The 72,089-nt window shown below is 47.2% G+C and overlaps 1 protein-coding gene across 1 annotated transcript; it reads right to left on the bottom strand.

Annotated features, from left to right (window-relative positions):
* Positions 1–29,715: 29,715 nt before the first annotated feature.
* Positions 29,716–33,914, bottom strand: LOC136613179 (olfactory receptor 11A1-like). The gene is made up of 2 exons (XM_066594020.1): positions 33,825–33,914; positions 29,716–30,657 (listed from the first exon to the last, which is right to left on the bottom strand). Exons 1-2 carry the CDS (start codon positions 33,912–33,914, stop codon positions 29,716–29,718), a joined length of 1,032 nt encoding a protein of 343 aa, XP_066450117.1.
* Between the last annotated feature and the right edge of the window lie 38,175 nt (positions 33,915–72,089).

The raw sequence follows: 72,089 nt of genomic DNA, 5'->3' as shown, positions 1-72,089 counted from the left end.
TCAACTGACAGCGCCGACAGGCTTACACTCATAAAGATGAACAAAGCCTGGATTTCCCCAGACTTCTCTTCTCCACCAGCGGACAGCAGCGCTACCTAAAGAACTTTGCCAATCTGTGTATGCTGTTCGTCCTCCTCCTCCGGCTCCTCCTCCTGAAACCTCTCGTAATCACCGCGAATGGGCAATTTTTCTGTGGGCCAAAAGGCTCATATAACTTTTCTAAATAATATTTATCTGTTTCAATTCTCATTAAAGGATTGAAACTGCCACCTGAACCAATTGTTTTTTAGACGGCGCTGCCTCCAGGCCTAGTTAAAAATTAAGCCACAGTACGCTAAGCGATTAATGGGTTTCACCTGCCCTCTGGGTTGGACATGGGCAATTTTTCTGGGGTACATTTGTACTATTGATACAACAATTTAAAAAACCCCGGTCAGGTTGGGGCATGCAGTGTGGGCCGAAGCCCACCTGCATTTAATCTGGCGTTACCTCAGCTGTGCTGGGCAATGCAATGGGATTTATTTATGTACAACCGGTGGCTTCCAGGGACCCACCCATGCTGTCGGTCCACACGGAGTTGTAACTGCATGTGTCTACTTATAAAAAACCCCAGTCTGACTGGGGCATGCAGTGTGGGCCGAAGCCTACCTGTATTTAATCAGACGTTAGCTCTGCTGTACAGGGCACTGCAATGGGATTTATTTATGTACTGCTGGTGGGTTCCAGGAAGCCACCCATGCTGTCGGTCCACACGGACTTCACATTAGTGAGTTGTACCTGCCTGTGTCTATGTATTAAAAACCCCGGTCTGGCTGGGGAATGCAGTGTGAGCCGAAGCCCGCCTGCATTAAATTTGACGTTACCTCATCTGTGCTGGGCACTGCAATGGGATTTATTTATGTACCGCCGGTGGGTTCCAGGGAGCCACCCATGCTATCGGTCCACAGGGACGTCACATAGGGGATTTGTACCTGCCTGTGTCTATGAATTAAAAACCCCGGTCAGGTTGGGGCATGCAGTGTGGGCCGAAGCCCACCTGCATTTAATCTGACGTTACCTCAGCTGTGCAGGGCACTGCAATGGGATTTATTTATGTACCGCCGGTCGCTTCCTGGGACCCTCCCATGCTGTCGGTCCACATGGACTTCACAATAGGGAGTTGTACCTGCCTGTGTCTATTTATAAAAAACCCCGGTCTGACTCGGGCATGCAGTGTGGGCCGAAGCCCACCTTTATGTAATCTGACATTAGCTCTACTATCCGGGGCCCTGCATTGGGACAAACTACAGGAGCAATACAGCGCTAATGAGACGTGCACAGCTACGCTAGCATAGGAGTCCGCTATAGGCCCGCGATTGCTGAGGGTTTGTGCAGAGGCCTATGTCCTGGGTGCAGTGAAAGTCTGCTTCCTGCCTAGGATTGCTGAAGCTGTGGGCCGAGGCCTATGTCGTGGGCGCAGTGCAAGTCTGCCATGTTTGGCCGCTCAGATCAATTTTTTGTTCATGTCTTGGGCTTCCTAGGACCCCCCTATGCTGTTGGTGCAAACTTAATTCCCATTGCGGTGTTTGACCTGTCTGGCACAAAGACACTGACTGACTTGGGTAGGGGGCAGAGCACTGACGGCTTTCCCCTTGCAGTGTGGATTGAGCTATGCGACACCTTGACAGAATGAATACTGTGTGGCACATGGATTCCCCATTGCTTTGCCCACGTGTGCAACTCCTGACGGAGGTGGCACAGGATTGGATTTCTCATTGCTTCTGTACAGCATTGTGGGCTATCGCCCCACCCCTTTTAAAGAGGGTCGCTGCCTGGCCCTGCCAACCCTCTGCAGTGTGTGCCTGTGGTTCCTCCTCATGACAGGCGCACTTATAAATAGACATGAGGGTGGTGTGGCTATAGGGCCAGTGTGTGGCATGAGGGCAGCTGAAGGCTGTACAGGGACACTTTGGTGTGCGCTGTGGATGCAGGGTTGTGCGGGGGGGGGGGGGAGGGGGTTGGGCAGCATGTAACCCAGGAGAAGAGGCAGCGGTGTGACCCGCAGGCAGTGATTGTGCTTGGTTGGAGGTAGTGTGGTGCTTAGCTAAGGTGTGGCTTACTAATAAGGGTTTGTCGAAAGAAAAAATTGTTAGGGGGGGGGGGCCCACTCTTGCCGCTATTGTGGCTGAATAGTGGGACCTGGCAACCTGAAATGTAGCCCAGCATGTTGCCCATCACCTACCCTATCCGTTTCTGTGTTGTTTCCAGCACTTTCTTGGGTTTTGCAGATTTTCGCCAATGAAAACCTTAGAGAGCATCGGCGATATACAAAAATGCTAGAGTCACCCATTGACTTCAATGGGGTTCGTTACTTGAAACGAACCCTCGAGCATCGCGGAAAGTTCGACTCGAGCAACGAGCACCCGAGCATTTTGGTGCTCGCTCATCTCTAGTGCAGACACATTTAAGATTGTGAGGGGAATTGAGTTTATTTTCCCTGTGAGAATTATGAATCTCCCTTTAGTGTCAAGTTGTTGGAAAGACATTTCTAGTTGGACAGTGTCTCTAAAAGCAATCATTAATCCTGCTTTTTTGTTATGTGCACACCCAGGAAAATATTTGGAAATTTAGTGTGTGAGATTTTTGGACATGAGGAGGCAGCAAAGTGGGTCTCCTGTACATACAAGATATCAGCATGGTTAGATAAAGCTTCCCTCCATAAAGATGAGCGTTTAAACGAAGAGTTTTGCCCATTAGCATTTATGGATAGAAGTTTAACCGCCATTTAGATCACAATAGTTGCCAATACACAATAAGGAATCGGAAGAAAGTCTACTCAAAACAATAAAGAGAAGAAGCAAAAATATCAACTTGAACAATAGCATTAAATTGTAAAGCTTGAGAGAAAAATTAGGTAGCAAGACCTTACAGTGTGTAGGCCGGTTAGTCGGGGGGTGGAAAGTTCACCTAAGCGAGAGCGAGGATCAGGCTCTCATCCTTGCAGAATATGTTCTTTTGTTGTTTCAGCGACTTGGACTGCTTGTAGACTGATTTTTCACTGGATTTCTGGGTCTCCCAGAAGGAAGCGCAGGTGTCTCAGCAGCAATGGAGATGTTCCACAATTTCAAAAGAGGAGTTGCATCCTCCGGTTTGAGAAGGACACGGTTTGCACCATCCTTGTGGATCAAAAGCTTCGGAGGAAAACCCCATTTGTAAGAATTTTTTTCCTGGCGTACTGTGCTAGTGATTGTGGAAAATTTCTTTCTAGCTTGAAGGGTAGCTTGAGACAAGTCCATATATAGATGGATTTCTGAGTAGGGTGCTGGTAACTGGTTTAGCCTGTGGGCTGCTTGCATAATAGCCCCCTTTATATGAAAAAAGTTGATCCGTGCAAATATGTCCCTAGGGAGATTATCCGGAATGAATTTGGGCTTAGGCAGCCTATGGGCTCTGTCAATTATCAAGGCGTGGCATCAGGCAGCATGGCTTGTATTAGTTGTTGGAGATATTTGATAATTCACGTTGCTGGAATGTTTTTTGGAATTCCTCTGAATTTGATATTATTTTGACGATTTCTATCCTCCATGTCTGCCATTTTGGTTTTAAGGGCATCTACCTCCTCTGATAGAGCATAGTGAGAGTCAATCAATTCGTTATGGGAGTGCGTGAGTTTCCCCATTTTCTTTTCAGTATGTGTGGCCCTCTCATTCAGCTTCGGATTGGAGGGAATTCCTTAGAGCAACCACCATCTCCTTTATAAACGCTTCTGTTGCTGGTTGTTCTTTTATAGGCATAGAGGAGATAAGGTCATTTACAGGAGACATATATGTACTGTCAGTCTGCTCATGTGATAGTTTGGACTAGAGATGAGCGAGCACCAAAATGCTCGGGTGCTTGTTGCTCCAGTGGAACTTTCCGCGATGTTCGAGAGTTCGTTTCGAGTAACGAACCCCATTGAAGTCAATGGTGGACTCGAACATTTTTCTATATGACCAATGCTCTGGAAAGGTCCTCACTTGTGAAAAATCAGAAAACATCCGAAAGTCGTGGAAACACCACAGAAACAGATAGGGCAGGGCTGGGGCATCTCAGGCTCCCAGGTCCCACTATTAAGCCACAATAGGGGCAAGAGTCTGCCCCCCCTAACAATTTTTACTTCGGACAAACCCTCTTTAGCAAGGCACACGTCTTCTATGGCCCAAACCAGTGTCTCAGATAACTGTGGTAACACGAGAAAACATACATGATGCCCAGTGCTGATCCCCTGACCCCAAGCAGGAGGAGGAGGTGGCCTTACAAGGCCAAGAAACCAGGACCCGCTGTAGCCTGTGTGGGAAGTATATGAGCGGGTCCTTGGCCAGGCTCGCTCCCAGCAAACACCTTGTGGGATCCAAGGTGCCGAGACTGACATAGCACTGGGAAAATGTATGTGCCTACACAAAAATCCACGTGCCCACACACTATTCATTCTGTGTAGGTGTCGGATAGCTCAATCGACACAGCAAAGGGAAAGCCATCTGCACTCTGCACCCTACCCAAGTCAGTCAGTGTCTTTGTGCCAGACAGGTAAAACACCGCGATGGGAAGTCTGTGTGCACACACAGCATAGGCGTGTCCGATGAACACAAAGACAGTATTAAACATGAAGAAATTACAGTGCCCAAACATGGCAGACTTTTACTCCGCTGAGGACATAGGCCACTGCACACACCCTCAGGAAACGCGGGCATGAAGCGGACTCCGATGCTAGTCCATCTGCGAAGGTCTCATTAAATCAGTTACGTTTTCTTTCACCGCTCCAAAGACTGCATTAACCAGGAAGAAGTTCCACAGGCCCAACCTGGCGCAGTGGCAGTTCCCCCAGGACATAGGTCTCAGCCACACTCTCAGCAAACGCGGGCATGAAGCAGACTCCGATGCTAGTCCAGCTGTGAAGGTCTTATTAAATCAGTTACGTTTTCTTTCACCGCTCCAAATACTGAATTAACCAGGAAGAAGTTCCACAAGCCCAACCTGGCGCAGTTGCAGTTCCCCCAGGACATAGGCCTCAGCCCACACCCTCAGCAAACACGGGCATGAAGCAGACTCCGATGCTAGTCCAGCTGTGAACGTCTCATAAATGCAGCAACGCTCCTCTTCTTTGGCTCAAACGAGTTTCTCAGATAACTGTGGTAACACGATAGAAAATACATGATGCCCAGTGCTGATCCCCTGACCCCAAGCAGGAGGAGGAGGTGGCCTTACAAGGCCAAGAAACCATGACCAGGACCCGCTGTAGCCTGTGTGGGAAGTATGTGAGCGGGCCCTTCATCAGGCTCTGTCCCAGCACACACCTTGAGTGGCCCAAGGTGCTGCGAGTGACATAGCAATGAGGAAGCCATGTGCCCACACACTAGTCATTCTGTTTGGGTGCCGGATACCTCATCGACAACGCAAAGGGGAAAGCCATCTGCACTCTGCACCGTACCCAAGTCAGTCTTCCAGACACCATACGACGTTTTGATCTAACAAGATCTTTATCAAGTATACAAAACACCCACCAGCCCAATACTTATATAACAGAACAATTAAAAGCAGATAGCAAACAGCTGTTGGACTCCGATGCTAGTACAGCTGTGAACGTCTCATTAATGCAGTAACGCTGCTCTTCTTTGGCCCAAACCAGTGTCTCAGATAACTGTGGTAACACGGGAGAAAATACATGATGGCCAGTGCAGATCCCCTGACCCCAAGCAGGAGGAGGAGGTGGCATTACAAGGCCAAGACACCATGACCAGGACCCGCTATAGTCTGTGTGGGAAGCACGTTAGTGGGCCCAGGGTCAGGCTCGGCCCCAGCCTCCACCTTGTGTGAACCAAGGTGCCCTGAGTTACATAGCAATCCATGTGTCCCAACACAGATATCTTAACACTGCAAGGGGAAGTCTTTGAGTTTCTTGAGCTCGACTACGCTGTAGGTGTACAAAGATGGTATTACACAGGAAGAAATCAGAGTGCCCAATCATGGGAGAGTTTCACCGCGCCTAGCAACTTGGTTTTGGCCCACAATTCTGGCCTAGTCAGTCACTGCATTATTTGTGCCAGATAGGTAAAACACCGCGATGGGAAGACTTAGTGCACCCATAGTATAGACAGACCCCTGTAACATTCCTGTAGCAAAGGTATAAACTGATCACAGAAACATTTCTGTAGCATGAGTATAGGCAGACCCCTGTAGCATTTCTGTAGTAAACGTATAGACAGACCCCAGTAACATTTCTGTAGCAGAAGTATAAGCAGACCCCTGTAACATTTTTGTAGCAGCAGTATAGGCAGACCCTTGTAACATTTTTGTAGCAGCAGTATAGGCAGACTCCTGTAATATTTATGTAGCCGAAGTTTAGGCAGACCCTAGTAACATGTATGCAGCAGCAGTATAGGCAGACCCCTGTAACATTTCTGTAGCAAGAGTATAGGCGAACGCCTGAAAATTGGGGTACCATGACTGTAGGCAAAGGCCCACTCCTCTGTTAAGAATTGGGGAGGCTGACTACCACTATGCCGCCCATGTTGGAGTTGGTATTCCACTATTGCTCTACGCTGTTCATAGAGCCTGGCCAACATGTGCAGCGTAGAATTCAACCATGTGTGCACGTCGCACAGCAGCCAGTGCTCTGGCAGATTAAACTGATATTGCAGGGGCCTCAGGGTGGCAGCGTCCGTGGTGGACTTGCGGAAATGTGCGCAGACGCGGCGCATCTTGCCGAGCAGGTCTGACAAGTGCGGGTAGTTTTTCAGAAACCGCTGAACCACCAGATTGAAGACGTGGGCCAGGCATAGCACGTGTGTGAGGCTGCCGAGCTGCAGAGCCGCCACCAGGTTACGGCCGTTGTCACACACGACCATGCCCAGTTGCAGGCTCAGCGGCGAAAACCTGAGGTTGGTCTGCTCTGTCAGACCCTGCAACATTTCGGGGGCCGTGTGCCTCTTGTCACCTAGGCTGAGTAGTTTTAGCATGGCCTGCTGACGCTTGCCCACCTCTGTGCTGCCGCGCCATACCCACTGCTGGCGACGTGCTGCTCATATTTCTTAATTGAGAGGTAGAGGTTGCGTAGGAGGAGGAGGAGGGGGAGGGTTTAGAGGAGGTGGCATAGACCGCCGCAGATACCAGCACCGAGGTAGGACCCGCTATTCTGGGTGTGGGTAGGACGTGTGCGGTCCCAGGCTCTGACTCGGTCCCAGCCTCCACCAAATTCACCCAATGTGCTGTCAGGGAGATATAGTGGCCCTGCCCACCAGTATTTGTCCACATGTTCATGGTTAAGTGGACCTTCCCAGTAACAGCGTTGGTAAGGGCACGATTGATGTTGCGGGAGACGTGCTGGTGTAGGGCTGGGACGGCATACCGGGAAAAATAATGGCGACTGGGTACCGAGTAGCGCATGACTGCCGCCACCATCATGTTTTTTAAAGCCTCCGTTTCCACAAGCCTGTACGGCAGCATCTCCAAGCTGATTAATTTGGCAATGTGCACGTTTAAAGCTTGAGCGTGTGGGTGCATGGCGGCGTATTTGCGCTTTCGCTACAACGCTTGCGCTAGAGACAGTTGAACGCTGCGCTGAGAGACATTGCTGGATGGGGTCGAGGACAGCGGAGGTGAGGGTGTGGGTGCAGGCCGGGAGATGCTCGTGCCTGTGTCCTGAGAGGGGGGTTGGATCTCAGAGGCAGGTTGGGGCACAGGGGGAGAGGCAGTGGTGCGGCCCGGAGGCGGTGAACAGCCTTCGTCCCACCTTGTGGGGTGCTTGGCCATCATATGCTGCGCATGCTGGTGGTGGTGAGGCTGGTAGTGGTGGCTCCCCAGCTGATCTTGGCGCGATACAGGTTGCACACCACTGTTCGTCGGTCGTCCGCGCTCTCACTGAAAAATATCCACACCTCTGAACACCTAGGCCTCTGCATGGTGGCTTGGCACAAGGGGGTGCTTTGGGAAACAGTTGGGGGATTCCTCGCTCTGGCCCTGCCTCTTCCAACCTGTCCTGCTGCTGCACTTGCCTCCCCCTCTGAAGACCTGTCCTCAGATGGCTTAGCAAACCGGGTGGGTCAGTCACCTCATCATCCAGCGGCTCTTCCTCCAAATCCTCTGTGCGCTCCTCCCTCGGACTTACTGCCCTTACTACTACCTCACTGATAGACAACTGTGTCTCATCATCATCATCCTCACCCACTGAAAGCTCTTGAGACAGTTGCCGGAAGTGCCCATCCTCGTCACCCGGATCCCGGAACTTTCCAAAGGTTGGGCATCGGTCACGACAAACTCCTCCGGTGAGAGAGGAACCATTTTTTCCCAATCAAGGCAGGGGCCCCGAAAACAGTTTCTGAGAGTCTTGCTGCTCATCAGAATGTGTCATTTTCATGGAGTGAGGAGGCTGGGAGGAAGGAGGAGCAGCAGCGAGAGGATTCAGAGTTGCAGCAGTGGATGGTGATAGGGGCTAAAAGGGTTAATATATGTTGCTTAGCAATCCATTTGAGAAAAATAAGGATATTTTATGTGTAAAAGAACTGATGACTGTTCTGAGGAACAAGCCTGTGGTTTCTTGTTGCCCAACCTGAGTGGAATCAGGAAGGTCACCAGAGCAGATGTTCCTTAGTCTGTCAAGAAATGGCTTGACCACAGAGAGTTATCAGTTCCTAAAAAGAATGTGCTTGTCTAGGTCATATGTGGAATCACAAGTTACAGCCGGTTTAACCACAAGTCGCATCCTGCGAGGGCGATTGTCTATAAAACCAGACTACATGCAAATAATAAACAGAGTTCATTGCTTCAACCTATACTCTGGGTATCGGTCTATGCTTTGCCTCTCTGAGCGCTCGTACCTAGGTCAATTCGGAAACGGACAACATCACTGACCAGTCTGTTTGAGCAGACTAACCCCCGACAGTTCTTGGCGCCCAACGTGGGGCGGGGCCTATCTTTGTGGGACATCGCAACCAGTAGACTGAAACAAACTCCTGGCCCGTTGACGTGGACACTGGATCCTGAGACCCCAGACTAAAAACACCGGTGTAAAGGTAAGAGATTGTCTTACTATTGTACAGTCTGGATTCTTTAGATCTGTGTCTCTAACGGACTAGAGGTTAGTTGTTGCCTGTTTCAATATATTTTCTGCCCCGCCCATATTTTAGAGTGAATAAGGTTCATTTAACTGTCGTAGACGGAAGAACTCACTCATTGGGACTTAAAGAGTCATGTTGTCTGTATTGGAGATTGAAATAATTGTCATTATTATAGTCTCATTTCTGGCAGTCATATTGTTACTCTGGATCTATATAATATAACTAAGAGTTCCATCGAAGGAAATATCTGGTCTCCTCTAAATCCTCCCCAATAGTCTATGTAACTATAGTCAGATTTCCGTAAAACTATTCCAGGACAGAGGACTAAGTGTCCTTAAAGATAACTGTGTGAAATATAAGTCCTGTCTACTTAGTGAAGAATAGTGGGAAATTTTTACCTTAGTGGTTAAAAATGGGGTCTGAACAGTCTAAAAGTTACCAGACTCCCATCGAGATAATTAAAGAGAGGGAGGGGACAGACATATGCAGACAAGCATATAAAGTATACAAACGTATAGGCCTTAAGAAGGCGGGAACATTTAATTACGAATTCTGGTCTCAGTATCATGACAAAAATTCAAAAGAGATACGAGACGCAGGTCTAGGAGAAGGTATGACTGCCATTTTAAACTATTCAAAGAAGGCTCAAGATGAACATTGGGACTCCGAGTCTAGAGCCGAGGGCATTTTGGTTTACTGTCCACTATCGCGTCCACTAGTGGAACTCCCCATGGAAGCCCCTATATCACCAGTGGCCCCTCCATTGTCCCATAACAATCCCTTTAATTCTCCCCTGATGGAGAATCCAGTGTCACCTCCGGTACGTCCTCTGTATCCCACTTTACCTCCACTGCCGCCAACCTACCCACAGGCCACAGCCCAAATGGACGTACCCCATTACAGCCCAGACCCCGGATCTGTAGTCACAGATCCAAATAGAGGGCCGGCTTGGGACTGTCCACGTTGTGGTCAACAGAATGCCTGTTTTAGAGAACTCTGTACGTTATGTGGGACTTCACGTCCCAGGGACCAGTGTAGACAACCGGTTCCCTTGTTCCCCGTTACAACCTCCACTACCCATTATAGAGAACCAAACAGACCGAGTCCACCATTGGGCACGGTCAGACAAGAGGGCACCGACGGACCATCGTCTTCTAATGATAGACCCACGGACGCAAATAGACCAACTCCCGGGTCTACAGTCACTACATGGCGACCCTGGAGCGCCACAGACCAGATGGCACTGTGTCAGCAACTGCCCGATCCCCAGACCGAGCCAGCAGCTTTCCATAGAAAGTTGGAAGTCATACAGAAAAACTACTCTGCCACTTGGACAGACATGGAATGTCTTATGAATGTAAAATGTCCTCTGGGCCTTTACAATAGTATTGCTGAATTTTGTGGTCTTGAAGAACGCCCAGATGACCCCCAGACATTACTTAGTGGTACTCAATATGTGGACAAGGTTAAGGCCTGGTTTAAGGATAAAGCCCAAGAGAGACGTACAGCCCTAACCCAGTGTAGACAGAACAAGGGCGAGTCTATTGAATGTTACTTTGGCCGTTTAGAGGAAGTAGGCAGAGATCTGGGTTTGTATGATTGTCCAAAGGCCATACGTAATGCTGCTTTTTGTGAAGCCTTTATGCAAGGAATAGATAAGCGCCTGTCCGACCGCGTTAAAGCATGTACCCCCGATTGGCGACAGGCCAAACCGCGTGATCTATATAAGAAAGCTGTAGGATTTGTCATGGACACAGAAGACCACGCAAAGGGTGTTATGGTTAAACATTACACCATGGAGGGGGACACAGTCCGACTTAAAGACCCCAGGCGGGAGACCCGTAAGTGTTATAACTGCGGGAAGACTGGACACTTGGCCCGTAATTGTCGGGCCCCTAAACGCCCCAAACAGAACATGTCAGACGAAAGGGGGCAACAGGGAAGTACGGCCAATACCACATCATCCCGCCCACAGGGAAACAACGGGTATACCAATTACCAATGAAGGTCTGGCACTCCTTCCCCCGTGTCCCTTATAGTTACTGACACATGTGGACCACAAATTTTTCAGCCTCTAAAAATCCAGGGGAAGGAGGTGCCCTTTTTAATTGACACAGGGGCCACTAAATCATGTGTCAGTACCTCACAAGTCAATGACCTTAGTATTCCCCTCTCAGACTCCATAGCCATAGCCATTGGAGTGTCCGGTGAACCAACACCCATGCGTGAGACCGAACCCATAGAAGTCTCCTTTCAAGGGTCACGAGTCCTCACTCGCTTCCTGGTGTCACCCGCTGGGGATTGCATCATGGGAACCGATGTGATGGGACCCCTGGGGTGCGGTATTCAGCTCCATCCTTCCGGTGAGGCTCATGTCAGTACCTCCGCGGCCGACCACCAGGTATTCTGTCTCATGGCAGCAGACTTGGTCACTCCGCCTCCTTCTTGTACTGAATATGTGTTGACCCCAGAAGATACACAGGTTCTCTCAGCAGTACCAGAGACCCTATGGGCAAAAGGGAAGACAGACTTGGGGCATCTCCACGTACCCCCAGTCATGGTGTATCTCAAAGATGGGGAAAAAGCCCCCATGATTCGCCAGTATCCCCTAGCCATGGCACAGGAAGATGCAATAGCCTCCACTATTACAGAGTCATGTGCCTTGAATGCTTTAAAACCTTGCGTCTCACCCGCTAACACGCCACTCTTCCCGGTTAAAAAGAAAGGCAAGAAAGGCGAACCTGATACCTACCGGATGGTTCACGATCTAAGAGAAATTAATAAGGTGACCATCCTAGAGACACCTCTGGTTCCCAATCCATACACCCTGTTGTCCACCATACCCTCCGGAACCTGTTGGTACACTCTGGTCGATCTTGCCAATGCATTCTTTTCTGTCCCCCTACACCTCGATTGCCAGTACCTGTTTGCCTTCACGTTCCGAGGAAAACAGTACTGCTGGACTGTCCTACCACAAGGGGCACAAAACAGCCCAAATCAATTCACCCGATGTATGATGCTTGTACTTGATGCATGGACGGTCCCACCGGGTGTGGCCCTGCTTCAGTATGTTGATGATCTCCTACTCTGTGCACCGGACAGACCTGCCTGCGTTGCGGCCTCACTCAGCCTCCTTTGTTTTCTTGCAGACAGCGGGTGTAAAGCCAGTAAAGACAAATTACAGTTTTGCAAATCTCATGTTGTGTTTCTTGGTCACTGCCTAGGTCCTGGTACAAAACACCTCACGCCAGAACGTACCAAGGTGGTGGAGGACATGCCACTCTCCGCCTCCCATGCTCAGTTGCGGACATTTCTGGGGTTAGTTTCATATTGTCGGCCGTGGATTCGCTCTGCCTCCATGACCATGCAGCCTCTGTACGACTGCCTGAGTTCTAAGCCATTTGCTTTGAGCCCGGAAGCCGAGTCAGCTTTCCATCAGCTGAAAATACAGATTACCAGTGCTCCGGCACTGGGTCTGCCAGACTATGATAAACCCTTCCAGATGTTCGTGACTGAGATGGCGGGACATGCTACTGCCGTCCTCACACAAGAGCATGGTGACAAAAAGCGCCCTGTAGCATACTACCGTGCACATCTTGATGCAGTAGCCAGGGGTTCACCCTCCTGTGTACGAGCAGTTCTGGCCATACAAGCACTACTTAAGAAAGCTTCTGAGGTGGTCCTAGACTACCCACTTGTGGTCCTCACGCCCCATGACGTACATGGAATTCTGACACAGGTGAGCCGTAGACATCTGTCTCTTGCTAGACAGATCAAAATGGAACTTGCAGTACACTCTTCATCCAATGTCTCATTTCAACGCTGCACAACTTTGAATCCGGCCACCTTACTGCCATTAGGTGACACTGATTCAAATGGGGGAGTAAGTACAGGGGACCAGCTTTTCGCGAATTCCCTGACTGATGAGGAGGAGGCCTTTGACGCAGAACACCAGCACGACTGTGCAGCACTCATGGAGCAGGAGACAGCTGGGTTCGCACATGTCACTGATAAACCTCTCCTAAACCCCCACCTTGAAATGTTTGTGGATGGATCACGATACCAGAATGAGATGGGCAGATTTGTGACTGGGTTTGCTGTAGTATCAAAGAATGAAGTACTGATAGGCCGCGCCTTGCCCCCACATATGTCAGCACAAGAGGCAGAACTGTGCGCTCTGGCCGAGGCCTGTAAGTTCGCCCAAGGAGTAACCGCCAACATCTACACTGATTCCAGGTATGCGTTTGGGGTTGCGCATGACTATGAGCCGATTTGGCGCGCGCGGAGCTTCTTAACAGCTCAAGGCAGACCGATAAAGAATGGTGAGGCAGTAAGTAGTTTAATGTCAGCTATCATGCTCCCAGAGCAGGTGGCAATAGTGAAAGTCAAAGCACACACCCAGGGTGACTCCTTGGAAAGTAAGGGCAACGAGAAGGCAGACAGGGCCGCTAAGGCCGCAGCCCTACTGGACTGGAGGACACCAGTGTGCAAAGTTAAGACACGGTCCTGCCCAGCAGAGGAGGATCACGCGCCGCCAGTTACTGACCAGGCCCCCTCTGCTCCACCAGTGTTGGAGGCGGAACTATACCCCTCAGAGAGAGAGAAGGACCAATGGGTCAAGGCTGGGGCGATTAGGAAACAAGAAGGTTGGATGATGGGTGCGCGTATGTGTTGCTGCCTATCCTAGTATGGCCCTTTTGGCTCATGGAAAGGTGCACGCCTCTCGCAATGCCATGGTAGCACTTGTGGAAAAGGTTTGGTACGCTCCGGGTTTTGACAGGATGGCAAAGGCATATGTCAAGGCATGTGAAATTTGTGCACTCCATAACCCTGGGCAGGTCATTAAGACTCCCCGGAAGTGTGCTCCGCGACCCCTGTATCCATTTCAGCGTCTACAGATCGACTACATCCAGTTGCCCAGATCAGGAAGGTACGAGTATGTCCTAGTGTGCGTTGATCTGTTTTCTGGGTGGGCTGAGGCATACCCGGTTCCTAGAGCAACGGCACAGGCCACTGCCAAGAAACTTGTGTCAGAGTTGGTGTGCAGATTTGGGGTACCAGAAACCATAGAAAGCGACCGAGGTACTCACTTCACCGGTGAGGTAATGCAAGAAGTCATGTCAGCCTTAGGGGTGGAACAAGCCTTTCACACCCCCTATCATCCGCAGAGCTCCGGAAAAGTGGAAAGACTCAATGGCACCCTCAAACTTAAGATACAGAAAGCCATGGTTGAAACAGGAAAACCTTGGCCCGAATGCCTACCCCTGGCCCTCTACTCAGTACGGACCACGCCAAATAGGAAAACAGGACTGTCTCCTTATGAGATTCTCTTTGGCTCCATACCTAGGTTAGGGCTGTATCACCCACAAGCTCTATCCCTGGGACATGACAAAGTCACTTCCTTTGTGCAGGACTTATGCCAAAAACTAAAAATAACACACGACCTAGTTTTCTCTTCTATTCCAGATCCGGATAGCTTGGAAGGTTCCCACTCTCTGAATCCCAGAGATTGGGTGGTGGTAAAGAGACACGTCAGAAAGACTTTGGGGCCTCGCTTTGACGGACCATACCAGGTACTGTTAACCACTCCCACCTCGGTCAAGTTAGAGGGCAAACCCACTTGGATCCATGCCTCACACTGCAAGAAAGTTCCAACGCCTCAGCACCACGAGGGGGGTGGAAAATAGGCCCAACCCAGGGTGGTGGAGGGGGATGGCAACCTGGACACCAGCACTAATAGTCTGGATAGGTGTATTATCTACCCTTTGTCTTCTTGGACTACTCTCTTTTCGGAACAACTCCTCACCAACTGTCAATGTGAGAAGAAGATGGACTAGTTGGGCGGAAGGACACCCCAACATGTGGGAATACCTCGCTCGTGATGTGTTGAATATCTCCCATATGTGTATGCCCAATTTAAAGAGTGGGGAATCCATCCTGCGTACTTGTCTCTTGTCAGTCCCCACTCCGACGACAGAACTAAAAAGGGTATACGGGCACCTGCTGGGTAACAATGAGAGTGAAGTGGAGGAAGGCGACATTCATGAATTTGTAGGACCATATGATTATTGTATGTATTGTGATGAACAGCCTGATACGAGATGGACTAACATGACTGCTTTTATGGTGAGAAATGTAACAGAAGCTGAGGTTTTCTATAAATTCACATGTAACCCGGACAAAATAGGCAGATGTAAACACAACACCATAAAAAAATGCTTCATACATTGCGGAAACTCATATCCTGTGTAATAGGACTGACTGGCACTGTAAAAAACTCACCACTCAGATGTCATGCAACAAAACGCAGGAGACACCTAGCCACACCAAACACGTTAAACTCCCCTTAGGGTGGGTTCTGGCATGTGGCAATCTAACATATACATATATTCCAGCCAACCTGACCGGAGGTCCCTACTCCCTAGCTAGACTGAGCATACTAATGTACCAAAAACCCAACAGCCCACAGCTCACCAAAAGACAAAAGAGGGAGGTAGAAGGACTGGATAGCAAATGTGAAGGACCACCCACTCTGCTTAGCTACACAGAACATACGGCACTGGCGGTCAGTATTGTGGGTGTTCCCGGGTTGGCACAATATAACCCAAGAGTAATCAATGGATTGGCATGCGATATGGTAAAGGGCCTGAATGCCACATCACAGGCCCTGGACCTTCTCCTACTAGACATACAAGGAGTCAGGAAAGCAGCTTTACCATAAATTACCTGTTGCTCGCGGTAAACCACGGATGTGAGGAATTTGAGGGGATGTGTTGTTTCAACCTCTCTGATCACTCAGAATCCATTCACCAAAGGATCAATACCTTGGGAAAAATAGCTACTAGCATAAAACAGGATAAAGACCAGGGATGGTTTAGTTTTCTTAACCCTGCAAATTGGTTTTCTGGTCTGGGAGGATGGTTCATGGGAATCCTACAAAGTATAGTACAGATAATTGTCATGCTGTTGTGTATATATATAGTAATCAAAGTCATAATCTCTTGTGTGGGCAAATGTACGGCAAAAGCCTTTTCAGCCCCTGTGTAGGCCGACCCTTGCTGGATGAAGGTTAGACATACTGTCCAGGGATCTGACTAGGCCGTCAGCGCCATCGGGCGATAGAACTGGACCCTGCGTGTGTCTTCCTGATTCCAAAATGGGGGAATGATAGTGGCTAAAAGGGTTAATATATGTTGCTTAGCAATCCATTTGAGAAAAATAAGGATATTTTATGTGTAAAAGAACTGATGACTGTTCTGAGGAACAAGCCTGTGGTTTCTTGTTGCCCAACCTGAGTGGAATCAGGAAGGTCACCAGAGCAGATGTTCCTTAGTCTGTCAAGAAATGGCTTGACCACAGAGCGTTATCAGTTCCTAAAAAGAATGTGCTTGTCTAGGTCATATGTGGAATCACAAGTTACAGCCGGTTTAACCACAAGTCGCATCCTGCGAGGGCGATTGTCTATAAAACCAGACTACATGCAAATAATAAACAGAGTTCATTGCTTCAACCTGTACTCTGGGTATCGGTCTATGCTTTGCCTCTCCGAGCGCTCGCACCTAGGTCAATTCGGAAACGGACAACATCACTGACCAGTCTGTTTGAGCAGACTAACCCCCGACAATGGCGTAGAAGACTGGGTGGTCGATACATTGCTGGATGCATTTTCTGCCATCCACGACACAACCTGCTCACACTGCTCTGTTTGTAATAAAGGTCTATCACGTGGACCCAAAAGCTGGGGACCCCAGAAACTTGCCTCTCTCCTAATCCCGCAGCAGTTGGCTGCGATTCACCTGGACCAGGAACTCGGCCTGTTCCCACACCCTCACTTGGACCTCCGCGTCCTCACCCGCGGCCATGTTCTCGAGCCCTAACCCTACCCCTCAGCATGGTGTATTACGAATAGAGCAGACACAGAACGGTGTAAATAATTATGGAATTATTGGTGTACACCTTCACACTGACAGCGGTATTGTAATGCTAACTCCAGGCAGAAACAAATAATACGGAAGGCTGCAAACAGGTCCAGCTGTGCAATAGTGATGCAATGCAAAAGAATACAGGCTATATAGCGTGTATATGACTTTCCCTCTGTCAGTGGCTGTGGCCGTATGCTGTGCGTGAAGTTCACGGCAGACACAGAGCGGTGTGAAAAATTATGAAATTATTGGCGTACAGTTGGAGGCTGACAGCGGTATTGTAACGCAAACTGCAGGCAGAAAAAAATTATACGGCAGGCTGCATACAGGCCTAGCTGTGCAATAGTGATGCACTACAACTCCCACCAGACACCCTGTAAATTTCAGACGGTCAGAGGTAGCCCAACGAAGGAGTTTTTAAAAAAAAAATTTTGAAAAAGAATACAGGCTATATAGCGTGTATATGACTTTCCCTCTATCAGTGACTGTGGCCGTATGCTGTGCTTTAAGTTCACTGCAGACACAGACCGGTGTAAAAAAATTATGAAATTATTGGCGTACAGTTGGAGGCTGACAGCGCTATTGTAACACTAACTGCAGCCAGAAAAAAATTATACAGAAGGCTGCAAACAGGCCTAGCTGTGCAATAGTGATGCACTACAACTCCCACCAGACAACCTGTAAAATGCACACAGTCAGAGGTAGCCCCAAGAAGGACCGTTGGGGTTCTTGTAGACAGGATCCAACACTACCACTGTCCATGTCTCAGCACCACTTTCTCTATACTCTGTATAATAGACTGCAGACTGAGAACGCTATAGCTGTAATAGCCTGCACAGCCCGAGATGGGAAAAAAAAATTGGTGCAAAACTGCTCCCAGCAGCCACAACAGTAATGCACATGGTCAGATGTGGCCCTCAGAAAGACCGTTGGGGTTCCTGAGGACAGGATCCTACACTAACACTTTCCCTATAGCAGCAGCACTTTCCCTAATCTCTCCCAGTGTCTGTCTGAGGCGAGCCGCGGGCGAGACCGCTTTAAGTACTGGGCGGTCACTTGATCTCACCAGCCACTCACTGCAGGGGGGTGGGATAGGGCTGGCACATCACAGAAGGAAGTGGTAATGCCTTCCCTGCATGTCTATTGGCTAAAAAATGGCGCTAAACATGCAGGAAACGAAATCGAATTGACTCGAGTACTGCGTGGTGCTCGTCTTGAGTAACGAGCATCTCAAACACCCTAATGCTCGAACGAGCATCAAGCTCAGACGAGTGTGCTCGCTCATCTCTTGTAAAATCCCTTAAAAGTGTCCAGTCCTTAGGGCTTATTCAGACGCTTGGCTCCGCCCCCATCCTGTCCCTCCCTTTACAAATAGTGGCGAGGGTCGGGGAAGGGGCAGGAGCTCAGTTCCTGCTCCTGGCTCTTCCATCCCCCCACCCCTGCAGACAAGGACACCGTATATCGGCTCGGCGTGAAAAACGAGCCGATATACGGTCGTCTAAATAAGCCCTTAGGCTGCATCCACATGGGCTGCAATCATCGCTAAAAAATGCATGCATGTGAAGCTCATGGTTCCCAGCGGGTTCATTCACATGAGATGTTCATAGCCTGAATGAACCCGTTGGAAACTATGGGCTTCACATCCATGTGATGATTTTGTAGCGATATTTTGTGGCCCATGTGACAGATGCCTTGACGTACAAAGCAGCCGTCTCCTTAGGGTATTTTTTACACAACAGTTTGTATGTTCAGTTTTTTGTGAGCCAAATCCAGGAGTGGAGAGAAAGAGTAATGGAAAGATCTGCATGTCTTCACTATTTTGGTCCCACTCCTGGTTTTGGCTTACAAAAAACTGTTGTGTGAAACCGTGCTTAAAGGGGTTGTCCCGCGGCAGCAAGTGGGTCTATACACTTCTGTATGGCCATATTAATGCACTTTGTAATGTACATTGTGCATTAATTATGAGCCATACAGAAGTTATAAGAAGTTTTTCACTTACCAGTTCCGTTGCTAGCGTCCTCGTTCCCATGGAGCCGACTAATTTTCGCCATCTAATGGCCAAATTAGCCGCGCTTGCGCAGTCCGGGTCTTCTTCTTTCCTCAATGGGGCCGCTCGTGCAGGATGCCGGCTCCGTGTAGCTCCGCCCCGTCACGTGCCGATTCCAGCCAATCAGGAGGCTGGAATCGGCAATGGACCGCACAGAAGCCCTGCGGTCCACCGAGAGAGAAGATCCCGGCGGCCATCTTCAGTAGGCAAGTATAGAGCGCGGGGATTCAGGTAAGCGCTGTGCGTTTTTTTTAAGTCCCTGCATCGGGGTTGTCTCGCGCCGAACGGGGGGGGGGTTGAAAAAAAAAAAAACGTTCCGGCGCGGGACAACCCCTTTAAGGGGTTAATGAAGCATTGTTTTTGTGTTGCCACATTTCAAGGGTCTTAGCATTTTAATTCTTCCATCAATGGAGCATCTATGGGGCTTCTTTTTGTGGGATGAACTCTGGTCTTCATTTATCCAATTTTTGGGAACATGAAACATTTTAATTACTTTCTATTCCATTTTTTCCAAGACTAACTAAATTTGCAATTCAGGCATGTTTTTTTTTTGTTTGTTTTTTTAACAGCGTTCACTGTGCAGTATAATTGATATGCAAAATTAATTCCTCAGGGCAGTATGATGATGTCATTACTAAATATGTATAGGGTTTTTTTTGCAACTTTTAACATTACTTTTTAGAATAATTCTTTTCTGCTCATTGCTGCATTCAATGTTTTTCTTTTTTGTCAATGGTGCTGTGAAAAGTGTTTTTTGCGGAGTTATACTTTTTAATAGTACTATTTGCTGATCCATGCTACATTTTGATCACTTCCTAGTCCATTTTTTGTAAGGTGAAATAAGTAAAATTAGCTATCTTTGCTATGGTTTGGTATTTTTTTATAACGTGCACTATGCGGGTTAAATAATGTACTAGGTTTTTTCTCTGTGTCATTACAAATGCAGCAATACCACATATATGATTATTTTCTTTACATAGTTAGGGCTCGGTCAGAAGAGCGCAAAGAGAGCGCTTCTGAAAGAACCAGTGAGTTCCTATAGAAGCGCTACATGAGAGATTTAGGTGCGAGAAACGGCACTCACCTAACAAAGATAGAACCTGAATAGAGATGATCGAACATGTTCGGCTGCGCCCCTTTTCGCCCGAACACCGAACTTTGCGAGTACTTCCGTGTTCGGGCGAAAAATGTTCGGCGGTCGCCGTGGCAGCGCGGGGGGGTGCGGCGGGGAGTGGGGGGGAGAGGGAGAGAGAGAGGGCTCCCCCCTGTTCCCCGCTGCTGCCGCCTGCGCTGCCACGGCGACCCCCGCCCCCCGGCGGCCCCCGAACATTTACGCCCGAACACTGAAGTGTTCGGGAAAGCCGGTGTCCGGGTGCGTAAGTGTCCGTAACGGACACGTTCGATCATCTCTAAACCTGAACTATCTTTCGTGTGCTGTGCAGCAGTTTCCATCGACTCCTATAGGAACAGGAATTAATGGAAAATCCTGCATTTAGAATAGATTCTCCGCTGCTTACAGCAGGACATGTAAAACTTGCTGCCCAGAAGCACATTTTAAATGTCCCACTGTAAACTCCTGTTAGTACCTGTGGGGAGGAGGGAACTCGACGAGGGTTCCTTTAATCCTCGCGGGAACTAACAGCAATATTCAATGGGACATTTAAAATGTGCTTCTGGGCAACGCCTTTTAAATACCCTGCTGTGAGCAGCTGAGTATTCCTTCTGTACCCCTGCTGGGTGATTCCCCCTCTCTCCCCAAAGGATTTCCCTATAGTGTGGATAGAGGGGGTAGAGGGGTTACAGAGCTTTCCCCTTGGGTTTCCAGGAGAGCATGGGAGGAGAGGTGGGGCTAGACTGATCCACCTCTAGCCCCGCCTCTCTAGCTCTGCAATAGAGATTTTCTGTGAGAAGCTCTATAGCCTGCCCACTCTATCCATTCTCTCTGCGCTATTGGGATATACCACGCTCGTCTGACCAAGGCCTGAAGGGGAAATGGTGGGATTTTGACATTTTTTTTTTCATACACTTTTAAAATATATTCTTCAGATGTTGGGAAACTTGAATAGCAGCATCTTTTATCATTCTTCTACTATACTTCAGTATAGTAGTGTATTAGAAAGCCTCCGGAGCTCAGCTATATTCAAGCATCTGAATTCCATAGCTACCCGTCAGAACTCAGCAATCACATCACAGATGCGTGACAGAAGGAGACCCCTCCCTCTATCAGCCTTTACATGTCGTGATTGCACTGACCGTGACGTGTAAAGAGTTAAACAGTGGGGATCAATGGTTTCTTCGGTCCGCACTGTTGCAGCAAGTCCTGGGCTTTCGTCTGGCAGGCTTCACATGCAGCTGCCATCACTTCTGAGAATTCCAAATCTTAACCCTACAGCAAAATATGTGGCTTTCAGTTGCATTTTTTGCCATGCTCTGCATGCAGATTTAGCCCTCTCTATGGGCAAAATTCATGTGCAAAATGGTGCCAATAAGTGAGGCAAAGCCAATGTGGCTCAGAGATACTAAAATGTTGGGATACCCCTGCTTAAAAAGTTAAATTAACCCCTTAGGGATCAAGCCTGTTTGCGCCTTAATGACCAGGACAAATTTTGGAAATCTGACGTGTCACTTTAACATAGAATAACTCCATAAAGGTTTTGCATATCCAAGTGATTCTTACATTGTTTTTCACCACATATTGTACTTCATTTAGAATGTAAAAATGGACCGATATATTTTGTGTATATTTATTAAAAGCGCCAAAATTGGGAACATTTTTTAAAATTGTCATTTTTTTCACATTTTCATATGTAATATATCAAATATGTGCAAACAAACTGTACAAAATTTTGATAAGATATATATTTCCATCCCTTTAGCTTATTCTCGACACGCATTTGAAAAGCTTTCTTTTTTTTTAAAACCTTTTAGGAGACATACAAATTTAACATTGATTATTATCAACAGGAACACTTTGTTCTCCTACACCAAACCAAGATTGTAAAGGCTCATAGGTGTCAGAATTATAGATACCCCCACAAATGACCCCTACACAACTGCACCCCTAAATGTATTCACTGAGGGGTGTCATGAGTATTTTGACCCCACAGTTTTTGTTAGGATTTAATGCAATTTAGAAGAGAAAAAATGAAATGTAATATTTTTGCAAATATGTCATTTTAAGGGCTCATTCACACGGGCGTTTTAACGTGCAATTTTTTTGTGCGCAGAATGCAAACGTGCAAAAATTTGCATGACCACACTTGGCAGTGTTTTTCCGCACATAAAGTGTGCTGCCCACTATCCCCTGCTGTGGCTGTGACAGCTGCAGAGGATTCCTTGGATGTGAAACCTCTGGATGCTTTCACATCCAGGGGCTTCACCTTGTCGCCAATGGGGCCGGTGGCAGCGGTGACCCGATTGACATACTGAGAACATCACACTCCTCTGTCTCAGCTGTCATTCAATATCTGAGTGCTGCCTCTGATTGGTCACAATGCCCAGCCAATCAGAAACAGCCCTTTCAGCAGGCGGGGATTTTAAATCCCCGCCTGCTAAAAGCTCTTCATAGCAGTTCACGAGAAGACCCGGCTAGATGTGCCTGAGCCCTGGCAGCTGCAGAGAGGTTAGTATATATATGTTTTTTATTTTTTATACATTTTAGGGATGATTTTCTGGAAAGGGCTTATATTTAAAGCCCTTCCCCGAAAATCACTGCAGGGCATTCCGGCAGCCCATTGCCGGCTCCATTGAATTAAATGGAAGAACATTGCACTCCTGCCACAGCTGTCACAGCTGTGCCAGAGGATCACGATCTTCACTGTGTATTCTCAATGGGGTCAGTGCTGCTGCCGCCAGCCCCGTTAAGCACAAGGTGAAACCCCTGGATGCGACAGGTTTCACATTCAAAAAAGATGGATGCCGCAGTTACCTGCGTTTTAAAATCTGCTACCCTATATTTACCGCTGTGCATTTTTGGGCACAGGTGCAGATCTCAAACGCAGATAAGATGCGCATGTTAAAACACCCATGTGACTGAGCCCTAAAGTTTTTTTTTCTAGAGTGCACATGAAAATGAGAATTTACACCCAAAAATGGATACCCCTGTCTATCCAATGTTCAGAAACATACCCATTGTGGCCGTAATATTATGTTCATATGCACAACGGGGCCCAAACCAGAAAGAGCAGCCAGTGACTTTTAGAGCTGACATTTTGCTTGCAGGTGTTTTAGGCCCCATTGCACAGTTGTAAAGCCTTTAACCTATTAACGACGGCCCCATCGGGATTCTACGTCCTGGCCGGCTGGGCTTTATTCCTAGAGGATGTAGTTTTATGCATCCTCTAGGAATGACAGCCCTGCAGGCTCAGGACGTGATAGCTCCATGCTGCCGGTTACCAGAGGTAGCCGACAGCATGGAGCTGTCATCCCGGGCCACGGGACCCCACCCCCGGTAACGGGATCGCCGGTATCCACCGGATACCGGCAATCGCGTTAAACTCAATAGAGAGTTAAAAACAATTAAAGTTTCAGCTCCCCTTACGGATCGGATCCATAAGGAGAGCTGAGAGTACTCACCCCCCGTCCTCCGCAGCGTCCGGATCCTTCTGTCTTCTCCCCGGCACTGCCGCCGGCGTCTGCACATGCGCGCCAGACGAATTACGTCACGCGCATGCGCAGAGAGCCGGGAGGCCCGAGGAATTTAAAAACTCTGTCACCGGGAGCCGCTGTATCCAATGGATAGCAGCGATCATGTAAAAGTAAAAGAAAAGTTTAAAAAGTGTAAAAAAAAAAAGATAAAAAGTTTGTTTCATCTTCCCTCATGGATCATATCCATGAGGGGAGTTGAAATTAGGTACCTTAAGCCACCAGATTTATCCGCAGACCTTGCCCGGCTTTTGCGCACGCGTCCGTCGCCAAAATGGCGGACGCAGGCACAAAAGCTGCAGATTGGCGCGGTAATTTAAAATCTCCCCGCACCTGGCTACTAAATGTAGCCAAGAGCCTGGAGATTTCATACGTGGCCACGGTACGCGTTTCCCAGTCACGTGATCGCCGTTATCCAATGGATAACGGCGATCACGTAAAAGTAAAAAAAAGCTCAATTTTCACCTCCCATCACGGATTGGATCCGTGAGGGGAGGTGAAATTACTTAAATAAAGCCAGCAGCGAGGTTCCCTGACGGGATCCCTATCCTTATCCGCGGACCTTCCCCCAGTTTTGGCGCATGCGCCCGTCGCCAAAATGGCGGAAGCAAGCGCAGAAGCTGGGGAGGGCAAGAGAAAATTTAAAATCTCCTTGCTCCTGGCTACTAAAGGCAGCCAAGAGCTTAGAGATGTCACGAGGGGCCGCGGTGAGCGGTCTTCGGTCACGTGATCGCCATTATACAATGTATAATGGCGGTCACGTAAAAGTCAAAAGACAGTTAAAGTTTGATGCTCCGTTCAGTTTGGGCCCCGTTGTGCATCCAGACAGAAGATTAGGGCCACAATGGGTATGTTTCTGAACACGGGACAAATGGGGGTATACATTTTGGGGTGAAAGTCTTCATTCCTATGTGTGCTGCACAAAAAAAACTATTTTTAAAATTACATAATTGCCAAAAAAACAAAAATCTTAATTTTTTTCCCTCTGCTTTGCTTCGATTCATTTAAAAACTGTGGGGTCAAAATACACAGTATACCCCTAGATGAATGCGCTAAGGGGTCTAGTTTTTAAAATGGGGTCATTTGTGGGGGTCCTCTGTCGTTTTGGTTGCTCACGGGTTCTATAAGTGGGCAATGGGGCCTGAAACACCTTCAACCAAAATGTCTGTTCTCAAAACCACCCGCTGCTCCTTCCAGTTTGGGCCCCGTTGTGCATACGGACAAAAGATTAGGGCCACAATGGGTATGTTTCTGAACACGGGACAAACGGGGGTATCCATTTTTCAGTGAAAGCCTACGTTTATATGTCTGCTGTCCAAAAAAATGTTTTTAAAATCACATAATTGATAAAAAAAAACAAAAATCGTAATTTTTTCCTTCTGCTTTGCTTTGCTTCATTCAAAAACTGTTGGGTGAAAATATGCAATACACCCCTAGATGAATGCGCTAAGAGGTCTAGTTTCCAGAATTAGGTCATTTGTGGGGGTTCTCTATCGTTTTGGCCGCTTGAGGGGTCTACAAGTGAGCAATGGGGCCTAAAACGCCTTCAAGCAAAATGTCTGATCTGAAAGCCACCGGCTGCTCCTTTCGGTTTTGGCCCCGTTGTACATACGGACAGAAGATTAGGGCCACAATGGGTATGTTTCTGAACACGGGACAAACGGGGGTATGCATTTTGAGGTGTAAATCCTCATTTTTATGTGCACTATAGAAAAAAATTCTGTGTTAATAATTACGTATTTGCAAAAATATGAAATTTTATTTTTTTTACTCTAAATTGCATTAATTCCTGAAAAGAAACTGTGGGGTCAATATACTCCTGACACCCCTCAGTGAATACACTAAGGGGTGTAGTTTTTAAAATGGAGTCATTTGTGGGGTTATCTATAATTCTGACACCTATGAGCCTTTACAATCTTGGCTTGGTGACGGAAAATAAAGAATTCCTCAAAATGTTGATAAGTAATGTTAAATTTGTATGTCTCCTAAATGGTTAAAAAAAAACAAAAGTTTTTCAAACATGCATCCAGAATAAAGTGAACAGATAGAAATATATATCTGGGCAAAAATTTATACCGTATGTTTGCACATATTTGAGATATTACAGTTGAAAACGTGAAAAAATGACACTTTTTTCAAAATTTTCCCATTTTTGGGGTTTTTAATAAATATACACAAATTCTATGGGTCTATTTTAACCACTAAAATGAAGTACAACATGTGGCGAAAAAACAATGTCAGAATCACTTGGATATGCAAAACCTTTACGGAGTTATGATATGTTAAGTGACACATGTCAGATTTCCAAAATTTGGCTCCGTCACTAAGGCGCAAACAGGCTTCGTCACTAAGGGGTTAAGCGGCCGAAACAATGTAGAACTCCCACAAATGACCCCATTTTGAAAACTAGACCCCAAACTGCATATTTTTACTCCAGTTTTTGAATTAATATAAGCAAAGCAGAAGGAAAAAAAATACAATTTTTTTTCTTGCATCCTAAATTGGATCCCCCTGCTTGTCCAGTGTTCAGAAAGATACCCATTTTGGCCCTAAATTTCTGTTTGTATGCACATTGGGGCCCAAACCGAAAGGAGCAGCCGGTGGCTTTCAGAACAGACATTTTGCTTGAAGGTGATTTAGGCCCCATTGCCCATTTGTAGAGCTCTTAAGCGGCCAAAACTATATAAAACACCCACACATTACCCCATTTTGAAAACTAGACCCCTCAATGAATTCATATTGGGGTGTACTGCATATTTTTACCCCACAGTTTTTGAATGAATCTAAGCAAAGCAGAATAAAAACAGTTAAGATTTTAATTTTTTGGCAATTGTGTCATTTTGAAAACATTTTTTTGTGCAGCACACATATGAATAAAGACTTTCACTCCAAATGGATACCCCTGTTTCTCCCGTGTTCATAAACATACCCATTGTAGCCCTAATCTTCTGTCTGTATGCACAACAGGGCTCAAAATGAAAGGAGGTGGCTTTCAGAACAGAAATTTTGCTTGGAGGTGTTTTAGGCCCCATTGCACATCTGTAGAGCCCTCGAGGCACCAAAATGATGCATAACCCCTACAAATGACCCCAATTTGAAAACTAGACCCCTTAACTAAATCATCCAGGGATGTACTGCATATTATGACCCCACAGTATTTGAATGAATGTAAGCAAAGCAGAAGAAAAAAAAAATCATTTTTTGGACAATTGTGTCATTTTAAAAACAGTTTTTGTTGTACAAAACACATAAGAATGAAGACTTGCACCCCAAAATCGATACCCCTGTTTGCCCTGTGTTCAAAAACACTGTGGCCCTAAATGTCTGTTTGTATGCACAACAGCGCCCAAACCATAAGGAGTAGCCGGTGGCTTTCAGAACACACATTTTGCTTGTAGGTGTTTTAGACCCCATAGCACAATTGTATGGCCCTTGAGCGGCTAAAACAATGAAGAAGCCCCACAAATGACCCCATTTTGAAAGGCAGACCCCTTATCGAATCTATCTAGTGTGTACTGCATATTTTTACCCCACAGTTTTTAAATGAATCTTAGCAAAGCAGGAGGAAAAAAAATACAATTTTCATTTTTTTGGCAATTCTGACATTTTAAAAACAGTTTTTTTTGTATGGCATACTTAGTAATGAATACTTGCAACACAAAATGAATCCCCCTGTTTGTCCCATGTTTAGAGATATACCTATTGTGGCCCTAATCTACTTATAGGACACATGGCTAGGCCTATAATGGAGGGAACACACGTTGGATTTCAGGGCACAGCTGAATAAATTCCAGGCCCCATCGCCCACTTGTGCAGAAAAATAATAGACTCCCTAAAAATAATCCCCCCCTTCCCCACACACTCTGCACCCTTTTTGGCGTTTCCTAAGTCTTAGATAAGAGTAATAATGTAAACTGTGTGGTATGTCCGAAGACAGGGGTAATTACGGGGGCCTGGTTGGGATGGGCACATATGGGAAATAAAATCGGGTATCCCTCCTCCTCCCATGCTTTTTTGGGGGGTATTTCTTGACCTCAGCGGCAGTCATTGGGAGGGGGAGTGGCCCTTTGTGAGGCTTCATAATCTTGCTGAGGTGTGGGGGTCTCACACACAAGGTGCTCAACAAGCTGCTCCTGTAGCTGCAGGAAGACGAACGTTCCTGGGGCTTCTTGTAAATTACATATTCCAGGTAGCAGTCTGAATAACCCTGGGCTCTCGCGGCTGTATGTGGAATCTGCTTGCAGAGGCCCGCTGCGGGTCCCAGCTGTCAGCCCGGCTGTGGCGCTGCATGCGGCCCTGTAATGTACTGCACATAACTGCCTACTCACACAGGCGGTCATGCACAGTACACTTTTTCTTGTTTGTATTTCCCGCACTGTTGCTTAGCGATGATGTAAGTACGTGGAGTCCGTACACCAATGTAGTTGCATATAGGCTGCAGGTATATCCGTGACCATAGAACACAATGGGTTGTATGTTGCGGATATCTGCAGTAAAATAGAACATGCTGCGTTCTGTTTTCTGCGAGTGATTACGTAATTCCGACCCGCTTATGTGAGTGGAATTGTGTAATCTGTGCATTTGATTGATCTGAGTAGTACCACTGTTCTAAAGCATGCAGAATCTGCAATTTCTATCCAGTCATGTAAGACCGGCCTAATGGTAGATCACTACCTTTTTATGACATGACCATGAACTGCTCAACAAGGCTGCTGATCACTGCCCCAGGCTCTCGGCGACTGTTGGTTGCAGGGAGCAAGGAGATTTTAAATTTCCTTGGCACCCTAGCTCCTGTGCATGTGTCCGCCATTTTGCTGGTGGGAATGGTGCATGGAGGATGAGGATGATTGCGTCAGGGTTCAAATATGGAGGTCTCTGGTAAGACATTTCATGTCCTCTCACTGATCGCAGGGAGGGAGGGAGATGAAACTTCCACTTTTTAAATTTTTTTTTACATGATCGACATTATTTACTTGGATAATGGCGATCATCTGACCAGGGACTGCACAATGCGGGCCCCCATGACATCTCCAGACTCTCGGCTATCTTTGGTCGCCAGGAGCAGGGAGATTTTAAATTTCCCGTGCAATCCTTGACTTTTGCACATGCATCCACCATTATGCTGACGGGCGCATGCGCCAAAGCTGGGGCAAGGTCCGTGGATAAAGATCCCATTGGGGGACAAATCCGGGGACCTTTGTTATGTAATTTCATCTCCCCTCACAGATACGATCCATAAGTGGAAATAAAATTTTATTTCTTGAACCTTTTTTTATTTTTTTTACACCTTTTAATTTTACATAACCGTTATCCAATGGATAACGGTGATCATGTGACCGGGAACCACATATAGTGGTCCACGGTGACATCTCCCTGCACTTGGCTATCTTTGACAGCCAGGTGCAGGGGAATTTTACATTTTCCAAGCTCTCTGGCTTTCTAAGCATGCACGCCACTTTGGCGCATGCGCAAAAGTCTGCGGCAGCTGCACATTGCCGCCAGAGATCATGGAGGAGAGGGGCGAGTATTTTCACCTCCCCTCACGTATCCGATCCATGAAGGGAGGTAAAACTTTAACTTTTTTTCACGTTCCCCAGTGACATCTCCTGCTTCCCGGCTACCTTCAGGAGCTGGGAACCAGGACATTTTAAATTTGCCATGGCATCGGGCCTTCTGCGCATGTGTGTGATATAATGCTGCTTGGCACTCATGCGCAGAAAGCCAGCGTCTGGTCCTGGAGGACCAAATCACCATCAGACAGCGTCGAGGACCGGGGTGAGTAGTCTCAGCGGCTCCCATTGAATAGCGCCAATCACATTGTCAGGGTGGGGTGGAGCTCCCCACAGCCCGGGATGACAGCTCCGTGTTGTCAGCTACCTCCAGGCACCGACAGCATGGAGCTGTCATGTCCACAGCCCACATGGCTTTAATCCCTGCAGGATGCATGTTTTTACGTCCTGAGGGATTAAAGCCCACTTGGGCAAGATGTAAAAACACTATGGGCTTATCACTAAGGGGTTAACTACAGTACTTATTTATGAGCCACCAAAGGCAAATTATAAAAACATTTAAGTTTCTGAAGAGCTTCTTTAATGTCTTTGTTCCTCAGAGTGTATATAATAGGATTAAGCAGTGGAGTCATCACCGTGTACATCAGAGACAAGACCTTGCTCAGGATTGGAGATTGTCCTTTGGTTGGAAAGAAATAAACAATCATTAATGTCCCATAAAACATGTAGACCACAATGAGGTGGGAGCTGCAGGTGGAGAAGGCTTTATGTCTTCCAGTATTGGATGGGATCTTCAGAATGGTGATGGCAATATACACATAGGATGTCACAATTATTATAAAAGGTATCATCACAATGAATGATCCAATTATAAGATCAAATGTACGAATTATGGCTGTATCAGAGCAGGAGAGCTGCATTAGTTGTTCATAGTCACAGTAGAAATGGTCAATAATGTTCGGCCCACAGAAAGGAAAACTATAGAAATATATTACATTAATCAATATTATAATAAAAACAACCAACCAAATGATACTAACAGAAGTAACACAAAACATCTGATTTATGATAGAGTGATAATAAAGGGGGTTACAGATGGCCAGATAACGGTCATAAGACATCAATGAGAGTAGAAGACATTCTGAGGACTCTGAGCTAGTAAATATAGAATACTGGATGATGCATTCAATAAAACTTATAGCATCTGCTCCATATAGTACAGTGTGAAGAAGGGTGGGCACAATATCTGTAATCACCAGGATGTCACAAAGTGAGAGCTGGGTAATGAAGAAATACATGGGAGACCGAAGGGTTTTGCTCAACACATACAAGACCATGATAAGAAGGTTTCCTGTAATGGTCCCACAATATATAATGACCAGCAGAAAGAACAGAAATGTGACATTTTGAAAATTTGGAAATCCCAGAAGAATGACAGTGGTTATATTATTTGTCAAGACCATCTGGAGAAAATAATTGATATTATTGATCATTATCAAAATCTGAGCTCCGGACGATTATATTTTTTTCCTATTCTTCGATGAAAATCTCATTGATTTAAAGTAAAAAAAAAAAACATTTTTGTTAGTAATGGAAAAATTCATGGTAATAGAAATCTGGACTTCTAAAGGAGCAACCATTAACTTTTCAGTAACCTCCACGACCAAGACTACCTTCCTAGTCGCTCAGCTAGACCTTGGAGTCAGCTCTAAGAAGAGCCTTGATGGTCCCAAATTAATTTCATTGAACATGATGTCAACTATATTTTGCATGATCTTCAATGCTGAAGCATTTTTACCCCTTTCTAGACCTGTGCCTCAACACAATCTTGTCTCAGAGATCTACAGATAAGTTCTTCCACTTAATGGAAGAAAGTTTGTTAATGTACACTTTCAATAAACATTTCAATAAACCTATTGGCCTCCATACGTGTTTTATCACTTAAGTTCTTAGTACTCATCGAATCTGTTTCAAATAATCTGTCTACAGTGTGTAATGCGAATTAAGCCATGGTTTCCATATTTTCCAAAATTTGTCAGGACAGCCCCTGTGCTTGTATATTATCTTTTCATATGGAATTATTATATTTACCCATCTTCTCCAGCTCCTGACAGAGGGCGACTCCATAGCCATCCGCTTCATAGCTATTGCCTTCCTGGCCAGAAACAAAACTTCTCTGAGGAAAATTTGGGTATGATACAGCCATATTTCTTCTTCCAATAAACCAGAGAGTGCGATCTTTGGTTCCAAAGTAAGGGGAAGAGGCAGGAGTGGGGACAAAAAGGTGCATATATATCTGCCCATTTTCTGAAGTCTGACTGGGGTTAGATAGAACACTATATGGCTGTATTAGCTTGTTGTTGATAGCCGGAGATACTGTTAAATGTGAGTTCATCACATCCTGCCATTCCTCTGATGATAGCATAGGGATGTGGGTTTTTCATTTCTCATATACAGCCAAAGGGTTGTAGCTAAATTGGGCTGACAATAAATGTGTGTATAATATAGAAATGAAACCCTTAGGTCTTTGGAATTTTAATATTCCTATGATGGCATAATTGGATATTCTAACTGAGGCTGGGGGTGGGGTTGGGGATTGAGAATTTAGCGCATGATATAATTGGAAATGTCTAAATAATTGGAGTTGAGGTGTTTGTTGTTTTTCGTGCAATTGAGTATATGACATTAGCGCATTCGTATACATCTTCCAATGTATTTATACCTTGCGTGATCCAGTACTTGCAGTCTGGCATAAATTATAAGGAGGGTATAGCAGGATTGTACCATAACTGGAGATCCAATACCACATCTGTAAAATGTTAGATATTTTTGGAAATGCGCCAAACAGACAGGGCTAGCTTGTGCAATGGTAATAAATTGGATGTCCTGCTCAATTCGGGTTTTTCTAGGAAATTCCCCATCACTCCCCCAGCCAGGTAGTGGTTCGCCAAATGCAAATGCTCTTCCCAGAAACCAGGGCCTCACATTTTGTAGTTAACCTGCCAGTTAATAAAGTTTAAAGTCTAACAAAGCCCTTCCGACCTGGTCCTTGAAACTTTGTAAAGTAGACAATTACAGCTCGGAACGGGAAGAGCCCCAAATAAATGCAGTAAAAAGAGAATTCAAAAATTGAAAAAAAAAATTAACAGGACTTTGTCCGTTATATGTTGCAAAATGTATAGGCACTTAGGTTGTATAGCCATTTTAATCAGATTAATACGATTCAACACTGATACGGACAACTTAGCTTATAGTTTGAGTTTTGTCTTAACTAGTTCTTGCAGTGGGGAGATGGACTCATCAATTGCTCTTTTGTGATCATATGTCATAATGACTGAAAGATATTTAAATTTAGATACCACTGGCAAGCCACTCCTGGAGACCAGAGGGTCAACTGATGTGTCCCGAGCAGTGTATAAGATTGCGGATTTTGACCAATTAAGGTACAGACCTGAGAACTGAGAAAATCTGTTTATGATATGAAGGGCTTGAGAAACGGAGCGTTGAAGAAAAAGTATCATGTCTTCTGCTTAGAGGCTTTTAACACATTTTTCTGCCCCGCCCAGTGAATTCCTGTGATTTCCTGAGTATCTCACAGTCGTATAGCCAGCACCTCTATCGCTATGACAAATAATGCCAGGGACAAAGAGTAGCCCTGCCTGGTATCTCATGATAAGCAAAATTTAGAGGACGGTATGCCGTTCACTGTCAAATTACCTGTTGGAGTTTTATAAATAATTTGGATCTACTTCAAAAATTCTGGACCAAATCTAAAGCAGTTGGGGGCGTGGCCTGCGAGGGGGCGTGGCCTGCGACCAGCATGAACAGTCGCAACTGAGAGGAGCTCTCCAGGGGGAACAGCAAAATCCGTCCAAAATCCTGGCCTGACCAGAACCAGACCAACCCAAACGAGACCAATGGGCTCCTAAACCTATAGAGAAAAACTGGACTGCAAATAAAGGAAATTGCAACCCTCTAACTCCTCCAACAGAGCCGCGAACGAGAAAAGGCGCCAAAACCCGCCATCTTTCCCGCACTTCGGGCACGGACCACCTCTTCAACTCACCTCGTCTCCCGGCTGCCTCGGAACCCCGGCGGACCATCCTCTCCCACCCATCACTCAGCGGAGGACCCCTCGGACGTCCGAGGCTGAATACACCATCTCAGCCGGACCGGAGCCCCTCTGCGCTGTCTCCGCGCCACAGAGACCGGCACCCGCCGCGAGAAGAGAGGGGGTGGCCCCTCCACCGAAACTGTCGGTTTTGCCCCTGGAGCGCGAGGTACTTCGCCCCTCACACATCCGAGCCGAAACCGCCGCCGCGGAAGCCGTAACCACCCAGCAGGCTCCGACTGCCCCGACGCTGCCTACCTGCGGCCGGCCCCGTGGACCGAGACACTCCGAGACGGGGCTGAGCACTCTTCCTGCGTCGCTCCGGAGCGCCGCTGCCGGGCACCTTCCCCCGGAAGAGACCACGTGGGGCATCCCCGGACCGGCGCCCTGCCGAACCCACCGCACAGCAAACTCCTTACCGCTACACAGCGGCGACATCCAACGCCCCGGGGCGCACCAAACACGAGCCCACACGCCGACCTGATCCCGGCCCCACGGGCTGAAAACCCCGCTACTCACCTCCGGCTGCGGCGGACCTGACCGTTCCCGACGATCCTTCCTCGACAGCTCGTCCCGTCTCCGGGCCGCCCTGTCGCCACCAGTTCGCATCACCCAGGACACTGCTCCCGTGGGGACTCCCCCTCGGACCCGGCCCTGCGGAGCCGGCAGCAGAACTGTAAGTGTATCATAAGGGGCCAGGGGACAACACACAGGACGGAATAGACCTGCCACAGCCACAAATTCTGTCCAAACGGCCCACGACAGACAAGGATCACCCTGTCCCCTAAAATAGCCAAGGGACCGGCTATCCTATCGCGCACCTGTAAGCGGACTGTATTACACCGAGTCAGCAAATATTAAACCCCGCAACAGACACTGTCCCATCTCCGACCCTAAACCACATTGAACGAGGGTGGTCTGTTTAACCCCGCGGCTGACAAGCTACCATATTTGACGGGCACGACCCCCTGCCCCCTCCACCACGGCCGGACCTGGGCCAGTAATAACAGGGTGCTACTAAGATCCAGATGACCGAACACTCTTACCTCAACAACCCATAACAACACAAAGATTTCTGATCCCTACAAGCAAATACCGACGCCATCTATACTACAACAACAAATCTCATAACCCGCAAGACCAACCTAGCGAAATCTAACATGAGTACACGCGCAAAAGGCGGCTCAGCCGCCGAAAAACTCAAAGAATTCTCCCGCTCTGAAACCCCTGATCACACCCCGCGTGCAACGCGACCCACACAGGCGAAAGATCCTGAAAACGAACCAGGGCAAAACCCAGAACCCACTATGCGTCAACTCCTAGATGCGATCAACACTTGCAAATCCTCTCTTTCCAACAAAATAGAGGAGATTAAATCCGATGTCTCCCTCTTAAGACAAGACCTACACAATATGCGTGACAGAATGCGGGAAATGGAGGACCGCGTCTCCAACGTAGAAGACACACTACACCCGTTAACCACAGCGGTCAAAAAGGCAACAAGAGCAATAGAATTCTGCCAATCTAAAACAGACGATCTGGAAAATCGCTCGCGCCGTAACAATCTCCGCATAATAGGCCTGCCCGAAAAATCAGAGGGCTCCCATCTGGAAACATTTGCGGAAACCTGGCTTAAAACGTTACTGGGAGAAGACACCTTTTCTACCCACTTTATAGTGGAAAGAGCCCATCGAGTCCATGCAAAACCACCACAGCCGGGAGCCCCCCCGCGCCCCTTTCTAGTAAGGCTCCTAAATTGCAGGGACCGAGACGCTGCACTACGTCAAGCCAGAATAAAAGGCCCACTAAAGTACAATAACACAACGATCTCCATATTTCCCGACTTCTCGGCGGAGCTACAAAAACAAAGAGCCACCTTCACAGAGGTGAAACGGAAATTTAAAGAAAGACAGATACCATATTCAATGGCATACCCCGCACGCCTCCGAATTGTGGCTCAGGGAAAGGCGGTCTTTCTCCAATCCCCTACGGAGGCCCTGGAGTGGCTGGATATGCACTCTGAAATTTCAAAAGGATGACCGTCCCCACCATATCTACTAACAAGTTTGCAAACCGCGTCGCGACCTAGGTTTTCAACACCCCCTTGACGTATAGAGGATACGCAACATGACCGAGACACCTTTAAAGACACTGTTGGAGCCCAGCGGTCAACTTTAAGCCTATAAAGGCCATCAAGAGATTCCCCCCAACAACACATCAACTGCTACTTCTAATTAGATTGTAGCTAAATTGTCTTTTTTACTTCTTTGATTTTTCTTCCCCCCCCCCCTTTTTTTTTTTCTCTTCTTTTCCTTTCCTTTCTTTCTTTATCTTTTCTCTTAATACACCCCTGTCCCTCCCTCTGTTTTCTTCCCTCCCTCTCCTCTCAACTTTTCTAATTTTGTTGTTCTCATTGATAATCTGCGATACTATTTTAGCAAGATGTCAATGTTTATTGGTTTGAAATGTTATATTATGTTTTCCAACAATGCTCTTCACAAACAGGCGCTAACACCCCCCCCCCTCCCCGACCCCCAAAGATACACACAAGGGGACTAAACTCTATACCCACGTAAACAATGACGTCCCTAAGGTGTCTTAGCTGGAATGTGCGAGGACTCGGCACAGCACTTAAGCGAAGGACAGTATTTTCATACATTAAACAATTAAACCCTCATATCATTAGCCTGCAAGAGACCCACCTCACCAAAGATAGGGCAGACAACCTCTCAAAACCATGGATTCAATGGGCCTCCCACTCCTTTCACACCTCCTCCTCTAGGGGCGTATCCGTGCTAATTCACAAGTCGATACGCTGGAACCCAATCGCTACCCGCAGAGACCCTGAAGGAAGGTTTATATTCATATACGGAGAAATAGACTCTAAACCATATGTCCTCCTATCCATATACAACCCGCCCCACAATAACCTCCACCTTCTACAGACTGCTATAGCGTTTGCACATCATTACCCAATGGCAGAGACGATCTGCCTAGGCGACTTCAACATGATAATGGACCCTACCAAAGACAAATTTCATACTCCCTCCAACCCCACCCCCACTTCAAACTCCCCCTTAAGACAACTAATTGAAAGCGTTGGATGGGTTGACCTATGGCGACTCCACCACCCCGAAACGCGGGAATATACCTGCCACTCACCGGGTTACAACGCGCTGACAAGGATCGACTATATATTCAGTTCCATAGAACTAGCGGTACACCTCTCAAATATAACACACTGCCCGAGAGGCATCTCAGACCACAGCCCCATATTACTAACCCTAAAATTCCCCCAAATCACAATAAGGCCCACTTGGAAACTACACCCATTCTGGCTTAAACTCATTGGATCAGACGACCAGATGCCCTTCCACATCTCCTTATTTTTAGATGCCCACAAAGACAATACCCACCCCGCCTTGAAATGGGACACCCTGAAGGCCTACATCAGGGGTTTTCTAAAATCCGCCATTTCACACATTAAAAAAACAACATCCCAAGCTGACAAAGAGATAGAAAATCAGACCTTAGAAGCCGAGAAAAAATACATATCAACCCCCACCGAAACCAACAAAATAGCCTGGCTTAGCCTATCTCGACTGTATAAGCAACAAATACACGCCAAAGCCAAACGCCAACTATTCTTCTCCAAACAACACTACTTTGAATTAGGGAACCAATCCAGCCACTTACTCGCTAGCCTCATCAAACGCGAAAACCAAACAAATACGATCCTCAAGATCAAAAACCAGCACGGAATAGAGTACACTGACGCCCCATCCATCACTAATTGCTTTAAAGAATTCTACGCTAACCTGTACACTTCTTCCTCTAATAACACAGTGGCAGACATTTTAGAGTATCTGAATGATCTAAATTTCCCAACCCTCACCGAGGAGCAGGTCGATCTCCTAGAGGCCCCCTTCACTCTGGAAGAGATCCAACTAATAATCCAAGACATGGCCCTTAATAAATCACCAGGACCCGACGGACTCCCAATAGAGACATACCGTAAATACTTCGAACAACTAGGCCCACAACTCCTTGAAGTACTAAACCAAGCGCAAATAGACAAAACACTCCCAACTTCATTTTACAAAGCCTCCATAGTAGTGATCCTGAAGCCTGGGAAAGAACCCACAGACTGCGGCTCCTACCGGCCTATATCACTTGTAAACACAGATTACAAGATTCTAACTAAAATTCTGGCCACCAGGCTGAATCAAGTGATCCTCTCCATCATACACCCTGACCAGACGGGCTTTATGCCAGGAAAATCCACAACCATAAATATCCGTAGAGTCCAAACGGCCATCCAACTAGGCAAACAATATAATATGCCCTGGGCCCTAGTCTCACTTGACATGGCAAAAGCTTTTGACTCTGTGGAATGGGCTTTTCTGGAAGCCTGCCTGATCCGCTTCGGATTCGGACCCAACTTTCAACAGTGGGTCAAAACCATATATAAGTCCCCGAGCGCAAACGTTACTGTCAATGGGGTCCCATCGGCGGAATTCCAACTAACAAGGGGCACCCGACAAGGGTGTCCTCTATCCCCGGCCCTGTTCGCCATAGCCATTGAGGCACTGGCGATCCGATTAAGAAACGCCCCCAGCGTGACCGGCATTAAATGGTCAGACCTGGAAAGCAAACTAGGACTATACGCAGACGATACAATCCTATTCCTATCAAACCCATCAAACTCCTTCGTCCAAGCCATGACACACATAGACAGATTCTCCCACTTCTCCGGACTACATGTCAATTGGTCCAAATCAACAATCCTCTACACAGAAGCTAACCCAAAAAACGACCCCTATGTAGCAAAATATGGTTTAAAACCAGTCTCAACATTTAAATATCTGGGAATGCTCATGTCATATGACCATAACAATGCAATAATAGACAATATAAACCCACTTATAGAAAACACAAAACACAAACTAAAACGATGGGCTAAACTGCCACTATCTGTAGCTGGACGTATAAACCTCATAAAAATGGTCATCCAACCCAAATGCTTATACATACTACAACATATGCCAGTGAGTGTTCCCAAGCAATTCTTTAAGACTTTAAACTCCCTAATCACAACATTTATTTGGAACTCCTCGCGCTCCAAGCTGAGCCTATCAACCCTACAAAGACCCAAAGAACAAGCCGGAATGGCCCTCCCGGACCTCCGGCTCTATTACATAGCAGGACAATTGCGAAATATTAGATCATGGGTTCTAGGAAAGGAACTGCCTATAGCAGACAAACAACTTGCAAAGCAAGTAACGGGTCATAATCTCCTGAACTTCTTAGAATTCCCGGAACACACCAAAACCTCTGAATTAACTCCACTTCATAAGCTAGCTCTCAATGTATGGAGGGAAGCAAAGACACTGCAACGATACCAAGGTGTTATACCAGAACTCCCCCTTTGGAATAACCCTGGCCTTATTGCATTACAGTCTGTCCCAGACCCACAGTACTGGATCGCCCAAGGAGTACAAACGCTAAAAGACGTATACATAGATGGAACGCTCCCCACATTCACACAACTACGCGACAGGTTACAGGCCCCGCACCTCCAGCTATTTAGATTCTTTCAACTGAGACATGCACTAAATTCCCAATTTCCCCCCCCCCCCCCTCCACAACCCGCATAACCAAGTTCCCCACAATAGGCATCCTCAAATCCCAGGGACCCAAAGGCCTAATATCAGCCTTATATACACACCTCCTCTCAGCCAAAATAAACCCCAACCCTCCCCCAGCATTTGATAAATGGAAGCGCAACATCACCTCCCTCACACCTGAGGAATGGCAAGACGTCTCTGAATCCCACCTGTCTGTGTCACCTGCCGTAAACAATAAGCTAATCCAACTATACATCATACACCAAGCCTACCTAAAATGCGTGGCGCCACCCCGGACTCGTGCCAGAGATGCCGCCAACCGGGGGCCGATTTTTGGCACCTGATCTGGGAGTGCTACTTCGTCAAGGAATTTTGTCTAAAAGTGACAAACCTCATGAACTCACTTCTACGACCCCCATTATCCATTGAACTAGACCCCAAGGTGGCGTTGTTCGGCTTACTGGAGGAGGAGACATGGCCATACCACACCCGCATTTTCCTCGAAAAGACGCTATTCCTAGCCCGCAAAGAAATAGCTATGAAATGGATGGCAACGGAGCCCCCCTCGATCTCACACTGGGTCCAATCCGTAAATACGGTAACTTCATACGAAAAAATCATATACCAAAAAAGAGGATGCCCGAACAAATTCCAAAAAATATGGGGAGCCTGGCTAAACTCACACTCCACCCTAACCACTGACTAAAATTAAACTTACTCTACGTTAACCCTCCCCCTTCCCACTCACCCAATAACCCCCCCCCCCTTCCCATCGACATACGCCTGGAAGACCCAAAACTCTCAACTCCCAAGACCCATAACAAGAAGAGCAGAAGTTGGTTTTTACTGTTCTTATAAGTTAAAAAAAGTTTATTGTTATATATATATGATCAGACAGTCTAGGGGATACAGCAACAAAACGATGTTAGCCCGATACAAGACCCTGATTTTATTTACATCACTATCTACCATGTAAATCCTCTTTGATATGTATCTCATAGACTGTTTATTATTATTTGATAAATAAAACGAATTTAAAAAAAAAAATCTAAAGCAGTTAAGACAAGCTTTTAAAAAGCTCCATTCCAAGGAGTTGAAGGACTTCCAAGTGTCAAGTGACACTAGCGCCCACGACATATCATACTTTCTCCCCAATTGGATGGTGGCCTGAACTCTACGGATATTTATAGTAGTGGATTTCCCTGGCATAAAGCCAGTCTGGTCTTCATTAATAATAGAAAGAATAACTTGGCTTAATCTGGTAGCTAAAATTTTAGTTAGGATTTTACAATCAATGTTGAGTAATGATCTTGACTGTTAGGAGTCACATTGCCTGGGTTCTTCACCCGGTTTCAATAAAACGATAATGGTGGCATCATAAAAAAAGGGTGGAAGAGAGCCCTCCACATGGGCTCATTTTAACATCTTCAGCAAGACTGGAGAAAGCTGTTCTAGGTATTTTTTTTTTGTACACTTCAATTGGAAGGCCATCTGGTCCCAGGGACTTTAGTGTCATATCTGTGATTGCATGCTGGACCTCTTCTATGTTAATAGGAGCATCCAACAGGGCAACTTGTTCTGTGGATAAAGTTGGAAACGTAAGATCCTCTAGATCTGTTAGGACATCTGATAATAATTTATTGCTTGAGGAGCTACACAAGTTAGCGTAATAGCCTTTAAAGCAATCTGTAATAGATTGTGCCTCTATGAGCTCCACCCCGTCAGGGTCTTTTATTTTCAGGACAGTATTAGATTGAATGCTTTGCCTAATTAAATTTGTAAATAAATGATGGACTGATTGCCTATCTCAAAATAATACAGTTTGGTGAAAAATAGCTTACATTTGTTTTTTTCTGCTAACTGATGTTTATAAAGGCAGGATAGTCCCAGCCAGCCCAGCTTGTTAACATCTGTGGGGTTAGAAATATATAGCTGTTCTGCCTCTTTTAGTTATGTTTCTAATTCTGAGTCCGTCTGAGAGGTGCTATGCTTTATAAAAGAAATGGTAGATTTAATACATCCTCTAAGGTATGCTTTAGGGCTCTTTCACATGGCTGTAGGTATTTTTATGTGCACACGTCGGTGCTGTAAAAACATGTGAACGGATGCACAAATCTTATGTTTGTGCGCCTGTTCAGACAGCACACCCCCTGGTGTATGTACGCCGAGGCCATGCTTCCCTCCCCCTTTCTACCTCACCTCCTTTCTCCTCCCCTCCGTCAGTTTGCAATGGGAAGGGGTGGAACGGAGCTAAGCTCCCGCCCACCCCCCGCCCCTTGTCCGCAGCCAGCAATGGGATGGGGTGGGGCAGGGTGGAGCTTAGCTCTGCCCCCTCATATTGCAAACAGCTTGAGGGGAGGGGAGAGAACAGAGAGGGAGTTTAGCAGTCACCCTGCTAAACTCACTCACACCTCACTTCTCCAGCCACTGTCATGGGCTCCTATAGGAGCCCACCCAGCAGCCAACATACTCCAGCTGGAAAGATAGTTCCAAGACTATCTTTCTGGCCCAGCATAAAATGCCCACCGCTATATTGGCCCCGGCCGAGCGCTTTTTCACCGCGGGAATATGGCCATGTGATCTGATGCATTGGAATCGAATACAGCAGATCGTAGCGTATATCGGCCAGCCGTGAAAATGGGGGCCAACATACGCTCATGTGAAAGAGGTGTCATCATGTATTTCAGGAAAAGAGGATAATTGATCAGGGATTTGTTCATGCGGACCTATCAATTTCAACCAGAAAGGGTGTAATTTCCAGTTTGGAACAATTTTCCAGCTAGGGAATTGTAAATTTAGTATTACAGGGCCATGGTCTGACACATTACATAGCCCGTGTTGTACAGAAGACACATAAATGGCCAATGGGTGATTACTGAACGTATAATCCAGTCTTGATAAGGACCCCTAGCCAGGACAGTGACAGGTTTATTCAGATATGTCCGGATGCCACAGTCACCACAATCTATCCAGCCCACCCCTTCAATCAACTGTTGCATTGGGGATATTCTTCCGCTAAGTTCTCTAAAATCTGTCTTCCATACAGTCCATAGCTTGATTAAAGTCACCCATACATAAAACATGTGCCATGGGGTACTGATGTGCAAATGTAATGGCTGCCTGTAAAACGTGTGTTTTTGTGTGGTGTGTTATATACACACAAAATAACATACACCCTGGTATCTATTTCTGCATACACAAATACAAATCTACCTTCTGGATCCCTTCTGATGTTAATGGGATTCCAACATAATGAGCGGTGAATTAACAAGGAGACATAGAAAATGAAGACTGAAATAAGTGGCATGACCACTGAATCCACGTCTTTTTTAAAAGGTCTACCTTATCTATGATCAAATGCATTTCTTTCAGATCAATTATGTGGGGATTAAATCATCTGATATGTGAAAACACCGCCATTCTCTTAGCTGGGGTACCTAGGCCCCGCACATTCCAGGTGAAACATGGTAAAGACATGAACTGTTATCTAATGGTACTAATCGTGTGTGATTCAACTGATAGCAAATAGTAACATTGTAGCTGATCATTCAACACATAGGCCAATATATAAAAACTTTAAAAAACAATAAACAATTCAACTATGGACATTCAAAAAGCCCCACAATAATATCTGGGATGTCCTATAAGAGAGGAGAGGTATCTCCGCTCCTAAGGCTGCTTGTCCACGGCCGTTGCGGTATCCTGCAGCGGGAGCCGTCACCCAGGAGCAGGAGCCGGCAGACGGATCTCCGCTGTCAGCCTATCAGATAGACAGATAGGCTGACCGCGGAGAATCGCGGTAATTCGCAGCATGCTGAGAATTGCTGCCCTGAGCGGAGAATCACAATGATTCTCTGCTCGTGGATAGGGGGGCTGCGTTTTCCATAGCAATGCTATGGAGAGCGTTCACTGTGTACCCCGCGGCCAAATTATAGCCGCAGGGAATGCAATTCGAACCCGCAAGTGGACAGGCAGCCTTACTTTAAAATAGTTTCAGGGGGTGGAGACACCTCTTCAGCGTGTGAGCAAGTCAGCTCTAGTATCTACCAAACAGTGGAGGTGGTCACAGTACACATTTTACTCTGTATATAGAACAGCAGTTTCACAAAAGTTTCCTAGTATATAAGAACATGAAATCCTTGGTGATAGGCTTGCGACTTGTGACCATACACTCACTGCTGTGTCTAGTTGTTTGGGTGGCATTACACGAGCGTGTTTTTGCGCGTACATAGGTGCATACATAGGTGCGCGCCCATGTATGTGCAAAAACACACGTGAATGCAGATCCATGCATTGTTTTCAATGGAACCGCGGCTGCTGCTGGTGGCTCCATTGAAAACAATGGTCTGCCGGCACCCCTGCTGGCACCCCTGCCTTTACATATAAGCCCTTCCCTGAAAAAGAAAAATTTTAGTGTAAAAAAATAAATAAATAAAAAATATACTTACCTGTCCGCCACTTCCGTGACCTCTGCGGGGATGAAGAACACATCTGCCGCATGCAGCAGATGTTTCCTTCACCCTCACTAGTTAAAAGAATTTCCTGCTGCTACATCTGCCACATTAGCGACAGATGCAGCAGATGAATTCTTCAATTCTCTACTGCAGCTGTCACACATCTCTACCGCAGCTGCAACTCAGCTGCGGTAGATAATCCTGCTGCAGGCATCCCTGTCATTGGATTTCAGGGAAGGGCTTTAAATATAAGCCCTTCCTTAAAAATCCAGAAAAAGTGGTTTAAAAAAAACAAACAAATAAAACAATACCTCCCTTCGGCTGCCAGGGCTCAGCCGCGTCTTCTCCTGCTGTCCCCTGCTCTGTAGTGCTGATCTATCAGCAGGCGGGGATTTCAAATCCCTGCCTGCTGAAAGAGCTGAATGTGTTTGGCTGGGGTGCTCAGCCAATCATAGGCAGCTCTCGCCCGTCATACATTCGGCAAGAGCTGCCTGTGATTGCCTTTGCACGTCAGCCAATCACAAACAGCTCTTTCATGGCAGCGGCGGTCAGGTAAGTATATTTTTTACTCTTTTTTTTTTCTTACACTAAAATTTTCTTTTTCAGCGAAGGGCTTATATGTGAAGTCCTTCCCTGAAAAAGAATGCAGGGGTGCCGGCAGACCATTGTTTTTAATGGAGCCGCCAGCAGCAGCCGCGGTTCCATTGAAAACAATGCGTGCATTCCCTGTGGTGCATGCATGTCCTATCTTTGCAGGCACACGCCTGTAAAGCACGGATTTGTGAACACACCATAGGGAATGCATTGTTGCAAAAAACACACTGGTGTGAAGCCACCCTTTATTGTTGTAGCTTTTTCTTACTGCTTGTGTTACAGCTTTCATTACCAGACACAGAGGATCCTATGCTGATGTGCATTTCCACCACCAGATGTAAGATACCAGGTCCTTCTGATCCTCAAAAAGGAGGCGAGAGAAAGGGAAGACAAGGAAAGGAGAGGAAAAAAAAGGGGAAATCTATCAGAAGCACCGCCACAGACCTTCTCAGTGCTCTCCATGGCAGCCCTGCTATTTTAACAGAACCTTTTAGCTGTCTCCAGATAGGCAGTGTTCAGGATTTTTGAAGGATTTTCTGGTGTCCTCCGGAGCTCAGCTCACCAAGGTCCAACCATGCCGGTGGTTAGCCACTTCTCCAGCAATCGCATATTTTATTTTATTTTTAATAAGGATAGTATTGGATACAGTGCTGACAATCAAAATCAAACTTTCCCAGCCAGTAATGTGATTGGCTGGAACTGAATCAATCAGGTCCTGATGATCGCAATAGAATAGGCTATTAGTAACAATCTGTTTTTGATGTTTTATCTGCTGTAGGTGGCAGCAATTGCCCACAGACAGCAGGACTTAAATTTACATTGCTGCTGCACAGAGACCAGACAGCAGCAACAGATAATTACTGTGGGTTAAATATGTTGAAATAGTTTAACTAGAAGTGCAGGGAATCGTGATTTTAATAAAAGCAAGGGGTGCAATCTAAAATTAATTGGAGTGCGGATCAGAGTAGATGGGGTTCGAAATTCATCAGTAAGTGACTGTAAACGTACCTGAGCTAAACATACTGCATATGTACCCTAAGACAAAGATAACATGAGGAGCGACAAGCCGGACCTGGGGACTTTTGCTGGTTGAGCTCTTAGAATTGTAGTCATGTGGTCTTTTTCCTCTAAAATGTATACTAAACATTTCTCTACTAGTATAAATCAATGAGAACATCCTTGCCTGTTGTGTTAGTAGTTATTACAGATAACACGGCATACTAGTCTTAAGACAATCAGTGATACAATTAGCTGTAATGATGATTTCTTGCACTGGTCTGTGAACCATCTATTATAACATGCAATGACAATTGTATCTACCTCATCCACCCCAACGTCACATATACATAGGCACTCACCTCACTGTTACCTCTGCTGTGTATGACATCCATATATTGGTAATAAAATATTATATACTCTGTTGGTATTAGAGGAAATCTCTAAACAATATTTTGCATACCGGCCAGCCCTGTCATAGAGTCACCACAGTGTCATAGAAGGAATCCTTACACTGTCCTTATATACATTGCAGGGTAGAAAGCTCAATATCCAGAGAGCCCTCCACAAGGCGCCCTGGGGAAACCCAGAATACATACAAGAAATCTAATTATCCAATTGAGATATAATCTCTAAGGTATTTGTTTCTTTATTTTTTGTTACAACTGCTTCAGAGTAATCTGCTAAAATTACATATCAGGAAAATATTTGATTTATATTCAAACTTTATAAGTCTGGGAAATAATAAAGTTACAAACAAGCACAAAAATGTGGGGAACATACAGGAAAAGGGTGTCAAATAAATATTACATTTGGGATAAGTTTTTTTTAAACATTCCCTTTTTATGAAAGTAAGCACAAACAACGGAACAGGTACACCAGTTCCTTAAAATCACATATGAAAGGTGTTTGCGCAGGACCTCAAAAGCCAAGTCATTTGTTTAGTACATAAAGTAAAACCATTATGATGACTAACAAAATGCTAATCAATCTATTAAACATGGATGTAATGATGAATATAACTGTCTCTTTGTACAGGAGAAGTAATGATGATGATGATGATTATCCATTCAATCGGATCCGCCGCTCAGTCACTCCATGGATCAATGTTCCTCACACATGTCTGTCTTTCACTCCTTTTAATTCCGCGATTGACATGTGGATGGTGGCCCTGATTATATCTAGCCATCTTGTTCTTTATCATCCTGATCATCTCTTTCCACTGACTTTGCCAAGCATCAATACTGTTTCCAGTGAATTAGTGCACATCATGTGTCCAATAAAAGAGAGCCGCTGTTTGATGATTTTGCCCTAAAGTGATAATTTCGGTTTGATGTGATCTAACACTACCCTGTTTTGTTGCAATGGCAGTCCAAGGTATCCGTAGCATTCTTCTCCAGCACCATAGTTCAAACGCATCAATTTTCCTTCTGTTTGTTTTTCTGAGCATCCAACTTTCACAATCACAAGTTGTTATAGGAAAGACGATTGCATGGACCAGTCTGGTTTTTATTGCAATGCTTTTCCAGATCCTTTCCATTCCTTGCATTGCATTCCTAGCAAGTGTAATCTCTTGATCTCAGGTCCAGATTGTCCGTCGCAATCAATTTTGGACCCAAGGAATATGAAATCTTGGACCATCTTGACTTCTTCATTGTTTATTTTTATGTTCACTGTACCATTGCCTTCTGTGGTTTTGACTTTCATTTTCTAGCTGTTGAGGTACAGTCCAATGCATTTGCTTTCCTTTTGCACTCATTGGATAAGGTATTCCAGGTCCCTTTCACTTTCTGTAAGCAGAGTGGTGTCATCTGCATATCGGAGCATGTTGTGTTTCCATAAGCTGTCCCGACCGTTGCTTCTTGGTTGTTGTAAAGCGCCCTTAAAGCGCTTCAGACACTTCTCCATGATCCAGCACAGGTTCTCGATTTGGTCTCTGGTGCCATGTGCTTTGCGGAAGCAAGCTTGAATGTCCGGCAGTTCTCATACAAAGACGCATTGAAACAATTGTTGAATGATCTTTAAAAGAATTTTGCTTGCGTGAGGTATGAGGGCAATGATGCACTGCCCTTCTTGGGAGGAATCAGGCCCTTGGCTGTGGGACACCTTTCGAGGAGGCAGCTGGCCTCCTATCGTCTGAGTAATTACTACTCTTGGGTGAGACTACACTATACACCACAGGAACGTTGGATATTCTAAAGTTTAAGTGTTATTTCACGGTAGTGCACCTTTAGTGGTGGCGCAAAGGTGTTTTCTGTTCTCCACATAGTCACGTAACTAGTCTTTAATTACTAAAAGTTGACCAGAATATTTTCTCTGGTCGAGTATACTGGGTCATTGACTGAGTCTATCTTAGTTACTGTTTTCACATACTTATATATACCTAATACCTCCCACCCCCCTCCCATCCACTCCCTTTTACTACTCACCTCTTGAGTAACATGGCCCTCCAACAAACACATACAACTTCCCAAATGGAGAGAACAACCTTCTCCTCACTTAATACAAAAGGTATAAACTCACCTCATAAATGTCACCACGTCATCTGGTTGATGAAAAAGTCTAACACCAAAGTAGTGTTCTTCCAGGAAACGCATTCAAAAAATAATAAAATTATTATTCTCCCAAGAAACAACTTCTCACAATGGTATCATAGCTGTAACTATACGTCAACTTCTAAAGGGCTTTCCATTGCCATGCACAAAAACTTCCCTTTCCGCTTTGAACAACAACACACAGACTTAGAGGGCCGGTTCATTTTCATTAGAGGCACAATCCATGGTATACACTACACACTAGCAAATATATACGCCTCTTACACACATTAAACTAAATGGCTGATTGACACAAATAATAGGTTGAAATCCTTTGCTGTTGGACATATAATATTAGGAGGAGATTTTAATGTTACCCTTAATTCGCTTCTAGAATCCTCATGAGGCAGGTTGCAGGTCTCGCAGAGAGCATTAAAAAGGATACACATAGCTTTTTTAAGACTTAAATCTAATTGATGGCGCCAAAAAAATCCAACAAAGAGGGACTATACCTTTTACTCACAAGTCCACTCTTCATACCAGAGACTAGACTATTTCCTATTTCATATAAACAAAACTGCTGAATTCAGTGACACAAACACAAATCGACAATATCACAATTTCGGACCACGCTTCAGTGCATATCCAGTTAAATATCCTACCAAACAATTTAGGCGAGTGGAGATGGTGTCTGAAAGAGTCTGTACTGAGGAAGGAAGAGACCCATCAGGAAATAAAAAAAGGCTTAACAGAATTCTTTGAAATCAATTCTAAGGACAACACAAATTTTCCCATTATACGGGATACGCATAAAGCGTACGTGAGAGGCCTACTTATATCGTTGGGCTCTAAACTTAAAAAACAAAAAGAAATTGACACCATATTAGCAAAAATCACAACTCTGGAGCAGAAGAGAAAACTCTCTACTTTGGTTAAAGTCCAACCTGAGCTAAATTCTCTTAGAGAGCAACTTAAATGCATGTTAGACAAGAAGTATACCAGATCCCATATGATATATAAACATAAAATATATGCACATGGCGATAAGGGCTTATGTCCTCACTGATAGAAAAGGTGAGAGAAAAAACTCGCATTAAAGAAATTAGGAAGGCAACGGGAGAAAAAGTCACAAACACTCAGGGAATAGCGGCAGTTTTCCAAACCTATTATACTAAACTTTATAATTTGAAAGAGGGTATGGCACAACCAGACGTAGATAATAAATATAGAAAGATCGATACATTTTTAAAAGAGCTAACATTCCCCTCACTAAGCACAGAGGAGGCGGCTCATCTGCTGACACCTATCAGTCAAGAGGAACTTTAATAAATAGTTTCCCAAGTGGCAAGAGCCCGGGACCAGACGGTCGAACAATATGCTATTATAAGACTTTACAGCAGACGATACTGCCTCATCTTTTGCTTACCCTGAATGCGATTCTTAAAGGAGCTCCCTTCCCTAGACAATCACAAGAAGAGCATATTACTCTAATACATAAAGAAGGTAAAGATCCCACCCAATGCAATAATTACAGACCAATTTCTTTATTAAATTTGGATATGAAAATTTGGGCAAAGCTACTGGCCCTCAGGATCAGTAAACAGGTTTGTATGAAGGGTAGAGAGGGAAAGGACAACTCTGCAGTACTCCTTCACTCAATACACTACACCAGGAGAAAGAATATACCGTTGGTTTTTTGTTCGCTAAACTGAATAGACATGACTGTTTATTGTTGTTAAAAGCATAAGGACATTTTAGAATGTAATTCAGATGCTCTTTAAAGGAAAATTCTTTAATAAAAAGTGATTTAACAAAAAAAAAGAAAATCCATCTAGCATTGTGGATCACCTTATAATTGAGAAATAAATGTGGGAGCCCCATTCCTCCTTGGGATCTTTTCTGTATTAAAAAGGAAAATGCCACGCAAGGCTTATATCTGCCCCGGACAAATTTCCCTGAAAAGCTGGTGTATTTGGGAGAAGAAGAAGCCAGGCATGTCTATTGGCACCATTTGTACAATGTAAATAATGTAGGGCAATAAATAGATAGCCAAAAGGCTTTTCCTGTCCATCCATGATTTGAATGGGAGGTTCAATTGTTGGAGCTCAGTCTTACGTTTTTTGAGAAGAGGAGCTTAGTTAGCATCATATAGGCAGGTCGGGTTGGAAGATAGTGTTATTCCCAGGTATTTAATGCTCAAGGAGGGCCATCTGAAAGCGTATTGTTTCTGCAGTTTAGCAATGACTGAAGCCAGGGCTGAGACATATAGGGCCTTTGACTTGTCAAAATTTGATTTAAAAATTAGATAACTTGCCAAAATGATCAAAGATTTCCAGAATTGCCGGGGAGGCTCTCCCAGGATGGGAGGCAAGTATGAGGAGGTCATCTGCAAAGGCTGCTGCGGTGTGGGTGGTGTTCTCTACTTTCAGACCATCTATGTTGAATAGAGATGAGCGAGCGCACTCGTCCGAGCTTGATGCTCGTTCGAGCATTGAGGTGTTCGAGATGCTCGTTACTCGAGACGAGCACCACGCGGCACTCGACTCCATTACATTTCCTTCCCTGAAAAATTTGCGTGCTTTTCTGGCCAATAGAAACACAGGGAAGGCATTACAACTTCCTCCTGTGACGTTCCAGTCCTATCCCACCCCCCTGCAGTGAGTGGCTGGGCAGATCAAGTGACCCCTGAGTATTTAAATCTGCCCCGCCCGCGGCTCGCCTCAGACACACGTTAAGAGAGATCAGGGAAAGTGCTGCTGATGCTGCTGCTGGTTTACGGAGAGTGTTAGCGTCTTCAAGAACCACAACGGTCCTTCTTAGGGCCACAGCTCACCTAGTGCAGTACTGTTGTGGCTGCTGGGAGCAGTTTAGCCATTTTTTTTTTTGCTATATCGGGCGTGCAGCCCCATTACAGCTATAGCTTTCTCAGGCTGCAGTCTGCACTAAGTAGTATAGGGGAAGTATTGGTGAGGCAGGGACAGTGGTAGTGTGGAATCCTGTATACCTGTGCATTTAACTCCGTGGTTGCTGGGAGTTGTAGTACCTCAGCATTGCACTGCAAGGCATCAGGTCAGGCTTCAGTGTCATTTTTTGCTGGGGGCAGTTAGCGTTACGTAAGCGCTCTCTACATCCAAGTGCACGTTTAAAAAGCACTCATATTTTTCTCTGCTCTCAGTTACCAGACAGCTGCTGGCGCAGTGTACGGTGCCAAACAGCCATAGAGGGAGAGTCCAATACACGTTCCATTGCCTGCATTGCATTGGCAAATACCAATTTTAAAAAGGGATCCTTTTGTACGTCTGCTAGTAACCCAGTGCGCATAACTGTGTGGCCTGTGGGACTGGAGGTAAATCTCAACTGCATAGTGCACTGCTAGTCCTGCTTGCATCCTTCCTTATAATTTATCTCTGGCTTCATTTAGTGTTATATTACCGCTGGCAGCCAGCAACTGCGTGGCAATAATTCACAAACATGTTTACACCGCTCTGTCTCTGCTCAATTCTTAATCCAGCATGCTGAGGGGTAGGGGTAGGGGCAGAGGACGTGGACACAGTCGTGGTCGAGGACGCTGAGTCCTAAGTGAGGGTGTGGGCATAGGTCGAGTTCCTAGTCCAGGTGAATCACAGCCGGCAGCTGCGGGAGTAGGAGAGAGGACAGTTTCTGGGGTCCCCAGCTTCATATCACAATTTTTGGGTCCACGTGGTAGACCTTTGTTAAAAACTGAGCAGTGTGAGCAGGTCCTGTCATGGATGGCAGAAAGTGCATCCAGCAATCTATCGACCACCCAGTCTTCTACGATGTCCACTGCTGCAACTCTGAATCCTCTGGCTGCTGCTCCTCCTTCCTCCCAGCCTCCTCACTCCATGAAAATGACACATTCTGAGGAGCAGGCAGACTCCCAGGAACTGTTTTCAGGCCCCTGCCCAGATTGGGCAGCAATGGTTCCTCTCCCACCGGACCGATGCCCAACCTTTGGAAAGTTCCCGGGGTCCGGGGGATGAGGCTGGAGACTTCAGGCAACTCAAGAGCTTTCAGTGGGTGAGGAGGACAATGACGATGAGACACAGTTGTCTATCAGTGAGGGAGTAGTAAGGGCAGTAAGTCCGAGGGAGGAGCGCACAGAGGATTCGGACGAAGAGCCGCTGGACGATGAGGTGACTGACCCCACCTGGTGTGATAAGCCAACTGAGGACCGGTCTTCAGAGGGGGAGGCAATTGCAGCCGCAGGACAGGTTGGAAGAGATAGTGGGGTGGCCAGGGGTAGAGGCAGGGCACGAGCAAATAATCCAACAACTGTTTCCCAAGCACCCCCTCGCACCAAGCCACCGTGCAGAGGCCAATGTGCTATAAAGTGTGGCAGTTTTTCACGGAGACGCCGGATGACCGAAGAACAGTGGTGTGCAACCTTTGTCGCGCCAAGATCAGCCGGGGAGCCACCACCACCAGCCTCACCACCACCAGCATGTGCAGGCATATGATGGCCAAGCACCCCACAAGGTGGGACGAAGGCCGTTCACCGCCTCCAGCTTGTGCCACTGCCTCTCCCCCTGGGCCCCAACATGCCACTGAGATCCAACCGCCCTCTCAGGACAGAGGCACAACCGTCTCCTGGCCTGGACCCACACCCTCACATCCGCTGTCCTCGGCCCCATGCAGCAATGTCTCTCAACGCAGCGTCCAGCTGTCGCTAAGAGAATCGTTGGAGCGGAAGCGCAAATACGCCGCCACGCACCCGCACGCTCAAGCTTTAAATGTCCACATAGCCAAATTGATCAGCCTGGAGATGCTCCCCTATAGGCTGGTGGAAACTGAGGAGTTCAAAAACATGATGGTGGCGGCAGCCCCACGCTACTCAGTCCCCAGTCGCCACTACTTTTCCCGATGTGCCGTCCAAGCCCTGCACGACCACGTCTCCCGCAACATTGTACACGCCCTCACCAACTCGGTTACTGCCAAGGTCCACTTAACAACGGACACGTGGACAAGCACAGGTGGGCAGGGCCACTATATCTCCCTGACGGCACATTGGGTAAATATAGTGGAGGCTGGGACCGAGTCAGAGCCTGCCACCGCTCATGTACTACCCACCACCAGAATTGCGGGCCCCAGATCGGTGCTGGTATCTGCGGCGGTGTATGCCACCTCAACTAAACCTTCCTCCTCCTCCAACGCAACCTCTACCTCGCAATCAAGACTTGTCAGCAGCAGCACGTCGCCAGCAGTCGGTGTCGCGCGGCGCGGCAGCACAGCGGTGGGCAAGCGTCAGCAGGCCGTGCTGAAGCTACTCAGCTTAGGAAAGAAGAGGCCCACAGGCCACGAACTGTTGCACGGTCTGATAGAGCAGACTGACCGCTGGCTTTCGCCACTGAGCCTCCAACCGGGCAGGGTCGTGTGTGACAACGGCCGTAACCTGGTGGCAGCTCTGCAGCTCGGCAGCCTCACGCACGTGCCATGCCTGGCCCACATCTTTAATTTTGTGGTTCAGCGGTTTCTGAAAGGCTACCCACACTTGTCAGACCTGCTCGGCAAGGTGCGCCGGGTCAGCGCACATTTCCGCAAGTTCAACACGGACGCTGCCACCCTGCGCACCCTGCAACATCGGTTTAATCTGCCATTGCACCGACTGCTTTGCGACTTGCCCACACGGTGGAACTCTACGCTTCACATGTTGTCCCGGCTGTATGAGCAGCGTAGAGCTATAGTGGAATACCAACTCCAACATGGGCGGCGAAGTGGGAGTCAGCCTCCTCAATTCTTTACACAGGAGTGGGCCTGGATGGCAGATATCTGCCATGTCCTTGGAAACTTTGAGGAGTCCACCCTGATGGTGAGCGGCGATGCTGCAATCATTAGCGTCACCATTCCCCTGCTATGCCTGTTGAGAAGTTCCCTGCAAAGCATAAAGGCTGATGCTTTGCGGGCAGAAACGGAGGCGGGGGAAGACAGTATGTCGCTGGATAGTCAGAGCACCCTCATGTCTATATCTCAGCGCGTGGAGGAGGAGGAGGAAGGGGAGGAGTCTGAGGCGGAAGAGACAGCTGGGCCCACTGCAGAGGGTGCCCATGCAGCTTGCCTCTCATCCATTCAGCGTGTATGGCCGGAGGAGGAGGAAGAGGATACTCAAAGTAATCGTCCTAGTGAGGACAGCCATATGTTGCGTACAGGTACCCTGGCACACATGGCTGACTTTATGTTAGCATGCCTTTCTCGTGACCCTCGTGTTAGACGCATTCTGGCCACTACGGATTACTGGGTGTACACACTGTTTGACCCATGGTAGAAGGAGAACCTTTCCACTCTCATTCCCGAAGAGGAAAGGGGTTTGAGAGTGATGCAATACCACAGGCACAGCATGTTCAGCGCAGGCAGGGGAACACTCTCCAAGGCCTTTGCCAGCTTTATGGCTCCCCAGCAAGACTGTCTCACACCTCCCCAGTCCAGGCTGAGTCGGAGGGAGCACTGTAAGAAGATGGTGAGGGAGTACGCAGCCGATCGTACCACCGTCCTCCGTGACGCCTCTGCTCCGTACAACTACTGGGTGTCAAAGCTGGACACGTGGCCCAAACTCACGCTGTATGCCCTGGAGGTGTTGGCGTGCCCTACGGCTAGTGTCTTGTCAGAGAGGGTGTTTAGTGCAGCTGGGGGAATCATCACGGACAAGCGTACCCGCCTGTCAATTGACAGCGCCGACAGGCTTACACTCATAAAGATGAACAAAGCCTGGATTTCCCCAGACCTCTCTTCTCCACCAGCGGACAGCAGCGCTACCTAAAGAACTTTGTCAATCTGTGTATGCTATTCGTCCTCCTCCGGCTCCTCCTCCTGAAAACTCTCGTAATCACCGCGAATGGGCAATTTTTCTGTGGGCCAAAAGGCTCATATAACTTTTCTAAATAATATTTATCTGTTTCAATTCTCATTAAAGCATTGAAACTTCCACCTGAACCAATTGTTTTTTAGACTGGGCTGCCTCCAGGCCTAGTTAAAAATTAGGCCACAGTACGCTAAGCGATTTAATGGGTTTCACCTGCCCTCTGAGTTGGGCATGGGCAATTTTTCTGGTGTACATTTGTACTGTCGGTACAACAATTTTAAAAACCCCGGTCAGGTTGTGGCATGCAGTGTGGGCCAAAGCCCACCTGCATTTAATCTGACGTTACCTCAGCTGTGCTGGGCAATGCAATGGGATTTATTTATGTACCGCCGGTGGCTTCCTGGGACCCACCCATGCTGTCGGTCCACACGGAGTTGTAACTGCATGTGTCTACTTATAAAAAACCCCAGTCTGACTGGGGCATGCAGTGTGGGCCGAAGCCTACCTGTATTTAATCAGACGTTAGCTCTGCTGTCCAGGGCACTGCAATGGGATTTATTTATGTACCGCCGGTGGGTTCCAGGGAGCCACCCATGCTGTTGGTCCACATGGACTTCACATTAGGGATATGTACCTGCCTGTGTCTACTTAAAAAGAACCCCGGTCTGACTGGGGCATGCAGTGTGGGCCGAAGCCCACCTGTATGTAATCTGACGTTAGCTCTACTATCCAGGGCACTGCATTGGGACAAACTACAGGAGCAATTGAGCGCTAATGAGACGTGCACAGCTACGCTAGCATAGAAGTCCGCTGTAGGCTCGCGATTGCTGAGGGTTTGTGCAGAGGCCTATGTCCTTGGTGCAGTGAAAGTCCGCTTCCTGCCTAGGATTGCTGAAGCTGTGGGCCGAGGCCTATGTCGTGGGCGCGGTGCAAGTCTGCCATGTTTGGCCACTTAGATCAATTTTTTGTTCATGTCTTGGCCTTCCTAGGACCCCCCTATGCTGTTGGTGCAAACTTAGTTCCCATCGCGGTGTTTGACCTGTCTGGCACAAAGACACTGACTGATTTGGGTAGGGGGCAGAGCGCAGACGGCTTTCCCCTTGCAGTGTGGATTGAGCTATGCGACACCTTGACAGAATGAATACTGTGTGGCACATGGATTCCCCATTGCTATGCCCATGCGTGCAGCTCCTGAAGGAGGTGGCATAGGATTGGATTTCTCATTGCTTCTGTACAGCATTGTGGGCTATCGCCCCGCCCCTTTTAAAGAGGGTCGCTGCCTGGCCCTGCCAACCCTCTGCAGTGTGTGCTTCCGGTTCCTCCTCATGACAGGCGCACTTATAAATAGACATGAGGGTGGTGTGGCTATGAGGCCAGCGTGTGGCATGAGGGCAGTTGAAGACTGTGCAGGGCCACTTTGGTGTGCGCTGTGGAGGCAGGGTCGTGCGGGGGGGGGGGGGGGGGGTTGGACAGCATGTAACCCAGGAGAAGAGGCAGGGATGTGTCCCGCAGGCAGTGCTTGTGCTTAGTTGGAGCTAGTATGGTGCTTAGCTAAGGTGTGGCTTACTAATGAGGGTTTGTCCGAGGTAAAAATTGTTAGGGGGGGGGGGGGCACTCTTGCCGCTATTGTGGCTGAATAGTGGGACCTGGGAACCTGAAATGCAGCCCACCATGTTGCCCATCGCCTGCCCTATCCGTTTCTGTGTCGTTTCCAGCACTTTCTTGGGTTTTGCAGATTTTCACCAATGAAAACCTTAGAGAGCATCGGCGATATACAAAAAAAACAAATTTTATTAATGAGAATTCCATATATAGTAATCCCAACTAACTCTTCTCAGCATCTGTAGCAAGTAGTACTATAGATTTTTTTTTAAATTCGCCTTGGCATAATGAATAGTGTGGATTACTTGGCAAGTGTTATAATTCCCCTCTATTCCTGCAACTAAGCCCACTTGTTCTGGGTGGATTGCTTGCTAAATAGAGGGGAGATACATTGGGCAATAAGTTTTGTCCAGAGCTTAAGATCTGCATTCAGAAATGGGATCGGGCAGTAGTTGCTGGAGATTTCAGGGTCTTTCCCTTTCTAGGGGACTAGGGTTATGAAGGCTTCTTATGATTGTTTAGAGAATATTACACCCCCAACGAGAGAATTGCATAATTTGGTGAAGTATGGGAGGAGAATCTCTGCAAATGTTTTGTAGTAGAGGCTGGGGAGTTCATCTGGGCTAAGGCTCTTTCCATTGGAAGAGAAAATTCTTCAAGGGAGCTTGGGCAAGTTATTGTGGAAATATCCTCTTCTGTTAGTTTCAGGAGTCTAAGGGTATCTAAGAATGCCCTAGAGGCTTCACAGGTACTAGTAAGGGAGCTTTGAGCAGTTTTAGTCAGTACAAAAACACGCATCTATTAGCCCCAATGCAATCCCTATGATGTGTGCACATGTCCGTGCTTTACATGCCTGGGCCTGCAAAGATAGGACCTGCGTGTACCATAGGGAATGCACGCATTGTTTTCAATGGAGCCGCAGCTGCTGCCGGTGGCTCCATTGAAAACAATAGTCTGCCAGCACTCCTGCATTCTTTTTCAGGGAAGGGCTTCACATGTAAGCCCTTCCCTGAAAAAGAAAGATTTTATTGTTAAAAAAAATAAAAAAATTAAAATATACTTACCGGACCGCCTCTGCCGTGCCCCCTGCGGGGATCAAGAACACAACTGCCGCATGCGGCAGATGTTTCCTTCATCCCTGCTAGTTAAAAGAATTCCATGCTGCTACATCTGCCACATCTGTGTAAGATGCAGCAGAGGAATACTTCAATTCACTCCCCCAGCTGTCACAAATGACCGCTGCAGTAGAGGATTCTGCTGGCACCCGTCAATTGATTTTAGGGAAGGGCTTTAAATATAAGCCCTTCCCTAAAAATCCAGTAAAAGTGGTTAAAAAAAAAATACATACTTACCTCCCTTCAGATGCCGGGCCACAGCAGCGTCTTCTCCTACTGTCCCCTGCACTGTGGTGCTGATCTATCAGCAGGCGGGAATTTAAAATCCGTCATTCATTCGGGGAGAGCTGACTGTGATTGGCTGAGCACCTCAGAATCCTCTACTGCAGCTGTCATGCGTGACAGCTGTGGGAGAGAATTGAAGAATACCTCTGCTGCATCTGTCACAGATGTAGCAGCATGGAATTCTTTTAACTAGCAGGAATGGAGGAAACATCTGCCGCATGCAGCAGATGTGTTTTTCATCCCCGGAGGGGTCACGGCAGTGGTATTTTTTTAACACTAAAATTTTTCTTTTTCAGGGAAGGGCTTATATGTAAAGCCCTTTCCTGAAAAAGAATGCAGGGGTGCTGGCAGACCATTGTTTTCAATGGAGCCGCCAGCAGCAGCCGGGGCTCCATTGAAAACAATGCACGGACGTGCATTCACGCGTGTTTTTGCACGTACATGGGTGCGCACTTACGTACGCACAAAAACACGCTCGTGTGAAAGCCACCCTCATATAATGCCTCAAACTCTCTGGCTATATCCTCTGTGGAAGTTGCCAATTTCTCTGTAGGGGCCTTTATCTGAGAGATGAAGTTTTTTTACCTTTATTTTTTACCGAGTTTCAACATTATTTTAGATCCTTTATCCCCATGCATATAGATTTTATATTTAGATGTGAAGAAGGTTTTTTGCAGATTTTATGTTTTCACGTTTTAAAGTTTATCTCTCAGTGTTTTTAATTCTGCCTTGGAATCTTTGCTGAGTGTAATCTTGTGTTGAGATCTGGGCCAGAAGACAATTTACTTCTCCATTTGTTTATTTAACCTTGAACCTAAGGCAATCAAATCCCCTCTAATGAAGGCCTTGTGGGTTCTCCCATAATGTTGGAGCCGCGACCCCAGGGGTATCCTTTATCTTGAGACATTCCTTAAGCTTCTCTGAAAGTCCAGGACATTGGCCTTCATTGCTTATCAGCGAACAGTTTAATCCCCAGCACTACTCTCTTATTGGTAAGCTATTGAGAGCTATTGTTAAAGATATAGGTGCATGGTCTGAGATTGTGGCTGAGCCAACCTCTGCCGTGTTGGTGGATTGGATGAATTTACTAGAAATCAATAGGTAGTCAATTCTATGGAAGATGGAGTGTATAGGTGAAAAGTGTGTGTATTTTCTAGCAGCTGGATTCAAAATTTTTCACGTATCTTGGAGGTTTAGCTCTGATAATAGGCTTTTGAGTCTACTGATCTGTTTTAGAGAAATTGAGGGGGAGGCTGAAGTAGTGTCAATCGCATTGTCGAATACTAGATTAAAGTCTCCCCCCACAACCTGCAGGTATTCTGCTAAATTTTTAAATTTAGTGAACACACATGCTAACCAAGGAATCTAATTCTTGTTGATTGCATAGAGATTGGCAAAGGAGTCCCTACTGTGTGTGATATCAAACTCTTCTACTATAAGGGTCTATCTCTGTAGGCATGCGGATGATTGGGAGATTCTTATAGAATCATAGAGTGGTAGATTTGGCAGGAACGTCCCACTGTCATCTGGTCCAACCCCCTGCTCAGTGCAGGATTTACTAAATCATCCCAGATAGATATTTAGCCAACCTTTGTCTGAACACTTCCATTGAAGGAGAACTCACCACTTTCCATGGTAACCTGTTCCACTCATTGATCACCCTCACTGTCAGAAGGTTTTTCTAATATCTAATTTCTATCTCCTCCCTTTCAGTTTCATCCCATTGCTTCTAGTCTTTCCTTGTGCAAATGAGAATAGGGCTGATCGGGGGGCGGAGCTAGCCGTGCAGGAAAGAGGACGCAGCCTGCTGGGCTCCTCAAAGAAGCGGGGTATTTCGGGACCTCACGCCTCATCTGCGCCCTGGAACAACCGTACACTTGTACCGCTGCACTCCCCTCCTCGAGAGGAGCAAGAGGACACCACTCGGGGCTGGAACAGAGGAGGTCGCGGATGGGGCCTACTCCGGCGGCCGCATCCCCGCCCTAAATTTCGGCGCGCCGTCTGCCGGCGCGGACACCAAGGGCTTCGGGCAAGCCGCCGGAGGTAGGCACATGATCCGTCCCACCAGTGGAACGCTAGAGAGCCCATACCGGAGTGGTGCCTCTGCCCCCCGGTGCTGGAAGGCAGGAGAACGGGAAAACACAGTGCGGGGACTGCGGCATCCCCCCCTCAACCCCTCCTTAGCCGCCTCATCAACCACAGCATGGGCCTCAAGATAGAGGGGGAGAGGGGGAAGGGTCCAAGGTGCTCCTGACTGCTATCACTTAAAAGACTCCCAATATAAAGCCTTGGACTGCCGACAGGCATAAACATCTAGAGTGGTCACGGAGGCCCTGCTGGCAGGCAGCCAGCAGTAAACTAACCAAAAGAGAGGCCCCCCAGAACGGGGACACAACGCCTCTGACTAACCCTCGCTGGCACACTTAAAGCAGTCCCTCGTGCCGCTTTCAGACGCCACTTAAACACTACACTACAAGCCCCTCACCCAACCAGTCTGCCTTACAATCCCACTCGTTTTCCCATCACAATTCCTCCCCGGAACATCGGGAGACCCAGCGGCCGGAGCCAAGACTGGTGTGGTGGACAGAGTGGAACAATAACTCTGGGGTGCGGCGGCAGTGACCCGGGACCCTGGAAACACCCATTAAGACTAGCTGGGGTACGGAGTGCCTAAAATGGGTCCCTGACTCCCCACTATGTAATAGAAGACCCCCGAGACCCATGTGAATACTACCTTCAGATAACAGGAAACACCGCACAGATGCATAATTTTGAGTTAACAACCTCCTGCGAAGTATCTCCGTCTAGACTTACAAAATGGTGAAAATTGGGAAAGACAAAAATAAGGATCACGCAGAAACACCCAGGGCCAGCAAAAATCAAGTAGAGATAGACAAATACCTAAAGAAAAAGCACAGCTCCCCGGTGGCACAAAGACAGAGATCCTCTCATGAAAACATAGCTGACCAACAAACAGAAGATTCAGACATGAAAAGCGCTTCTGTCGCCTCAAAACACAATGAAGACCTTGACAGAGACCCGATCTCTCACTCTTTCCTTAAGAAAATCCTGACCCAAGCTATCTCCCCGGTCATGAAAGAGCTGGCAGACATAAAATCCGAAGTCAAACAAATCGGCCACAGAGTTGAAGATCTAGAAAATACACAGCAAGAACTGATACAACATAACTTAGCCCTTCAAACCACTCTGATGGAGCAACACGACCAGATAAATCAAGCAATGTTCCTAATTGAAAACCAAGAAAATAGAAGCCGAAAGAAAAATATTCGCTTTAGAGGTCTGCCAGAATTCATAGCACCGGAGGCACTAAATTCAGCCGCTTCACACATATTCCAATCCTTGCTTGGAAAAGACAAAGCGGACAAAATTGTGATAGAGCGAATACATAGAGCTCTGCGGCCTAAACCCTCACCTCAAGAACCCCCAAGAGACGTTATATGTGGCCTTTTGAGTTACCTAGACACTTCAGCGATCCTACAAAAGGCCAGAGAAACAAAGAAGATCTTCCACGCAGAGAACAAAATCTTCCTTTTTCAAGACATCGCCCCCAGCACACTTGCCAAAATACGTAAGCTGAAACCCTTGACAGAGGCACTCCGAGCTAAAACGCTCCCGGTGAGATGGCTTTTTCCATTCGGCCTCGCTACCTTTAAAGATGGTCAGCAGATAACCATCAGAACACAGAACGATCTCGAGAAGGCGTGGGAGAAGCTTGGAATACCGCCGATCAACATAGCACCTTGGTTGCCTTACCAGCCCAAAACCTAATTAACCTGAACTGAAGAAACCTGATAACTGGTCAATCAGCAGAGCCCCTAGGACCCTGAAACACAAAAAGAGACTACAGGTTGAGACCTGAGAAACAGTCTCTCTCCTTCTGCTTCTCCATTTAGTTTCTCCAACCCAGCAAGAGATGACTCTGGGAACCCTCCCTTCCATCACCCCACCCTCTTTTCCCCCTGTCCCTTCCTTTCTAGATCTACAACACCAATCACACGCTTCCCGGAGGGACCGGGAGAAGACTGGGAAACCGAAGACCCCATCGCTACTTCGCTGATCTGTAAGGGTGGTCTGGCCAGGTGACGGGTGCCGGAGACAGGAATTTAAGACTGGAATAAACCGGCTTAACGCTTGGGGAGACTGGGAAATTGCCCCTCCCCCCCTTCCCCCACAAACACACCCCGCTTTTGCTCCTGTCCCGTGCGCTTGTTGCATGGCCCCAGACCCACCTCAAACTCTTACCAAACTCGTATTATGCCATTGCAATATAGCTTGCATTTGTTATTTCTTCACCGTCCGGTGAATTTCGCCTATTTGCGCTTATTTTGCACATATTTCGTGTATGACCTGTTTTGTTAATGCCCCCTTTAGTAATTGTATACGAATATGCTACCATTTATTTGTGGTCTATTTATTTGTGCATTAGATAAGTGTGTTTCATGTGGTCAGTGGGGGTCGCACCCAACCCAAAAGGTGTGTGTCCAACCACACCCCAAATTCACGAGGATTGGGAGAAACCAAGGGGAGTTTTTCCCAACCCTGAATCTGAATGAGGAACAGACCCAGGGCCCCTCAGGGTACGGCTCTCACTCTACCCTGTGTCTAACATGTTTCCTCTTCTTTCCACTTTACGTGGAATTTGTTGTTATTACTTGTTGGAACAGCAAGATTGTTTGCAATTTACGAGGTAGAAAAATGGCAGATCTTCAACCTAGAGCAGATTCCCCAGAACCAGAACATTGCAGAGATTAAAATTATCTAATTTAATGTCAGAGGCTGGAACAATCCTCAAAAAAGATCGCAGACATTTAACCTTATGAAAAAACAACCCGGAGGTGGTATTTCTCCAAGAAACCCACTTTCGCCATAACCGCATGCCTAACCTTCCAACATATAGCTACAACCAATGGCACCACAGCACACACTCCTCGGCTTCGAGAGGAGTGTCCATCGCAATAAGCAAAAATGTTCCCTTTGTCCCTACACGGATAGAGTTGGACCCAGGCGGAAGATACCTATTTTTGAAAGGTACGGTGGCTCACAAGCTGGTCTCATTCGCCAACCTATACGCCCCTAATAAAAATCAAGTCCAGTGGCTATTACGGGTCTTGTCCAAATTTGGCGAATTCGCGGAGGGCTTACAGGTGGTTGGAGGTGACTTCAACCTTGCACTAGACCACTCTGTTGATACCACCTCAGGCTCAGCCCTGATTCCCCGTAAGCAAATTCACAGACTGAAAAGCCTTTTGTCGAACCTGAATTTGTGAGATGCCTGGAGATTGAAAAATCCCGAGCTTAGAAAATACACATATTTCTCCCACATTCACATGACCTACCACAGAATCGATTATCTACTACTATCAGGCAATTACCTACACTCTATCCCCGCGGCCGACATTGGCTCACTCACTATATCAGACTACGCCCGTATCTTCCTTCCCCTTACAGTGGACAGCCTGCCGAAAAGACAATGGAACTGGTGCCTTAACTGCACATTAATAAATGGGAGGGAAAATCACTCAAAGCTATCCGAAAAATTAGAAGAATTTTTTCGAATTAATGACTCACACAAGGTCCCCATCCCAATTATTTGGGAGGCACATAAAACTTACATAAGGGGTGAACTGATATCTTTAGGCACCAGAACTAAATGCCAGAGAAACGCAGAAATTAACTCCCTCCTAGCTCATATTTCAAATAATGAAACACTCCACAAAAACAACCCCGACAATGACACACTAAAAGTACTCAAAAACCTGAGGAGTACTTAAGAATATACTAAATATAAAATCAGCAAAAACCCTGTTCACCTCTAAATACAAAGTTTACATACATGGAGAAAATATTATACTGCTCTATATAACTTAGGCAGAAAAAGCGAGGATCCACAGAACACCACACTTAATTTCATAAACACTTTAAAACTCCCGGGATTGGCTGAAGAGGACACTGCCTCACTACTGCGGCAAATTACGGAGGAAGAAGTGACTGAGGTTTTAGCCTCCATTCCTAACGGGAAGAGCCCGGGCCTGGATGGACTCCCCATCCTCTATTATAAAAAATTCGCTAACATACTTACTCCATACCTGACCAAACTCTGTAACTCCCTCCTTTCTGGCACTCCACTCCCTAAACAATCTCTAGAAGCCCACATTTCGCTTATCCCCAAAGAGGGCAAGGACCCAGATATGTGCAGTAGTTACCGCACCATCTCCCTACTAAACTCGGACATTAAATTATGGGCAAAATTACTCGCCCTACAAATAGCTCCTTTTCTCACTAAACTGATAAGTCCGGACCAAGTGGGATTTGTGCCGGGGAGAGGAGAAAAATTCAATACGACCCGAGCAATTCATGCTATACATTATGCTAAACGTAACAAAATCCCATTAGTCCTGATCTCCACAGACGCCGAAAAGGCCTTTGATAGGGTCAATTGGAATTACATGGAGAGTACTCTGAGGAGGTTTGGTTTCCCGCTCCCTTTTTTTTTTTTTTTGGTTCAATAGGTTTTTATTGGGTTTTAACAATAAAGCAAAACTGTTACAGTAGGGAGATATCCTTGGTTTCCATGAACCAAACGTAAATGACTCCTTGTGTGTACAAACAATAAAGTTCTTACAGGAACGGAAAACACATTTGTTTTATAGCGAACAATAACAGGAGGGAAGGGGAGGGGGGAGGGTGAAGTAGGGGGGGATTAAGGGAGGGGGGGGGGAATAGATCCAGGTATCAGGTTCAGTGATATGAGTGTTGGTACTGTTTTAATCCGGTTCACTTTATGAGCATGAACCGGTCTGTAGCCATCTAGCGAATCGGGATGAGTCCCGTATGTCTATCCATATTGCCCACGTCTTGTAGAAGTTGTTGTAACCTATTGGGTCGTCGGTTAGTCTCAGTCTCTCCATCCGAGCTATTTCGTCCATCACCCCCACCCATGCACATCTGGGGACCTCTTTGTCCTGTTTTCAGAACCTGGGAATTATCAGGCGAGTTGCCAGGATGAAAAATTTTAGGAGGCCTTTCCTGAGGGACAAGGTGTTGGGAGGGATGGACAGATGTGCCAGCTCAGGCGTCATGGTCAGGGATTCTCTGCAAGTGGTCTCATAAAGGTTCTTCATATCCTGCCAGATGGGTGCAACCATGGAGCATTCCCACCATATATGGAGCATTGTGCCAGTCTCGGCCTTGCAGCACCAGCAGATGTTCGAGGTCGAAGGAAAGATGGTGTGTAGCCTCTCTGGGGTCATATACCATCTGGATAGAATTTTAAAGTTTAGCTCCTGGAGTCTGCTCGCGATGGACATCTTGTGAGTATACTGGAACGCTTTGGACCAGAGCTCTCCGGGGACTGGTTGGCCCAACGCCTCCTCCCAGGCCCCTAGCCACCTGGGGCGGTGGACATCTAGTTTTTCGTCTAGTAATTGGTTGTAGAGCAGCAAGACCGTATGTCTGGGTGTCTCTGATGCGCAGCACAACCTTTCAAAGGGGGTTAGGCTCGTGTTCCAACCCCGGGCAGGTTTTATTCTTCCCAGGTAACTACGGATCTGGAGGAATTGCATCCATGAGCCCGGGGGAAGTTCCGACGTCCCCCTCATGTCTACCATGTCCCGTAGCCTCCCAGACTCCAACACCTCCCCGACCCTAGCCTCCACTCTATGTGGCAAGAACCCCAGGTTGCGTGTGTGTCGTGTTGCTGGGAGTTGCGGGTTTCCCACTAGTGGAGTGAGGAGCCCTGGTACTGACACCCTGCACCACCCTTGCCAAGCCCCAAGGAGTGAGTTCATTAGGGTCGAGGTCGTCAGTCTCTCTTGTTTCGTCCACCCCGGGACCCAAAATGCCCCTCGTGTTTCAAAGTCGTTACTTGCATTCTCTATTTGTACCCACTGTTTGTCTGAACTATGGTGGAAGAGGTCTAATATGAGGGTCCCTATTGTCGCCTTGTGGTATAGGCGCAAGTCGGGGAGTCCTGCTCCTCCCTTTTCTTTTTGCTTGGTTAAGCTCTTGTGGCTAAGTCTCCTGGATCCCCCCTTCCATATAAATTGGAGAATTTGGCTACGCATCTTATCAAAGAAAGCTTTTGGGGGGTAGCATGGTGCGGTCTGGAAAATGTATAGGACCCTAGGGAGGATATCCATTTTGATCGCATTCATCCTACCAAACCATGATAGTGGTATTCCTTCCCACTTCTCCAGGTCTTTTTTAAGAGTTAATAGGAGGGGTTTATAATTAAGGTCGTATATCGCGGTCGGGTCAGTCGGGATCTGTATCCCTAGATAATTGATTGAGACTCGCTTCCAGAGGAAGGGGAATTTTGGAGACAGGTCTGCGACGACCCCCTGGGGTAATGAGATGTTAAGTATCACAGATTTTTGTGTGTTCACTTTATAGTTACTGAGTTTACCGAAAACGGCAAATTCCTGAATAATGTTGGGGAGGCCCACTCTGGGGTTGGTGACGGACACCAGGAGGTCGTCCGCGAAAAGTGCCACTTTATGTTCGACCTGTCCGACCTGCATCCCTTTTATTGAGGGGTTGTTTCTTATGGCGTTGACGAGGGTCTCCATCACCAATATGTACAAAATTGGGGATAGGGGACACCCCTGTCTCGTCCCATTCTTAATCTCAAAGGCGTTGGACAGGTTACTATTTACCCTGATCCGGGCCGAGGGGCTACAATATAGTGCCAGGATCCAGGACAGTGCCCTAGACCCCATCACCAGTTTCCGTAGGGTCGCTTCCAGAAATCTCCAACTGATTCTGTTGAACGCTTTTTCGGCGTCGACAGATAGCAAACAGAGTGGGACACCTTTTTTCCCGGCCCGGTATATCAGAGACAGGGTTCTAGTGGAGTTGTCCCTTGCCTTCCTCCCAGGATAAATCCCACTTGGTCATTATGAATGAGCTGCGGGATCGAGGGGTTCAATCTATTTGCTAATATTTTTGAAAAATGTTTAATGTCACAATTGATTAGGGATATTGGGCGGTAACTGCCGCAAGACAAGGGGTCTTTCCCAGGTTTGGGTATCAAGACGATGTGGGCTTGTAGTGCCTGTGGGGGGAACAGGCACCCCCGAGAGACTGAGTTAAAGAACTGCAGTAGCAGATCCGAGACCAAGTCTCCGCATGTTTTGTAGAATCTCGGGGAGTACCCGTCCGGGCCTGGGCTCTTCCCTGGCTTGGTATCCGCTAAGACTTTTGAGAGCTCCTCCTTCGAAGTCCCTGTCTAGGTCCCCAGCCTCTTCTGGTGTAAGTCGTCTTGGGACATATTGCTCTAGGTACTGTTCAAGTGATTGTGCGTGTTGATTGTCGGGAGTGGCTCTTGTCTCAGATATACTATACAATTTGGAGTAATACTTATGGAATTCCTCCGAGATTTCTTTTGGGGTATGGATTCGCCTACCCTTGGCTGAATTTAAGGAGTGTATGTGTGGGTGTGACTGCTTGGGGTGTAAAGCTCTGGCTAGCCATCTGCCACTTTTATCCCCGTATTCATAGTAACCCGCTTTGAGTTTGTCTCTTTTACAGAGAGATTTTTGGTCGAGAATATCTAGAATTTTGTGGCGGGTCTCTGAGATTTCAGCTTGCAGGGTGGCGGACGGAAGGGTCTTATTTGTCAGTTCTTTTTGGTGGAGGTCCTTTATCAGTTTGGAGAGCATAGCCGTTTGTTCTTTCTTAAGCCTAGCCCCGTGTGAAATGAATACCCCTCTCAGGACACATTTCAATGCTTCCCATTTAGTGGGGCGGGTGTGGGGTCTGATTCGTGGTCTATCTTAAAGTTTGTGATCGTGTTTTTGACGTCAGTCATGCAGACGACGTCCCTGAGTAACTTGTCGGTTAGTCGCCACGTGGGCGTCCTCGACTCTGTGTCCCCCGGGCCCAAGGATGCAAACACCGGTGCGTGATCAGACCAAAGCAGGATATCCAAGGAACACTGGGGGTCCCCATCAAGTAAGCTATGTGAAATGAATATGTAGTCGATCCTGCTGTACAAATTATGTGCCGCGGAGTGGAAGCTGTAGTCTCGCTTACCCGGGTGGAGAATTCGCCAGAGGTCTATCAGGTCCATACTCACGAGAGTTTTCTGAACCTTACGAATGGCTGTTCTGGAAAGTGTGGAGCGTCCCATCGAGGAATCCATCTGGGGATCCATGCACATGTTAAAATCGCCGCCCAGTATGACCGGAGACCCGTCTGTGAAGTTCGAGAGGCCCCGGAGAGCTCTGGTGGCAAAGCCCACCTGACCTTGATTGGGGAAATACAGATTAGCAAACGTGTAAATTTTACTGTTGATAGAAACCTTGAGGAATATGTATCTCCCTTCCTCGTCATGTTCTTGGGATAGTACTGTTGGTGTTGCTGATTTGTGAAAAGCTATAGAGACTACACAGGTTTTATTTTCGGGGTGAATGGCATGGAACCATAGGGGGTAATATTTGTTTCTACTGCAGTCCGAAGGACCTGAGCGCGGGAAGTGCGTTTCTTGTAACATTATTACCATAGCCCGTTTCCTGTGGAGTCTGTACAGCACCTGGTTCCTTTTGTTGGGACAATTAAGCCCTTTTGTGTTGAAGGAGCAGGTTGTTAATCGGGCCATCTGGGCTTACTGGAAAGGCGAACTATTGGCCATCTGTTGACTTGAGGCAGAGATCCCTTCGTATGTAATACCTGGAATTGGTAATGGGTAAGGGTGGGGGACATACAAGAAGGGAAGTGGGGGGAGGTACAACAGAGTAGAATTAATCCACCAAATAACAACTTAAACATTGTAAATTCACGTCTTGCGTGGGGTGCACTAACTGTCAAACGACTAACGTCTTCTGCAGCAGGATTTTGCTGCGGTCTCTAGTGGGGGGGGTGGCTGAGTTGGGTCGGGTCTTCAGACGCAGCTCCTCTCCCCCACGGCGGCTGGAAGAAAAGATAACTGTATGATGGGCATCCAAATCTTAGTACTGTATGCAGGAGGCCAGGTCGAGAAGAAGAAGAGGAGGGGGGGATGAGGAGAGACAAGAGAGGAAAGAAAGGGAAGAGAAGAGAAAGGACGCATGAGTGTTGGCAGGGGGGAAGGGCGCCAATTCCGCCTGGTGTCTCAGGAAGGGTACAGTTCTTGGGGGTCTTGGTTGGGCTGAGTAGACAAGTCGGGTGCATATCTTGGGCACGAGAGTGGGCGACAGTCTATATGTTGCTCTGGTTCTTTTCTAGTGGGGACGGTCCATAGTCCACTCCTGGGATCGACCCCGCCCGGTGTCTCTACTCAGGGTCTTGTGGGAAGGTGTACACGGATTGGGGTGACATCGGGCTATGTCCTCGTTGTGGTACTCTTGAGTTCCTGAGTGAGAAGGGGGTCTCTCTTATCTGGGTGTCTTTTCGCCTCTTAGGGGGCGGAGTCTCGTGGTGATTGGGTTCCCCTTTGTTGTTCTGTCTTCTTCTTCTGGGCTGAGCTGTTTGCCATTGGCTTTTAGGAGGGGTTAGTGTTGGGGCACTCGTCTTCTGCCATTCTGGGAGTGAGACCATTGGAAGTTTCAAGGCCGTGAGGAATCTGGGGAGGTCCCCTAGGTTTCTGAATATAGCTGTCTCGTTACCCGTACCGGCCACTAGTTGGAATGGGTACCCCCAGCGATAAGGGATGTCGTGCTCTTTCAGGCTTGTTAGCAGGGGCCGGAGCGCCCGGCGTTGCTGTAATGTTCTTCTCGATAGGTCGGATAGTATCAATAGTTCCTTGTCCTGGTCTTTGATTGGGCCTTTGGCTCTGACCTGGCGTAGGATCTCTTCTTTCTCCTTATAAAAGTGTATCCTGCATACTACATCTCGTGGCCTTTCAGGATTTGTCTGTCTGGGACCCAGGGCTCTGTGTATTCTATCGATCTCGATTGGTGTACTTGGGGATCTGTTCAGAAGTTCTCCGAAACGTTTTTGCGCCCAGGTCTCTAGGTGTCTGTTGTCAATCGCTTCGCTCAAGCCTCTGATTCTTAGGTTATTGCGCCTATGGCGGTTTTCAATATCGTCGAGATGAGTAGCGAGTTCTGAGATCATGCTAGCGTGTTCACATAGGATAACGTGGTGCTCGTTTACATGTTGGAGTATTTGTTCCTGTGTTTCCTCCACCTCTCTAACTCGATGGCCTATCTGTTGGATTTCTCTTTGCAGGGCTTCAAGTGCTGATTTTTGTGACAAAGCAAATTGAGTGAAGAGGTTGTCAAGGTCGCCCTTGGTTGGGATAGATCTAAGGTGCTCCTTCCAGTCCCAATTGTCGATGGAGGGCTCGTTGGGATATGTGGGGGTCCTGCTCCCCGGTCTGCCGCTCATTGCTGTGGGAGATCACACACCCGGCTTTTGTGGCCTTTGCAGGGTTTTGGTGATGCTGGCACATGTGAGGGTTTTGTCCCTGTGGTCTCCCAGGCTGGGCGCCTGGTCTTGCGGGCTCTCATTATATGTAGAAGTTGATCTGGGTGCTGGGGATGCATGGGGGTCGGGGTCCCGTTGCTCCTTCCTAGCTGTGGGCCTGGGGTCAGTATTTGGCCCTGTGCCATTGCCTCCTCGGGCCGTTATTGGGGGACCGTGGGATGCTGCCCACTCCTCTTCACCCTCTATTGTGGGCTCATATGGGTCGTTTGGCCCCATCACGCTTTTATGGGTCCCCACTGTGCCTGTGTCCCTGCAGGCCCCACCATGTTTATTGTACACATGGGGGTTCATTTGTCCCCCCCCCCCTGTTTTTCTGACTCCCGTGTGGTTGAGGGTTGCTGGAGGCTCCCGTCTCGCACCTCTGCTGACTCGCTCCCCGCTCCTCCGTCACTTCCGGTACCTCGGGTGAAGAAGATGGCGGCCAGCCCTGCACTTCCGGCAGGACTCTCCGGGTTCACAGCTCCAATGGTGGTGTCCGGCGGGACTCGGTGGGTGGTGAGTGGTGCCCTTTGTGCGGCAGGAAGCCGGTGTGTACCGTTGTGGGCACCTGGCGGACTTCTGAGGCTGCTGCTGCTGCATTCCGGCGTGGTGGTTCCGCTTCTTCCTCCGCCATCTTGTTGCCGCGTGGGTCGTCCGACTGGCCAATTGCAGGCTCCGGGTGTGCGGGGGGGGTTGAAGCTGCGTTCTCCGTTCCGGGGCGATTCGTTGCGGGCCTGGCTGTCGGTGTCCTCAGCTCTGCATCCTCTCCCCTCTCTCCCCCGCGGCAGCTCCATGTGGTCGGTTCCCGCCTTCACCTTCCCGCCCGTGGTGGTCTCTGCTGGCGGTAATGTAGCGGTCTAGGGGCCCGGGGTCGTCTTCTTTGGTCCTGCCGATGCTGGTGCCTCCTCTCCTCCTCACCATGGTCGAAGGTAGGTGTTGCTGGTCGGTTTGGATGCCTTTAGCTGGTAGTTTTCAGTCGTGGGGAACACGGAGCACAAGTGTGGCACGTCTTAGCTCTCCATTGACCAAGCCACACCCCCCTTCCCGCTCCCTTTTGTCAGAGCTATCTTCTCCCTATACTCAGCTCCGATGGCTAGAGTTCTGGTCAATGGTACATTCTCAAAGCCCTTCTCCATCGGTAACGGCACTAGGCAAGGCTGTCCGCTGTCCCCCACTCTCTTTATCCTGGTAATGGAGACCCTACTACAAGGGATTAGACAAAACCCTGACATTGAGGGCCCCCAGGTAGGGGACACCACACACACCACAGCGGCCTACGCGGATGATCTTTTGGTCCTTGTCACTAACCCCAAAAGGGCCCTACCGGCGCTCATGGAGACGTTCAACCTTTTCGGCAGGCTGTCTAACTTTAAAATCAGAAGCACTGAATATCTCTGCCCCATCACACATAGTTAACGACCTGAAAAAGCAACATGCTTTTAGATGGCCCCCCTCTTACATTAAATACCTGGGCATTATCCTAACTGCCAACCCTTCCCAGCTTTATGACGCCAACTATACTCCGCTGATTAAAAAAGTGAAAAACCAGCTCACACAAGTCAATCTACCACTGATCTCATGGCTGGGCAGGAAAAATCTTATATCTACATACGTACTCCCACCCATTATCTATATACTACCCTCGGTCCCAATTGAAGTCCCCAACTTTTTCTTCTTACAAATGCACAAACTATTTAGGGGCTTCATATCGAAGGGGCATAAATCGCGGCTAGCATTTTCCTTGCTTACTCAAAAATGCCCCCAAGTAAGCGCGGGCCTTCCAAACCTCCAGCTTTACCACAAAGCGATCCATATTGCCAGATGGATCTCACTAATACACAATTAAACACCCTCCCTCACATTTAGCATGGAAAGAATGATGTTAGGCAAAGATAACCAAGTGCTACTTTGGACCAATGGACCCCCCTTGGTAAACAAACACATATTAGCCCTATTACGAAGTGCAGAATAAATGTACTTAGATCGAGACACCTAGGGACAGCGGGAGAAAAGTCCCTCCCTCCAATGGCCCCGGCCCCCTGATACCAGCTATACTAGCGAATAGACCACTCAAGATCGAGAGGGTTTGGGACAAACTTAAAGGCCTCACAGTTCATGACATCCTTAAGTGCCCCAAACTAACAAACCAAACGCAAATGGATACCCACTTTCCATCCTCCTCCTTAAATTTCTTGAACAGAGTCAGTTTCTATCATTCACTAAGACGGTTTCAATCACCCAATCTCAATAATCTGAGAGACCCCCTCTGGTTTGAGGCATACATCTCCCTCCCCTCTCACCCGAAGAAACTGATCAGTCAACTCTACAAAGGCCTCCTTTTACAGACCGCCCGAGAGG

The sequence above is a fragment of the Eleutherodactylus coqui genome, chromosome 2 (assembly GCF_035609145.1).
Source record: "Eleutherodactylus coqui strain aEleCoq1 chromosome 2, aEleCoq1.hap1, whole genome shotgun sequence".
NCBI lineage: Eukaryota > Metazoa > Chordata > Amphibia > Anura > Eleutherodactylidae > Eleutherodactylus > Eleutherodactylus coqui.
This window is presented reverse-complemented; position numbering and strand designations above follow the sequence as displayed.

Bases quoted from the DNA above. Each gene is read 5' to 3' on its own strand.
- LOC136613179 (XM_066594020.1), bottom strand. From the start codon at position 33,914: ATGCGAACTGGTGGCGACAGGGCGGCCCGGAGACGGGACGAGCTGTCG. The intron at 30,658-33,824 runs GTGAGTAGCGGG...TATTTTCTCCAG, and splicing joins CAGGTCCGCCGCAGCCGGAG to ATGGTCTTGACAAATAATAT.